The sequence below is a fragment of the Rhamphochromis sp. 'chilingali' genome (assembly GCF_963969265.1).
Source record: "Rhamphochromis sp. 'chilingali' genome assembly, chromosome: 15".
Taxonomy (NCBI): Eukaryota; Metazoa; Chordata; class Actinopteri; order Cichliformes; family Cichlidae; genus Rhamphochromis; species Rhamphochromis sp. 'chilingali'.
Genome location: NC_137942.1, coordinates 5199133 through 5271221, shown reverse-complemented (window position 1 = coordinate 5271221; position 72089 = coordinate 5199133). Strand labels below are relative to the sequence as shown.

At 39.9% G+C, this 72089-nt stretch overlaps 1 protein-coding gene across 1 annotated transcript; it reads right to left on the bottom strand.

Annotated features, from left to right (window-relative positions):
• Positions 1 to 20135: 20135 nt before the first annotated feature.
• Positions 20136 to 71580, bottom strand: mybpc2a (myosin binding protein Ca; the record flags this gene model as incomplete). Its single annotated transcript, XM_080905247.1, has 29 exons — positions 20136 to 20430; positions 20729 to 20915; positions 21830 to 21966; positions 23215 to 23374; positions 24813 to 24952; positions 26087 to 26282; positions 32014 to 32102; positions 32433 to 32600; positions 34354 to 34488; positions 34628 to 34816; positions 34982 to 35086; positions 35844 to 36003; positions 36246 to 36385; positions 37716 to 37745; positions 37847 to 37953; positions 38487 to 38652; positions 40194 to 40363; positions 42163 to 42268; positions 45999 to 46123; positions 51653 to 51785; positions 51995 to 52161; positions 52265 to 52321; positions 56398 to 56446; positions 56686 to 56803; positions 58756 to 58904; positions 59036 to 59119; positions 67788 to 67808; positions 68143 to 68178; positions 71538 to 71580. 29 exons carry the CDS (start codon positions 71578 to 71580, stop codon positions 20396 to 20398), a joined length of 3402 nt encoding a protein of 1133 aa, XP_080761373.1. The 3' UTR covers positions 20136 to 20395.
• Between the last annotated feature and the right edge of the window lie 509 nt (positions 71581 to 72089).

The following is a 72089-nucleotide window of genomic DNA, read 5'->3' as shown; positions in this document are numbered from 1 at the left end:
TTCCAACTTCATATTTTTATCCTTGGACTCTAACCCTCTGGAGTCCATGGATGTGCCGGCATGTCCAAATCACATGACCGATTTAAGATGACAGCAAGATGCAGGCTCACTGAATCTCTGTTTCAACTCATGGACCCTACAGTTATGATGATTTTATCGACAATTTGATGCATACAAGTTTTATACCACAAAAAAGGACTGAAGCCAACAAAATAACCATGCATACATTGACTATGTTGCACTATGCAGATATTTGCTTTAGACTGATATACCAAAGCACCATTTGCTATCAGTGGGGATTTAAAATATTTGGTGCTTATTCAGGAGACAGAGCATCTACTTTTAAAATGAGGCTGGAAACTTTCCTTTTTGTTAAAAAAATATAGTACATATAGTGTTATAGAGTGTTTCACTCACTATGTGTTTACACATCAATCTTTAATCTTAATGTTACTATATTAAACTCTGGCTCTCTTCCACAGCGTGTCTTTGTCCTGTGTTCCTCCCCCTCACACCCAGTCAGTGGCAGCAGATAGCCCCCCATCCCTAAGCCTGGTTCGGCCAGAAGTTTCTTGTTCTCTGTATTCTCATAGGGTCTTTACCTTATATTCGCCTTGAAGTGAATGTTGTAATTTGGCGCTTTATAAATAAAGTTGATTTGAATAATTGCTTCTTTCCCAAAGTGTGTTGTAGGATTAGGGTTAGAGTTATCATATGTGATGACAGACCTCAAAGGGTAACTTTGCTTGACTCATATTTCAAAATATATATATTTTTTGCAACCCTTACATATATCAGCTGTTCAAAACATCCTGATTGGCTGAACCATGCAAACAGAAAGTTTGAAGAGTAGGTGGGTGTGGCTGCTGTGCTTATTGATGACCATGTCTGACCAGACATACCCAAATTGTTTTAAAAATGCCTGTACAGAAATCCAGCATTTAGAGCAGTCTGGTGCCTGAGCCTGACCATTTGGGTAACGGGAATTACTTGTGCCTTTGTCTTTGTTTACTATGACTCCCCACCATGGTAACATTGCACATATTGCAGAAAATAAGGAAGAAGGGAACAGGTGACCTTGAAATAATTTGCAGATTTATCTGGTCTTTTTATTTGCCAGACTCATCTGATTCGTACACAAACTGAAGTCTCAGTTTCAGGGTGGCTCTGTGAGGTTGTAAATGCTGGTTAACCTGAAAATGAGGCTATTTATTTCCATTCTTGAAAGGCAGCACCCAGGCGATACCATTTTCCATCTTACTGTGACACATCCTAAATGGACTGTTAAACCTAGCGTAAGATAATGAAAAGCCTACACACTTTAAGAGCAGGTATGACAAAAGCAGATTGCAGTTAGACAGAGCAGAGAATATGTCATCCCAGGAGAAGGTCAAAAAAATCCCGCAAACAACACAAGATGTAATTTATAACAAGGATTTGCCAAGGGATAATATTTCATGCACAGTTATCCATGAAGAGATGTCTATTTTTTTTCCCGAGAGCAAGCATATGTTCTGTCAGACACCGGTGGAAGCGTCAACGTAACACCAATCCACCAGCCAACATGTGTGACTGAGTGTGCATTAAAAACAGCTCTTTAAGGAGGTGGTGGAGTCTGGTCTGTGGTGTGCAGCGTCTGCAGCATATTGATTTGCGATAGACACTATCAGAGTTCCAGTCTGGGCCCCAACAGTGGGCTCTTGTCCACACATCAGTTTCCATAGAGCTCCTCCAATCCTGACATCCAACAGGATTCCAACAAAAGAGACGAGAGTGTTTCAGCTGGCCGGAGTGCAGGCTTATATTGCAGATAATTATCTCCAATATTCAGCATTCCAGACTAGAGCAGAACAACCGGAAGACAATCTGTACAAACAAACATGATGCAATTATGAATGCATTACCACCCAGCAGACAGGCAATCAACACGCAATGACTTGTCGTGCAAACCTGCAGAATTAACAGTCCTCTCAGGTTTCTTACACATTGGAGATGATTGACATGCAAACAGCAGTCTCTTGTAGAGAGAAGAGTCAGCCTCGCCTCACCCCTCCCACCCCCAGCCTCAACTTGCTCTTCCTCTTCGCTCTGAGCCTCCTGGTTACATAAAGGTGCCGTGTTTGTTTCCCCAAGGTGAACTGACTGGCTTAATGGTGCACAATGAGACGTGAGTGTGCACTTGTTGTACGTTTTAACAATCCATGTACTGTGCGGTGTGCAACCTTAGCTGGAGCATGCGGGCACTTCTGTCACCACTCCCTTCCATCCTTTTGCTGCAGCGCTAAGCGATTCAAGTAGTTTGGTAATGATTTGAGGCAAGAAGGCAACGGCTGAGGTGAATGTCTCTCTCGCGCGCTTTCTCTCCCGGTCTCATCAGTGTCTTCAATCCATCGATTAGCCACAGAGGAGTACTGACGGGCAGCAGCCACTGCGGTCCTGCAGGATTGCCTGTGTGTGTCTGTGTGTGTGCGCGTTGGCCAGAGAGTGTGAACAACAGACAGGGATACAGACAGCAGACACGGGGGCAGAGCCTGCAGTCGTGCACACCTACATAACGGAGTGCACAAGCCTTATTTACTCCACTACCTGGCTTATTGAGTCAACCCCCTCAGTGTGCTGCAGCTGCCTGCCTGCCCCCTCGCCTTTGGCTGCCTTCGCCACAGCTGCGCGCTAACTCGCTGTACTTTACCAGCATCCTGCAGCTTAACGCAACCGCAAAAGCACACATGTCTGCAGCGTAAGGATTGTTGACCATGCAGGGGCACGCCACCTCTGCTCCTCCACCGGACCTGTTTCTGTATGGACTGGTGGCGGAGGCAGTGGTGCCTAATGAGACAACATTATTTATAGTCTGGTGTGATAGCAGTGGCCTCACCATTAGACTGATAATGAGTCACTGGGATATTGATGGATGCTTGTCTATATTGGTATTCACCAAGGAACCAGTGCCACTTCTCCGGGTTGCCGTGGATACCAACGTTGCCTGCTAAATGACCCAATAATAATAATGATAACAATGACAGCGCTATGTGGAGGTTGAGTTTTAAAACTCTGGGGACAGTATGGAAGGATAGCGTTACAAAAAATAGAGGATGAGAGGGAGGAGTGCATTTTTGTTTTTGCTATTTTTGTTTGTTTGTTTGTTTTTTGTTGGGGGGGGGGGGGCAATTGATGATCACTGGGGTAACATTCACATTGTTCACACATCTCTAGCCTCATCCCCCTTACCACCTTCTCATCCAAACCCCCCCAACTCCCTGAGTCCCCCCCCACCACCACCACAACCCACCCCCCTTCCTCTTGCGGCCTCTCTTTCTTCCTTGCTGCAGCGTTGCCATGGCGACCAAGAAATGTGGGAATACCGCTGTCCTTCAGAGAAAGAGAGTAAAAGAGAGTGAAGGAGGAGACTCAGGGTGTGAGGAGGAAGAGAAGGATGGAAGAAAGGAAAGGAAGGGGGGTGGGCAGAAGATCAGTGGCTGAACGCACATTTAAAGCTTGTTTAGCCCTTGAAGGAGCAGCCAAAGTATGAAACACGGTGCTCTTACACACTCGTGTACACACATATACAAATGTGCGTCAGAGTCGGCACCCTGCAAAAGCATTCAGCTCACTCTGTTGATTCCAAGAAGGAAGTTAGAGAAAAGTGTTTTCAGAGAGTTTGTGTACACTAACACAAAAGCACACCTTCTCCTGCATGTGCTCTGTTCCAAATCATATTTTTTAATCACTTCATAGAAAAGACAGAGGGAGCCACTCTGAAGCCACCGAACAATTTAGGAAGTTGTGTTTTTTCCTCGACTCCAGCATTTTGGGTGCCTCCAACTTGACATTTTTAGAGTGAAAATGAGATATGAAAGGTGGCTCATCGTGATGACCAGTCTCATCGCGTTGCTCATACTCGAGACAAGGTGATTTCTTAGCCCCCGACCCCCACTGAACTCCAGCTCAGGCTTAAAAGACCTCTCATCTCCCACACACCTCAGCACTTTTATTCGTTCATAGGACAGATATGTAGTCATTCCCAACTTTCACGCTTTGAGGTTGCCTACCTGCTGCTCTGACTCGGGGGCATGTGCAGCATCTCCATCCCTCTTCCTGGTGCATCTAGCTTATCTCATTCGGCTTTATGCTATTTCAATTTGTCTCTTCTCTCCTCCTTACAACTTTTTGTTTCTCTCTGTCATTATGTCTGACTTAATGTTAAAGTCGACCTTACAATACCAAGACAAGCAAAATCAACAGATAACATAAAGACAGCAAGTTTTCATGCATCTCAAATGCTACATGGAATTGGAAGGTTAGTTTGCTCCTCTGGTTCTCCAGACTGCATGTTGAAGGACCTTTGGGCAAACACACTGAAGTGTGTAAAAGTGTGTCTGCAAAGGTTATACAAGCTGCTTAGGTACAGAAAAAAGTGCTTATATCAATGTGTGTGATTGGGTGGATGAGTGCTCAATTAGAGTAGAAAAGCACTATATGAGTATTTAAGTACCAATACTTTTCCATTTACAATGAAAGTAAATGATTATTTACTGAGCTTACAGTTAAAGTGAGCTTTTTTCCCATAGTCCTCTGTACAATCTGACCTTTTTTTGGAGTTTCCCCCTGCTGAACATTTTGGATTCTTACGTGTTTCTTAGACCCAGAGCCTATGTACATCTTATATATACCAAATTTTGTAAATTAAAACTGTTCCAAACTTTTTTTTCCCCAAGTTTTTATCACTAAAGTGGATCATAATTTGCAAAATCAGTTGTATAAAAAACTAAAACAAGTGAGTGAAACCATGAGGTCCTTGATCAGGTGAAAAATATGTTCTTTTTGTTACTGACATTTATACAATTAGATCTTCTTTTGCATCCGCAGGAGGTGCCACCTGCTGGACATTTGAAAGAATGCATGTTTAAGACTTTTTAAGACCATCTTTTATTTACTGTCTATATCTCCAACACACACTGAAACACACAGACACACACAAACACACTCTTGCAGTTGCACACATGTTAATCAGTGACCAGCCAGACTACTGGGTATTTACCTGCACTCTGCTTTGTGAGGCTATGATTACTATGACAACCCATCCAGCCTGAAATAGTCTCACTGCCATTCACTTTTCATTGCGCAGCATGTTTCCATCACCTTGTTTACCCCAAATTCTTCCCGGTTGTCCACCCATGCATGTTACTGTCGCATTAGAAAAGCTGGCGAAGTGGCCTCTGTGTTCCCGTTCCTCTCCTTTCTTCCACCCCCACTCTGCTGCCTCTCCTGTCGTCCCCTTCTCCCACATCGTTCTCACCTTCCTGCCAACCTGCTGCAAAGATCCTCCTCAAATTCATTTTATTGGCAGCTAGCATTTCCATGGAAACATCTCGAAACCATGGCAACTATTTGAACGGAGCCAAACGCTTTCAAAACTGCTGCACTCATCCCCTTGCTATGCCTTTTCTCTCCCTCATGCTATCTTTACTCTCTTTTCTCTTCACTACACTATACCTGCGGAAATTTACAGGTCCTATATATGCATACATATATATATATATATATATATATATATATATATATATATATATATATATATATATATATATATATATATATATATAGTAGCAGCAGGCCCTTCTTGTGTCAAAGTGTACTTCATGCATGGATTTCAGACTTCAGCTTTTGGCTGTGTGGCTAAGCAGAGTGTCTCCAATGCATGGATGTTTGTGTGTCTGTGCATTAGTGTATCCTGTCCCCCATGCACTCCCCTAACATGATTATGTATGTGTGCCTATTGCCTAAGCCTCTTCTCCGCCTCCTTCGCTACTTACCTTGAGCTTGTCCTCTCAAGTGTTTAGCAGCATGGCTGTCTGTCAAACTTCTGACTCCTCCTCTGGGATACAGCCTGATGATGTGAACTGGAGTAAGACTGAGTTGACTGGAGTCCAGTCACAGAATCAGCCCACTCCTGACTGGCCCTGGCACTGCCGCAAGCTTCTGTGACAGACTCCACAAACATTCAGCCAAGCATGGACTGAAAATTTAAATTTTAGTTTGATTTTAAAGCAGCAGTGGGTAAAGCCAGAGCCTAAATCAAAGAAGCACTGAAAGGTTTTTCCTATCAACACCAATTTTAAAGTACAACAAATAGGAAAACCTTTTTTTAAGTATTTAGAAGTGACATAATACAATATATATATTTATGTATAGCTATAAATATAACAAAGAATATATTACGTGTGATACACCAAAGGGAAGCACCAAAAATGTGGCCTGTGACCCAGGAGAAATTACGTCTAAATCTCAATGATGTGTTTGGTTCTAAAATCATCTCTATGTGAAGCCTTCATGCTCTTAAAGATCCACTTGATATGTAAATAGTAACACACGTGTAATGATTGCAGACTGACTTGCAAAAAAGCACACTCTCTAAAAAAATACATATTTTTCCTAAGAGCGCTCCTGCTGTAAATCAGCTGTTTTTGTACATGAATTGTTGAGTACAATAGCATGTTTGAGGTTGTGTTTATAATTTGCTTAAAAGAAAGATAACATTTTGAGCTGTGTAAAAATATACACATACACTGGGCTTTTGGGGTTATTTAGATGAAATTGTGGTCAGGAGCTAAAACGAGTTTATCACTCTTGATTCAAATAAGAGACACGTGTAAATGCACAATTGTAGGAAATATGTTTAATGGCAGGAGCTTTTCAGCATTGAATTACTGTACTTTTTATGCTGACTATTCATTTAAGTGCCATGTTTTGTTTTTAGCTGTTTTTCCTGCACAGCTGCACAGCACTTTGGCCAACATCTGTTTTCCTTGACTTGACTAAAGAAAGAAAAATAATCACTGAATATCAATGTCCCAGAGGTTTTCATTTACGTGTACAGCAATCATTCTCAGCTGAATACTATAATCATATTCAGGGGGGCATTTTTTTCCTCAAAACTGCCCTTTAAACTTGTAAATGTGTAATTTGAAGCTAAATACATTATTCCAGCGATATTCACTTAACTGCATTCTGGGACTTCCTCAGCTCATAAGTTGATTTCTAGGGATATCAGCAAATATTTAAACCTTCCAGAGTAGCCAGTGAATATTCAGCACTTCCTCTTCTGTTGCCAATAGTTTTGAGATGTACACAAACTGTTTACATGCAAACACGCTGGATCACGAGGTTTTGTTGGTAGAAGTGGAAGTACAGATGCTTTGTTTTAAAAAAAAATACTCTAATAAAAACTGAAAAGCTGAGTTAGGCTGTACTTTTTCAGTGTAAAAGTAAAAAATATAAAAAGTGAAGCCAGCTATTTCTGTGCAATGCTAAAGGAACCTTGTGTTATATTAATACGATAATAAATAATGTTACTCTAAGGGAACATCAACTTCTTTTTTAAAAAAAAAAAAACTAAACAGAAATGAGTACAGTCAGGGGTTAAGAGTAAAGAGTATGTTTTTCCAGTCATGCAATCACTGGGTGACTGTGGCAATTGGCTCACAACCAAAGCAATCCCATAGAGCAGGGGTGTCGAACTCCAGGTCTCAAGGGCCGGTGTCCTGCAGGTTTTAGATCTCACCCGGGGTCAACACACCTGAATCAAGTGATCAGTTCATTACCAGGCCTCTGGAGAACTTCAAGACATTTTGAGGAGGTAATTTAGCCATTTAAATCAGCTGTGTTGGATCAAGGACACATCTAAAACCTGCAGGACACCGGCCCTCGAGGCCTGGAGTTCGACACCTGTGCCAAAGAGGCTTTTAGTGCAGCACTTTCTTTGCTTATGATCCAGGAACTCGACTGACAGTCAGGGAATTCATATTTTTCCCAGTGGTTCCCTGAGGGTCGTCGACCAGTCTCTGGGTGACTAAAGCCTTAGCTGAAACGCCTTCCCACCGCTGGGTATGTGTCACTCTGCACCAGACATCCATGGACATTGTTTCTAGGCTAAATGATTAGCCATTCATGGCCTTTTAAAAGTGTCCCTTTTAATGTCTACCCCCGAAACGGAGCAGTTACTGTCATGTTTCAGCCCTGCTTCCAGAACAATATGACTGTGTGTGCATCAGAGGTTAGTGAGGGTGATCTCTGCCTATACAGTTTACTAGGGCCACCTTTGGAAAAACACAGAGCCTATTCTAATTATCATTGAACCACATATTTATTGTCGGTTTTATAACTAGTCCTTAAAGTTGCAGGGGAGGTCATAATAGGTCGTCTTCATGGAGGAAAAGTAAAGGCTAAATTTGGTGCAAGGTAAAAGAAGTGAATACTAAAAAGACTTTAATTAAACTTACACTGAACAATGTCCTGTTTTAGTCTAAAAGATTTCTCACATGAGAGAAGAGCCGAGACTATAGACACCACAAAGCTTCAAAAATCACGGTCTCGAGTGTCATTGTGCCGCTTTGATCCAAAAATGTTAAAGTTTGCCTTTATTTACCAAAAGCACAGCTTGACTGGACCCCATGACTACAGCGAGCAGCATCTGACTTATCATCTAAGAGCTATTAAAAGTTGTTTATTTTTACTTTTTCAGGTACATCTCAGAGTCAGTTCTTTAACACTGGGGCTTTGGATGTGACAGTGCTGAGTGAGACGAGAAGATGTGAAGAAAACATTTATACACAAATGCAACCAACAACGCTTTTGTGTGACTTCTGTCATGTGCCAAAAAGGAACGAGGGAGGAAAAAGTGCCATAACTGTGAAATTTAATCTGTCCTATTTTAGATCGGTTGGTAATAATTTATATCGTACCACAGCTCTGATGCATCAGTGGGCTTTGATTTTTATCTGAAGGATCTAATTGTAAGGCTGTGGTCATACAAGCACAAAGAAACTAATAACATCACTCTCAACATGAAAACTGTGCAGATAAAATAATTCCCAACCTTAATGATGAGGGAAGATGTGCAGATGAGTGGGGAGACATGTCTTCATCTTTTAATGTTGAGCTGCTCTTATTGTTTTCATCAGAGAAAGCCATAAAACATAACACGCATTAATTATTATCCCGCTTTAATCATGACAGTCTCAGTCTTGTGCTCATCCTGTCTTGTAGCCCTCTTCCATGTTTCAGCTTGTGCGCACTTTCCCATTGCTTGCAGTTTTTTTTTTTTACCAGCCCTGGATTTCTTAAAATAAAGCATTTCCTTTTTTTTCTTTAACAAGTAAAGTAAAATTAGCGTAATTGTTTTAATGAAAAGACCTGAAGGCATTTTCTTTTTTCTTCACCCTGTGATAGCAGATGAGTCCTTTTCACCTAAAGCACAAGGCTGTCCTCAAAATCATTGAGGGAGCAAAGAAAAGAAAGCTCGTAGCAGCAGAAAACTATAATAAATAGTGCAATGTTTAAAAAAAGAGGAAAAAAAACAATACCCTAAAATAATAATACTATTACTAAACACAATGCAGATGAAAGAACAGTCATATACACAAATCTATTCCCCAAAGACCTGCTCAGGATTTGCTCAGTGGTTAAAAAAAAACAATTACAGTGCCATGAAATGAATAAAAGGTATATTCAGTTATCTGAGTCCTTTGAAGATGGGTGAGGACGAGTAAGCAAATCTAATTCAACAGCGAGGGTTTTCCTTTGCAGAAGAGCCTATGAGAAAAAAACTCCCAAAGTGCAGAGATTAGTAAGCAGTACTGCAGTTTCTTCTTCACTGGGGGAGTGTGTGTTGTTGCTCTCTCGCACGCTCTCATTTCTGGTTGTGTGTGTTTGTGCATGCGTGTGCGTGTGTGTGGTGGCACTGTAATAGTCCAATCTGGTCGGTGACAGTCTGAAGAGACAAACTTCCACTGTTGCAGGATTCCTGGGAGTTAATGATGAGGAGCCAGCAGAGGTGAGGACATTATGATCAAATGCACACAGAGAGAACTAAATGAACCCGTTCGAGGGGGGGCGGGCAAAATAACAGGCGCACCCTAACAATATGTGAATATCAAGCAGCTAATAAGGAGGACCACCACCCTTCGCTCTCTTCATAACGGCTGCAGGCCTCCCCGTGACGCTTTCATGCTGCTTCGTGGACTGCATGTGGTCGGATCTTGGAACTTCTTTTAAGTGGGAAGCTGTGAGTTATGAGAGACAACAGAAGCGAAACACCCAGCGTTGTTTAGATCGGCTGGCAGAAACAACACTGCTGTTTTTTTCAGAATGTTAAAAAAGTGCTCGATTTGCCTTGAAAAATTAAATTTTTCTTTAAATGTGTGTGTCCTGCATAGGGAATTATGTGGCATTTGTTAATTATGCTTCATACCTTCATGCCTTTGAAACGGTTGCTTCAAAGATGGAGAGCAAGTCTGCAACCACTTCCAGTCGTCTTCGAAGGAACTTTGGTATATCAAGACAGCAATAACATGCCAATAAGACAGAGACGATCTGCCATCAGTCTGCTAGTCTGCAGCTGAGTGGGGTCAAGTTGGCAATTAAAATTGTTTGTGATAATATGGCAATTAACTGTGATAATTGGGGACAATTCCAAATCTGTTGCTATCTACATACACAGAACTTCATGTTAACAGTTTATATTCAGAGTGCAGCTAGAACCTCATAGATTTAAGCAGAAATTCCCTGAGTGATGTAGTTTCTGTGGGAAGCTGATTTCACTGCAAAATTTGACTGATGCTCTACAAACTTTCTTTTATAAAGGAAAAATAACCAGTCGGCAAACAGTTGAGTCATGTCCCTTACAGCAAAAAGATGCATCGGAGATAAATTGTGCTTATCAGCACAGACTGTTACAGACTGATTGCAATATAAAATAAAATAAAATACTCCAGTAAAAACTGAAGTACTGATTCAACTGCTTTACTCAAGTAAAAGTGAAAAAGTATAGGCTCTGAAACGTAAAATCAATAACTATTCAAGTAAAACACAGATACCTGAAAATCCTACTTAAGTACTGTAATGAAGTATTTATACTTCGTTGCTTCCCACCTCTGAGTCAGACCACAATTGTTTGGAGACAGGTTACTTCCCAGCATGCAACCCATGCTCGTCAAACGTGGTCACCGTGGGGCTGAAGGCGTGACCAGCTAGTCGCCATGTACTAGCAGTAAGTTTCTGAACTTGCCATCCTATTTTTCCTCTAGTGTGACTGAGCTGTGACTGTGGTTATAAATGTTAATACAAAGCAATAAAACCCAGAGCTGACAAAATGAGGAAGTGTCAAAAGCTGCAGTTCCTTGAATGGCCACTCGAGGCTGACACCTGAAGTAAGCCAATCAGCATTGACTCCCATGTCAAAATGAACTTTACAAATAAAAAAAACCAATAACTTTAATGAAAGCAAACCAAACCCAGTAACAACAATTCAAGCAAAGAAATCCAGAAGAAGCAGGTGTGAGGAGCACGAGAACATCAGACATTATCACAAGGAGACCACAAGCTGACAAACAGACTGATTAAACAACATAGTTAGAAACAAGACTACATACATACACAAGACTGACTGGGCACAGGTGAAAACAACTGAACACAGGTGAAATCAACAAGGAAATGACACAAAAAAAAAGCAAAAAAAAGCAAAAAACGAAACTAAAACAAACACAGGAACACAGATAGAGAAGCATATGAGAAACAAAAGTACAAGAAAAACTATAAATATGGCAGAACATAACACATACAGTCTATAGATACATCTATCTAAGAAAGCTAGAACTTAGCACAGCACACTGTCTTCCTTGTATGGTCACTTCTGGCTCAAAAAAACTTAACTTGAGCTTTCAAAATGGGACCGTTATAATTACAATAATTTTCTACATTGAACTGTCAATGTAAGTTTGGCCTGTCATACTTTTTCCACTTACAGTGGAGGAAGCTGGGCATTTTACCCCATTTAAGCATTACTTATAGCCATCTATTTCAGCCGGTTATTGCTTACAACACTTACAACAATTTAGCTATCACTTTAAGCAAACTATTACAACTAATTTAGTGATTAAAGAAAGACTTGGCATTCTGCTCACTTGCTAACTAGCGCATTTTTTACTCTCTCAGTGCCAACACTGGTAAGGTACTAAAACTGATTCTGGAAAAGCACCAGGATTACTAGTCTGTGAGCAGTTACCTTACATCAGTGCATCGAATGCAGACCACAAAGACTCAACTATGATACATGTCAAAAATAAATAAATAATATCGAGCATGTCTTGTGTAGTGTAGACATTACGGTGGAGCAGCGTTTGCACCCCTGGGTGCCTCTGCCATTTCAAATGGCCTCAGACGTCTTGTCTGTTGCATGACCATGCAGATCTATGATCAGACCTAAAGCCTGTGCATGACTGACAGCAGCTACTGTTAGAGATCCACCATCGCGTCTCAGAGCTGCCAACCCATACTGGGCTGAAGGCTTTCCTAGGTTTGCTCCAAAAAAGAAAAGAAAGGGAAATGTCAACCACCTGAAATATTTTTCTTCACTCCACGATGCAGTCTGTACCGTTTTAAGCTTTTTGACCGATCTTTGTCTGCATATGTTTCCACGATTTTGCAGACTGTTATTTTTCTCACACTATGCAGGTGGATTTACGTGCACAGCATGTGATTCACCTGTGTGTGGCAACATATTAAACACCTACACACATAAACATGTATGTGTGTACCCACACACTTTTATTTACGAGAACCTTTTGCTGACTGTATTTATCACCTAAGCACATATTGTAACAGCCACATTTCAACCTAACATTCAAGCATTTAAATCCTAAACCCTTTAACCTACTCTATTCTATGATATTAATGAATTCTGCACACAATTTATAATTCAGCAGACATGTCCATTACAGTGAGAGCAATCAGTGTACCGCTGAAGACAGAGCAGCATGTTAGGACTGTACTGGGAACCGTACATGAGGAATAAGAAGCTCAATGACAAATCAGGAGGTAAAACTTTGATAGGAATAGTCAGGCCTATTAGCAGTAGGTGTTGGACACAAAAAGCTTTGTTACAATTTGAATTTTTAGTTGGCTTATCTCAGGGTATTTGTTAGCCCTTCTTTTGTTTTTTATTTTGAGCAATGGTCTACAGCAGTCTTCTTCCAGGCCAAAGGTGCTTCCAAAGGTAAAGATTATATACAACCATAGCAGCAGAAGTTAAAAGTCAGGCAGTGCTATTTCAAAGCTACAATATTTTAAATTTAGAGGTAATTCTGTGTTGCTGTGGATACTGTTTTCTGGTTGAGCTGCAGCAAGACCATTTTAAAGACTCTTTTTTGGAAAGTTGTCTGCCTGATTTTTTATAACTAAGACTTGTGAATCCTCAAATCATTTTCAATTCCACTCAGTCTGAAATTGGTGCTGAGAAGGCCAGTACACCAAAGGTGAAATATTTAAATCTCAACAACCCTTTCAGCTTATACACAGGCATGTGAATTATTTTTTAAAGCAGACTTAAAATCTTTAAAGCCATTTCTTTAAGATGTATCGCTGCATCTAAGATGGCCAGCTTCCTTCTGGCTGGGAGTAGATTTGTGCAAGTAAAGGCGCTCTCATGGTTTTGCTGATTAGTGAGCGTACATAAGATGCAGAATTAGATATTAGCCAGTGAAGGAAAAAATGTCCATCCCGGTTTTCCCTCCAAGGCACGAGCGATAAGCAGAGTTCTGTCCTTTCCTTCTAAGATTCCTAATTATTTAAAGTAACACTCAGGTATGCCATTCAGCTGGGTTAGTTACGACGTCGGGAGCAGCTTGGGAGAACAAGGAAACACAGACTGCTTCAGGTTGTCTTCCCAAATCGACTCAAAGGTTTATTTAGTACATAACAGCTTATATAGAGGAAAAAAAGGTTCGTGTGTCAGCAAGTTCTCAGTTCAAACCGGTACAGACCAAATAAGGAAACGTCTTCCTGCCTTGTGAGCAAAGAAGTATCCTGTGTGTAGTTTATCAGTTCAGCTACAATTTTTGATCATCCCAGCAAAATACACTCCTAGACATAGAATACAGAGTTCTTTCATTAGTGAATTCTGAAACAAACCACCTGGCCTTTAACGAGCCTTTTTCTAAGAGATAAAGAAGGGAGGATGGGAGTAAGGAAGTGGTCTCGTCTCTGTGGTGTTTTCGACCTTGGGGTACCAGCCTGTGAGTCTTACACATTAATTCTTGGGTCACAGAGAAAGAGAAAAACAACTATTAAATGGGCCTTATTGAGTAACTCTTTTCTGTATAATATCACAATAAAACAATATCCTGTAAATGCTACCATGGTATCAAAATATCACAACAGCCAGGGTTAAGAAGAGAGTCAACTAAGCCAGAAGCTAAAGCTGTAGATATAAAGTCTACTCTTAATTTGTGTTCATTAACTTTAAAGTAATAAGATTATTACTACGGCTGACCTGAACTATTAGCCTTCTTTATGACAGTCTGGGCTCAATCGTATTCGAACTGGATAAGGACTTCTGTATCCAGAAGGCCATCTGCTTCTTTTTTTTTTTTTTTTTTCAAAGACACCAACTGTGGTTTTGGCATCTCATCCGGAGCCCTCGCTGTGTATGGAGGTTTTCTGGGCATTAAGGAGGAGACGCAGAGCACAATGCAGGGATTATATAGACATCCCTTTGGACCCGAGATTGCTGAAAGAACACCAGGAAGAGTTGGAGGATGAGTTGTGGTTGAGGAAATGTGTGTCAGGGCTAGTTTGTGTCCCCTGGACCATGTAGTGTAGGAAAAACGGGAGGGGGTATGATGTTTTAAAATGAAGTATATTGCCAAACTCTGTTACATTAAACCAGGGGTCAGCAAACTTTAACACCCAAAGAGCCATTTGGAGCCGGTTTCCATGCAAAAGAAAACACTGGGAGCCGCAAATACTTTTTGACATCTAAAATGCAGATAACTCTGTATATATTGTTTTTTACTATTATGCTTTGTGTGACCAACTAAGGTGTGTTTCTTATGCAATCCATGAAGTGCTACAGAGAAAATTACATTTTATTTATGTAATTAACACATTTTGAGCTCTTAAAGAAATATAACATAAGGAAAGACACCCAGCTGAACTAAAATGATCCATGTAGCAAACAAAAACTGTTGTGAGCCGCCACCCTTATATCGCCTTTGGGCTTTTGGAGCCTTGACCTGACTTTTAAAAAATAATTGAAAAAAAAGCACTATGCTGCTGAAAAAAATGAAAAATAGATAATGTGTGTGGCGGGGCGTGGTCTGCAGTGTCGCTGCAGGAGAGGCGGACGCACCTGAGCGGCACCCGCAATCACGCCTCGCCGCCTTAACGTCTGTGCCGTCTATGCTGTTGTTGGTGTGTGTCGGGCTGTGAGCTGAAAAGCTACAGCCGCCTGTATGCGTACAGCAACCGTGTGTGAAAAGTGGTCAATAAAGAGATGCTGAAAAGCGCATTCATGCAAACATCGTCGGGTCTGCCGTGGTATGTTTACAGTGGGACTTCTGCTCCCGAACCTCTGCGTACAGCGTCTGCAAATCGGAGCTGTACGAAGTCACTTTCATCTTTACACAGGACTGTAAGCTGTCATCTGTGAGGCGTGAGCGGTTTTAGTTTTTAACATGGTTCACGGTGGAGAATAGCTGCTGACATAATGTGAATCCGAAGATCCATAATTGGCCCACCTGGGGTTGAAAGTCTCGATAAATGCACGGCGTTTCGGCGGGTACACCGGCTTCTGCGAGTGTGACGCTTGTTTTGAGCGATGAAAAAATGAAAGAATATAATTGTATTTTTATATTTCAATATCACAATAATCTTCCAATTTAGAACAACAAGTTAAAAAAGAACTAACATAAATAAAATACACTTTAGCTAAATACTTCTAATTTATTTTCCCAAACCACGGGGAGCCGCATGTTGCCGACCCCTGCATTAAACTATTGAAAGTTCCGTTTAAAATTACAATATTTAATTAATTACACAGTACAGAGTACATCATAGGGGCTAACGAAAAACTCTGTTTCTGCTGTTTCATCAGCCTATACTGAACCAAAACACAAAGGCACATTTCTAATAGTATAAACTATTTAAAGACGCTAACAATACCACAGCAACCTTGTGATAAGAGGGCGTACCTGTTTCTGTTGGCTGCATGGAGCCATAGACTGTATATAAAAGATGGACATAGTGGTTCAAATAGTGATGTTGGTTTTTAAACACTATGTCATAAGTGTAAGCTATTTAAAGATGGCTGCTCCTTTTTTCTGCTGGAGATTTCTTCCTGTTAAAAGGGAGTTTTTCCTTCCCACTTTTGCCACCTCCTTGCTCTAAGGGGGTTGGGATTTTCTGTTATTATAAGGTCTTTACCTTACAATGGAAAGCTCCTTCAGGCAGCTGCTGTTGTGATTCTGCATTAAATAATAACAGTTTATCACATGCCTCTTCCTTTCCACATTGCACATAAGGTGTCTTTGGGCACTGGTGTCTTGATGCAAAGGCTGCCTATTCTCAGAAAAATAATGTTTTGCAGATATGCAAAGACCACATGAGAGTTATATCAGTTCATGTCATTTATACCTTTCTGTTTAGCATTTGGTTTCCCTTTTTCCAATTTATTTTATTTTCACTCACTTCCACCCACTACTTAGGTTTTGGCAATAAAAACTACTTGGTTAGGATTAGAAAGAAACTGCAGGAGTTAGATTCCCATGGCTCTTATGTCATAACCTGGTGAGGCATGCAGCTACCAAATGGCACCTTTTGAGGAATGAGGCATGCCAGAGGATTTCACAAAATTGTAATATTATAGAGACATAGACTTCTATCCAATTTGAATTACCCATTCAACCAGAGAAGTCCCTGCTCTGCATTAAAAAGACAGCAGGTTTAAAGTGCAAAAGACTTTCTGCCATAGACTGTGTATAAAAGATAGATATAGCCCCAGAAAAGTTTGAGAAATGAAGTGGCTCTTTCTAATAGCCAGCAGGGGGCTAAATCTGCAGTTTCAGAAATCTTCCTGGTTGTATGGAAGCTTTGTCTCTGTGACCGCAGTAAACCCTTTCGTAATGTGACAGTCCATTTTCCACAGGCAAAGACACTAAAGGCAAAAATGCTTAGTTTAAAGAACTTATTATGCTTTCAACATCTATGAGTCTGCTAGGATCTCCTCACGTTTGAGTGGCGTGAACTTCATCATCAGATGGCATGCACGCGGGTCAGTGCAAACATCCCAATGTCTGCTTGTTTTTTGTGGATAATTTACAACACAGTGTGCAAACTATGGACACTGAGTCTCCAGTTGTCTGTGTCCATGCCTATAAGAGACCATAATGAAGTTAACATCTTTAACCGCTACCCATCTTTTATATACAGTCTATAGCTTCTGAACTGGCTTCACTTTTCAGCCCAGAAAGCTGTATCTCTCATTTACTCATGTATAACTTGTGTATGCAAACATTTCCAAGCTTTACGTTTGTTTGCTTTTTAGTGCATAAGCGAGTCGAACCTGAAGTTGATCCGGCTGGCAAAATGCCAACGTTGCAAACTCTAAGCGCTCACCTGAGCTCTAAAAATGGGAATCTTCCTTTGCAGAGGTATGACAGCGCTGTGCCACCGTTAGCAGAAACAGAGCTGTTTCTGTCAGCCGCATGCAGTCATGAAGTTGTCATTATTGTGAAATGTGAGGGCAGCTCTCTACTTTATGCCCCCCACCCCCCTGCAGATACAGTGTGCTCATTATTTGGATCATGAGCTGCGGGAGGGTTCGGGCTCTTTAATCAATGAACAGAATGACACAGGGTATAAGTCACAGTGATCTTCAATAAAGCACACTACAGTAACCAGAAGATGAAGACATAAAGTCCATGTGGTGAAATGTACAGAATTACTGTGCAATAGCCTGGATGTAGATTAAAAGTAGCTGGCTGGACCTGGTGTGACGTTGAGAGAAAACAGGTGGATGGTCCAATGTAATGTGTGTGTTCCCCTTCTGTTTCATTTAGTTCCTATACTGCAATTACACGGATGAGACTCACTGCAAGGCTTTTTCCCTCCAGTGCTCTTTCTCTCTCCCTCTCTCAATCCAAGTCTGTGATTTCATGTATAATTACTTGCATAATTATAGTTCCCTCCGTTCTACTGTTTCAGGAGGTCTGTTTCTGTCTCTCTGGTATCGCTTGTCTTTCTCGAGCACTCACACATCCCGCGCACACAGACACAACAGTGCTTGCACCCTACTGATTCTCCCACCCTTTCCCTTTGCCTGGTGGTAAGACTTGTCTTGTCACTTTTCTTTGTTTAGTCGTCGTCTGAGGCAGGCCTGTTCTAATATTGGAAAGACAGCAGAGCAGATACAGTGTGCATGAAGAAGCTGGTGCTTTACTCCTGAGCTGCCATGCTTCCTCATTAATTATTCATCCAGACATCGCAAACTTAAAGAGCCTTAAGGTGTGTCACAGGGAATGAGGGGAAACAAAATGCTCTATAATTTTTTTTGTTCTTGCTTACAACTTAAAGCTTCCCGAACTGTGTGAGAAGACAAGAGGCGCACACGCGCACACACACATAAACACTGATCGTGGCATTGTAAACCAGCACCTTCTAATGTTTTTAACGTTTCCTACGGCTTGTGGATGATGCCAGTAGATACAATTAGTTTGATTGCTTAGCAACAGAACATCACTTTTGAGACAGGGTAAGATTCAGGTGGAGTATCGAGGTTACATGCTGTTTTTTTCCCCAAAGAATCTGTTTTTCCCAAAACTTCCATGCAAAGTGGCACGCGGTGTATCTTCAGTGCCGCTTTAATGTGTCAATCAGCAGAGTAACACACCACGCTGTGTCTCGGGTTAACTGACAATACGATTATATCAACACCACACATAATCCACACACACATACTCGCAGAGTCATTTACTGCTCGACAGGGTTCAAAATATAAGCTTTGTACCGCACTGCAGGTCTACTGTGTAACCAATCATGGCCTACTTTCAGGTATCTGGAGGATTTCCCCGCTTTATCTGGCCACATATGGCCTCATCCTATTTCAACTCATCTTTATGCTGCGATGTAAAGGAGGAAATTCAATTTCTTGTACTTGGAAGTGTTTCAGGATGAGTGCCAAGAGTTACGGGAAGATTGGCACAGTTTGGGAGCCAGGTTTGGCATTTCGATAAGCGGTGCATCAGTAATGTAATGATGCTTAATAACCTGCCACTCACAATTACAGCACAGACCCTAATGGTGGTCAGTTGTGTTCTTTGTCACTGTGCTCTTACCCCCTCTGCTGGAGAGACAAGAGACCGGGACCTGATGTACTCAGCGGTGGGGCAGGTCTCGAGAGTAAAAAGTACCTTCACATCTCCAAGGGAGGGTGATGTATTTGCCCTAGTTCACAAATGTCACACCTCACACTTTCACTCTCCAACTTGAGCTTTTCCTTCAGTCAGGTGAAGTTAGGGTGTGTGTGCGTGTGAGGGAGGGCAGGCACACTTGGGTCGGAGTTGCAGCACATCGGTGAGGCTTTAATTTGGTGTGCGAGGCGAGCCGCCGCGGACTCTCCCAGCAGAGACGGTGCTGTGTTTGTTTTGCGGGTGTGTAAATTAGCGGTAATTCGTTTGCTCAGTAATGACGTGGGAGAGCTAATTAGGGCAGTGTTGATGGGTGCATTAATTAGTCTCTAGTGTGTGATGCTAATGAGACCCTGATTTGGAGTGTGTATGTTTGTGTTCGCATGTGCATGAGTGTAAACCATGTTTCTGTAAAGGCCCACCAGTATAGGTCATGCCATGAGGAATGTAGTATGAGAGCATGAGGGAATGGGTAAATACTGCAAGAGAGTGCGTTGTGAGTCAACACTGGTACTTTGTGTGTGCGTGTGGTGGAGCAGCAGGGCTATATCTGTGTATGAGAACCTCTTTAATCCTGGTTACGCCATGATGTCGGCTATGCCTGACTGAATATTGATCCCTCCATTGAACCATTACAGGCCCCTGCTCACACACCACAGCGAGGAAACAGGGGCGTGCGTACAGCCGGTCAGTCACACTGCGGTGCTTTCAGTGCTGCAGCTGCATCCCAATCATAAATTCATACCAACCTATAAAAACGCCCAGGACACAAAACAGACAACACAGGGAGCCGTAATGGATGAAAGGCTGTTTTATAAGTGTGTTCAGTGACAGGTCCACTTCACAGATAAGAAGGATCCATCTGTGTGTGTGGTCACAGCAGGGCAGCTCTACTACTCTACACTGTGGGTTCTCTCAGTCAGGGAGTGACAAGGTGGCAGCGTGCTGAAAGAATTTATGGCATATTACTGATATGGCATTCATCATAGCAGCGGTGAAAGGCAAGCATATGCGTTTAGGGGGGTGGGGGGTGCACGGGGTGGCTTTAGAACCTCACAAGTGATCTATTTTAATCATATTTATTCATGACTATCCCGTTATACATAATCCATTACTATTCCTGTTCAACTGTATCCTCTGCTGTTTTGCAGTGCCGCTCATTTCTTCGCCTCCTCCCCTTTCTCTTGTAAAACTGTGGAGAAAAAGAGAAATTTAAATCAGCACGAGGGGCCAGCAGATCATCCTGTTTAAAGTCATCTGTGGCTCTGAAACTTTCTCTGACAAATACAATAAGGTGATTTATATTTAGCACAGGAAAAGGAATTCTGCTTTCGCCTGAACAACAGCTCAGGCAAAAGGGGTTGAGGGGATGGAGATTTGTCATGGTGAGCTTTATTGAAGCCTGCCAGGGAGAGACTTGCCCTGACTTCAGGTCATGCTTTAGCTTTGAAACTACATTGTTGTGGGAAGTGAAAACTACATCGACATACCTCGAACCTCCAGAGTGCACTCCACCTCGTCTTCCCCGAGGTCATTGATGGCCCTGCAGGAGTATCTGCCCCCATCAAACAGGCTTGGCTTGCGGATATTCAGAGTCAACACTCCCTGGTTGTTTTGCATCAGAAACTTGGGGTCTTCACCGATGATCATTCTGTTCTTCATCCAAATGATCTTTGGCTAAGGCACAGTAGGATGTTGGAGGAGCAAGCAAAATTGGTGGGATGCAGGAAAGGAGAGGAGAAGGGTGTGTGAGTGTACGCGGGGGGGGGATAACACAGCGAGGGACGTCAGGAGGGTAGGAGAGAGCAGAGGGAGGAGGGTAGGAGGTGAAATTAGGTCAACGTTTCGCCTTGACAAATCTTTGCCGATTTTGTGTGATTAAAAAAAATACATGCGCTAAAAGATCTAGCTGCTCCACCTCTTGTTCTAGCTTCCTACATAAAAATACATTCCTGCAGCAAAGGCATCAAAATCCTTTCTGACTGTTCACACACTCACTGCTTGACACTCAAAACCTGTAAAAAAAACACAAAGCAGGAAATCTGTGGCAAACCCTTGCAGTGCAGCTATCACAGGCCAATCCAGGTAAAGTCCACACACGATGGTGCTGTAGTGTGTAGTATAGTCATTTGCAACAAACAGCTGGGGGTTACCTTTTGTGCATTCAGCACTGCTTTATTGACAGCCATGACTTTTTTTTTTTTGTCTTAACACAACCACACTAGGACACATTGTACTCACTTTATTTCACATTTATTTTACTCGTCATGCATAAACTAGGAAGCACACTTCTCTATATTTTATCTTTAGGTTTTCTAGATATGTTTGAATCTGTGAGCCGCACACAAACTACCATCAAAATCCACATACTGATTGGTGTCTAAATACCTAACAGTCTAAATACCTTGTTGCTTGGTTTTACAGACCAATTTTTAAACCGATTTTTAAAAATTATTTTATATCTTAAAAATATAAAAAGACAAATAATTAAGAGCAGAAGGATAAATACCTTGGGTTGTAAATGAACTCCAATCAAATGCCCAAAAAACGACATCACTGACACACACCTGTAAAAAGTAAAGTTCAGATACCTTGGGGTTGCCACGAACGGCACAGGAGATGGCGGCACTGTATCCTGCAATGACACTTCTGTCCACCAGGGGAGCTGTGAATTTAGGACAGCTGCTCACGTCTATCTCTTTGTAGGGTGAAGTGTTGTAGAGCAAACCTGGACATGGGGTGAAGACGTTGAGACACACATACACTCACACTGCTTGATGCCAACACAGATATAATGAAACATAATCAAAGTCAACATATATGAAAATAAAGTACATATATCCATAAATAAATCAAAAGGCAGGGTAAAGAGGTAAGCTTCAAGTTTATGATTAAAGATTTCAACACGTCCTCCAGCAGACTGGAGCATAAAAGCTAACGCTGACTCCCCAAAGGTTTTTGTCCTGTGCTTTCCAGCTCTTTCTATGATGAATGTGAGACTGAAATAATACCGAATTTGCTTCCTTGTATCAATAATGGATATTCAACAAATTTACCCATTGATGGGTTAAGAGGAAATTCAAATAATTCTGAGAATTTTCTGAAGAATATGATGAAAAGACAGATGAAGGCCATGTAGCTGAAAAGGCTTACATAGTGTAGTGGATGAAAGATGTTTTCATTTCGGTGGGGCATGCCTCAGTTTAAAAGACGCCAAGCTAGTTTGTACCACGCTGTAAAAGTCGATTCTGTCCAGGAAATGTGTAACACATAGACTGAAATGCATAATTATTAACCTTCAGTTGTCACTGTCCACTATTTTGGGAATGTTTTGTCTGTAATATCCACGCCGCATCCTCTCACACAAGCAACTGTTCTCAACTGGCTTTTGAGTTATCGAGGCAGGAAGCTGACTTTTTGTTTTATGCTCAGGTCAGGTGGGCACCGCGATCAACAACCCTCCAAATTTTATAGGCCAGACTGATGCTTGGAACACAAAAGAGATTGGCTGGTGGGCTGCCAAGTCTTCTGGGAGAGTAAGCAAATGCAACAACACAAAAACAGTAGCAGCATTTGGCTGGTGGCAGGTGTTAATTTCCCAGCCTGGTTGCTTTCATAATATGCGGCCAATATTAAATGGTATTTAACACTCTGTCAAAGAATATTTCTGTTAAGCATAATCAGTGTGAATTAATTTAGTTTTAAACCATGTTCAAGCAATTAATCACAGCCGATAATTAATTATAGGTAGTTCTAATGTCGTTACTGTGTTCTACAGCGAAAATAATACAAAGCTGCGTTTTATTTAGTGTAGCTTCTGTTTTTCACTACTGTACCCTTTACAAACCACAATGCTCACTTTATCTTTCAATTGAATACAATGTGGTCTACCGCTCAGCATGCGTTAGATGTTGCTCAGCATCAAAAGCAATACTATCATGTTACAGAGAGCAGAGCTCTGCGGGGATTTCATTACCTGTTTTGGTAATGACAGCGGTGTTCTTGCTGATGCCAGGCTCATCGCTGAGGCCACAGATGTTTTCGCTGAACACTCGAAAGGAATACTCGTTCCCCATGACCAGGTCAGACACAGTGCAGCTGGGCCTGCGGTTGTGCTCATAGACCGTGAACCACTCCTGATGTATGAGAGAGAAGGAGAGGTTCAAAGAGGCTTATAGCTGAGGTGGAGCTCTATATGCTGAAGAATCTCCAGTGCCCAACATCTATGTTCTTCTAGGCCGCCTTCCTGTCGATTCATTCAACATAACGACCATGGTAGCGTACGACGGCTTTGCGTACGACGTACGACGTTGGGTTTTTTGCACATTCGCTGAGCATTGCACATTCTGACTTTGGAGTAAATTTTCTAGGAAGCCAGAGTGGGAATGCCGTGTGGAGATGACATGTTTTTCACTTGTGAAAAATCTTTCTCACTTTGAATAATGGACTTCAAAGCCTCAAAACACCTTCCCAGATTGATGGGCAGCAAATATTGTTTCTTTAACATGATAGCTGATGTCTTTGCATCTTGGCAATGTATCTACACACCTGAACGCTCCAGACTAGCTTTTACAGGAGTGCTCTCACTTATCAACTATCAGTTAATTAAATGCATTTGATTATATGCACTTGTCTTTCGCTTTCCCTTATATTTCCTGTTGACACAGTAAGGGTGTACTTACTTTTTTTGCACACTGCTTCTGCATTTTGACTTAGTTTTTATTAAATAAATAATGGCAGGGTGTAATATTTCATATGTAATTTTACCCAATTTTAACACCTTCCAAGGATCTTTATTATGTGCTGATTGACAAACTGATTGAAAAACTTAGAACTGACAGTTGATTTCTTTTTTACCATGACTGTAGTGTAAAGTGGGCTTTTAGAGGTTTACTGCTTTCAAGAAATTGTTCATAAAATTGTAGGGGGGAGAGTAACAACAATGAGCAGAATAATTTTATATATATATATATATATATATATATATATATATATATATATATATATATATATATATATATATATATATATATAAACATTAAATTGATGCTTTTTTTTTAACATGAAACTTGGGTTAGTTCAACATAGAAGCTGAAAAGTGAGCTCTGGAAGTGATCCATAGGTGCACAAGGAGGCGACCCTGATGGGCAAAATGGGACAAATCAGGTTCAGTTTTTGTTTCTGTAGTTACAGAAAGTTTAAGCTTGCATTTTTTGGGGGTTTTTTACATTCTGTTTCTTTTCTGATGATCAGACACAGTGTGATCGTTCCAAATTTATTCTGCAGCAGCTAATGTCAGCAAAAGATCCCAAAGCAGGACTGATCTTCATGGAGCGTGCCTGGCTGTTTAACATTTAGCAAACCACAATATAGAAAATGTCAGGCAAAAACAATTAAATCTAATCCCAGTGACATTAAAAACAAAACACAGAAGAATTTGGTTCAACTTGTACTTGGATGCATAATTTAAAAGACACTGTTGCTCCGGAGTTGCATGCCTCCAGCACTATTATTAGCGAATTACCTTGCTTGACAAACCCTCTCAGTACCACCTGTACACTCTGTCATGCATACCTTAGTCTTCTTGTCAGCTTTCTGAATGGTGTAGCCAATAATCTCACAGTTGCCGTCATCTTTAGGCGGCTTCCACTCCAGCGCAGCATTGAAGCCCCAGATATCTGTGACATGCACGGCGATGGGAGGACCAGGCTTTTCTGGTGGGATTGTGAGAAGTGGCAGAGTCGAGATACAGGTGGAGGATTTTGTGTGAAACTATGAACAAGACAGGTTCATTAAACTGCACAGCTCAAGGGTGGTGAAAAAATGTTCCACACATGCATAGCTGGCTGAGATAACTCTCTTCTTTGCCTAGACATAGATGTTGGCAAGGCTTTTAGAGGCTGAGAGAGGGAGAAATGTACAAACAGATATGGAGCAGGGAAGTCCCAGTGAGACAAAGAAATCAACACTTGCAGCCGTAGAGATTTGACAGATTAGACAGATTAGAAAGATTGACAGATTAGCAGAGCAAAAGACAATAGGATCAAGGGAAGGCGGTGATAGCTGCATACATTACTAGAAAAACTGTTGGCATAGACGTAACAAAGAAGAAGTATGCCTCGATAACAAAGCAGAGAAATGCAGTGTATTTATCACTGATCCTTCTCTGTGGCCTTCACCAAACACAGTGCAGTAAAGAAAACAGTGCAACATAGTAGTGTGTGTCTCATTAATCTTGCTGTGAACACTCTTTTCTTTTGGAGTACAGTACAAACTGTGAGCACTGCTTCTGTTTTTCCCCTTTAATCCCTCCTGTACTGTCTCCTGCTAAACGAGTACAGTGACAGATCAACTGAGGAGGGGGGGGATCAGAGCCTCTCATTATTAGCTCAACCTTCTCAGCAGAGGAAGTGACAGAATAGCCCTCAAAATCCAAACCTAATCCAAGTCTATAAGCAAATAATCTCAGCAGAGCCCCACCAAATAATCCACCCAGAACCCTGACCCGCGGAGACGAGCAGTAAGCTGGTGAATGAGCTGGCGGCCACAGAGGCAGGAGCCAGGATTATAACAGAGTGAGAGAGAGGACTGAGCACTTTGATGATTTGCTACTTTGAGTCACAGATCCTTCAGAGTATGAAATAAGGAATTATCATCAAATTTGACAAAAAAAGACTCTTGACATGTCACAGATTCAAGCTCGAAGATTCATCCCATTTCAAAAAGGTTATTAATCATGCACTTTGTGAATTACGTGCTATGTTCTAATCTTAATGAGAGAACATGAGGTGCGAGTTTACATTCTTTAGGTGAAGCTTAGAAGGTGTTGCCATGGTGAAGGGACTGACCTACAACCTGGATGTGTATGTCAGCGCTGTCTGACATGTTTTCAATCTGAACAGACAGTGTGTACTTTCCAGAGTGGACCCTCTCGGCAGAGCGAATAAAGAGGATGGTGTCAACTTCACTGGTACGAGTTCCCACTGTGTGGTCCTCCATGGGAACACCATCTTTATACCAGGTCACAACAGGACGAGGCTTTCCCTGTAATTAAAGGAAAGGAAAGGAAATGATTCCAAATATTTCAAGGAATACAGTCTTTCCAAAAATCGGGCACAACCCTTATAGCAAAAGAAGATCATAATTTCCATCATGTCAGACAGTATGTCTCTATTGTCCCATGAGACCATTCTGCCCCGCTAAGCATTTATTTTAAAATACTGAGGCAGCAAAAGAAGCAGGAAGACTTCAGCACAGAACAGAGGAATCATCACTGTCAACAAACCTGATGTTACCCACATAGCAAAATTGGTATGGCCCAGATCTGGCCCACACAATGTGCTTACACATGGCCCACATACCGCAAAGAATGACGGCCCTTTGGTGGCCTAGATCAGGTTTGCCAGATGTGGCCCACGCATGGCCAGCAATGTGTCCACAAGTGGCCTTTTGCTGGCCCTGTGCTGGCCCAGAATAGTTTCAGCTCTGGCCCCAGATGTCAGCCTAATGTGTACCTTAATCAAGCCATGTAATAACAATGTGCATAATAGTGCAAAGTAACATGACAAAACTCTGTTCAGACAGTGAATGGACTGATTCTTATATAGCACTTGTCTACTCTGTCAGATTACTCAAACACACCACACTCACTTTCTCTAAACTGAGTGCTTCCGAACTACATTTATACATATTCACACTTGACATACAGACTGGAAGAGGCAGGGATCGAACCACTAACCTTGTGATCAATAGGTGAACTGCTTCACCTCCCAAACCAAACCACAATTGAGCCAGATATGGCATGCCATCACATAGTGCCATCTATGCCAGGCCTGGCCCATATCTTGATGTCATATGTTTTACCATGCCAGAAGTCAGCCAGCAGTACCGGCTTGATACCAGATCCGGGCCAGACCTGCTTGCTATGTGGGTAGCTGGGGTAGAGGTGGGTTACAAAGCAGCTTGCAGATACAGAGATACACAGCCTGCCCAAAGATAGAGATATGCCACTGAAGTAAATCTGAATAAAGATTTGTTGGCAAAGAATCGCAACAATATCAGATGGACTGCAGAGTGAAGGCAAAAGGGCCAACAAGTGCTCAGCATCTCTGTAATATCAATATTCTGATCCTGATTTGAACCTGCTCTTTGCTCCTGCCGTACATCTGATATCTCATCCCAAACCATCTCGACTGGGTTTAGGTGACCAAGGAGTCCAGGCCATCTGGCGCAGCACTCCATCACTCTCCTTCTTGGTCAAATAGCCCTTACACAGCCTGGAGGTGTGTTTGGAGTCATAGTTCTGCTGAAAAATAAATGATGGTCCAACGAAACGCAAACCGGATGGGATGGCATGTCGCTGCAGGATGCTGTGGTAACCACGCTGGTTCAGTGTGGCTTCAATTTTGAATAATTCCCCAACCATGTCACCAGCAAAGCACCCCCACACCATCACACCTCCTCCCAGCACAGATTTCCACTGGTCTAATGGCAATTCCTTGTGTTTCTTGGTCCAAACAAATCTCTTTGGGTTGTTGCTTTTCCTTAGTAGTGTTTCTTAGCAGCTATTTGACCATAAAGGCCTGATTCACAGTCTCCACTGAACAGTTGACGTAGAGATGTGTCTGCTACTGGAACTCTGTGTAGCATTTATCTGGTCTGTAAACTGAGGTGCTGTTAACTTGCGATTTCTGAGGCTGATGACTCGGATGAATTTATCCTCAGCAGCAGAGGTGACTTTTGGTCTTCCTTTCTTGGGGTTGTCCTCATGTACGCCAGTTTCGTCGTAGCTCCTGATGGTTTCTGTGACTGCACTTGGGGACACATTCAGAGTCAAATTTCCCAGACAGACTGACCTTCAGTTCTTAAAGTAACGATGGACTGTCATTTCTCTTTACTTAGCTGATTGGTTCTTGCCATAATATGAATTCTAGCACTTGTCAAATAGAGCTGTCAGCTGTGTACCAACCTGACTTATGCACAACACAACTGATGATCTCAACCCCATTAAGAAAACAACAAATTCCACAAATAAACCCTGACAAAGCCCATCTGTGAAGTGAAAACCATTTCAGGTGACTGCATCATGAAGGTCACTGAGAGAAGGCCAAGGGTTTGCAGCGCTGTCAACAAAGCAAAGGGGGGCTACTTTCAGGAATCGAAAATATAAAACATATTTAGAGTTATTTATCAATTTTTTCTTTGGTGCATAATTCCATATATCTTGCTTCATACATTTGATGTTTTCTTTTTATACCTACAATGTAAAAAATAGTAAAAGAAAAAAAAACATTAAATGAGAAGGTGTCCAAGCGTTTGACTGGCAGCGTATCAGAATAACTAACTCAGTAGCTGAGTCTTCAGCTGATATGCCATTATTTCATCTGACCTCGATCTGGGGGCCCACCTAAACTAATGCTTTGGTTAATCTGTTGAAAATGAAACAACTGACTTGATTACTCACTAATAATGTCCTTACTAGTAAATTGATCTTTTGATTAACAATAAATTGATCTTATAGAATATTTTTTAAAAAAAATGTAAACTTTTGCACATAAAATATTTTATTAAACATGTCACCGATAACTTTAGTTATGGCCTGATATTACATCAGTGTAAAAACAGCCGCGGGAACACACTCAGTCCAGCTCGTGGATGAGATGACAGAACAGTCGGTGCTCTTTTTTCCCAGGAGAACACTATGTAGCCATGTTCTCTGTCTCAGAGAAGGCTTTTCATCTGCTTCTTCAAAAGGAGACCGAGCTATGGCTCGCTTTCTTCTTGTCTATTTTTATTTAGAACAATGGTTTACCCTTTACAGCTTATGGTTAGATTCTTTTTTACCACTGCCATAATTTGCAAGTTGCTGTCAAAAGCTGTAACGCTCCCTGTGCCTTTAGAACTCTTGTTCCCCTGTTACTACCAACATTAGCACATTAGATTCCAGAAGAGGACGATATGTTTTCAAGTAGCAGCCATGGGGAAATAAGGGCTTGGCTGTTTTTTCTTCAAATGACCACTCAAGGATTCACTTAAAATATCTACAATGTGCAGTGGGATTGAGCTTGGGTAGGCTTTGATACAAATGTTACCCCATTTTTAGATTTTTAGATGCCCCGGTGCATGATATAGCCATTTGTTAAAGATAACTAAAAATAGCAAGTTTAAAGTTAAGGTAATGTGGTATTTACAGATGGCCCCAAACACCAGAAATGTGAACCAATAACTTTTGGCTGGGGATTGCTTGACTAGCTAATCATGTTTTTCTGCCATCTTTAGGTGAAATTGCATTTTCTAGTGGAAATAAATTTAGAATAGCAATTAGTAAAGATTTGAATGTATGTCTTTTTAAATCATTTTCAACAGTTAGTCATTATGTTTTCTGTCCAACCTCACGGTTTTGCTCACAGCTCATATTTCAAAGCTCATGACTGATTTTGACTCCTTCTGTATTTTTAGATTCTATAAATATTCCATAGGCAGTCGAGTGGAGGTATGTGTGATGTGAAAGCCTGATTTACAATGGGTGCAAAACATTTCTTTAATCTACTCTCTGACCACTTTACCAAAGCTAGATAAAAAATATTTTTAGGTGTCATGTGGATATTCTGCCTTTACTCTCCTTTAATTAAATATTAGACATGGGGTACTGACACTTTGTTCAAAGTTAAAGTGTATAAAATATCACCACTAGGCTTCAGTAGAGTTTTTACCCCTCAAAAAATGTTAGTGTTTGAGGGGTAAAAACAGTAAGCTGTTTACCTCAGCTGTCTATGTGTGTCCGTGTCTATTTATTCTGGAGGCTTTAAAACTCCTCCAGAAGTGAAGCTCACTTCTGTGTGATGACAGCGATACTGGGCAGAGTTGTTGAGGAAATCCTGAACTTTTCTTTTGGTAAGTGCTGCTGTTTTTTGCCACTGTTAGCTACTGTTAGTGTGTTAGTAAAAATTTCTTTAAAGTGGATCTACAATTGCTGGACTTAGTGGGGACTAAGACTGATTATAAGAGGGAAAGTGAATTCTAGAACACTTGCATGATGTTAGCTTATTTTAACAAACTGTTGTTGTTGATTAGACAGGTCATTATCAGCCGTTCGGAAACAGGAGGGTCACATTTAATGACAATAAGTAATTGCAAACATATTTGGAATAAATAAGATGGTTTTGCACAAACCCTGACTTCAGTTTGGGAGATGAGGTTTGAGGTAAAGAGAAAAAGCATGATATTTTAACCAGATGCTGATTGTGTTGTCTCTTTCCTTCACGTTTTGCATCTTTGGTGATGAGAACCCCGTCTTATGTGATAAAACATACTGTAGGTACGATCCTTCATATCTTGAGTCTGGCGTGAATAAAAGTTGCCCTGACAGCAAAAGAACACCTATGAGTTCTCTTCTCCACCGCCTTTGATGTACCACATATGCAGCTGGTCTCAAGCCACACATATAAAACACAATTAAGCAGAACAGCAGTGTCCATCTCGGGTGCTATAGTCAAGATGGCAGGGCAACGTGATAGCTTTCACAAAGCAGTGCCTGCTCCTATGTATTTTTAATGGATTATTTAAGTTTATTATATACAAGTTTATTAGATTGCATCAATTTGTTGAAAGGCATAATCATACATCACATTAATTAATGTATATTTATGAGTACAATATCCTGTTTTTCTATTAAATGAACTCAAAAAATACCTCAAAACCAGAATTTTAGCCTTGAGACATAAGAGCTGTATTTTCGCTGTTATTCCTTTAACATAATCTCATTCTCCTCAACCCTCACTGTCTACTCATATATCCCCGCACTTACTCTGATTCAAAACCAAAAATCAATCATTAAACTTTATGAGAAAACAAGCCGTATTTGCTTTCACTCCATATTTTTTCATGGTCATCTGTCCCTCACCTTTGGGGACTCTGAGCACATGCCAAATGTAGGACTCCAATAAGCAGGCAGAAGGTAGCAAAAGCAAACCTTTTATTTATATTTATGTATTTAACAAAGAAATCCAAAAGCACAGCAAATTGCAACATAAAACTTAAACGAATCCATAAACTTTAAGGGAAAGAACAAAGAGCGCACAAGGGAAGATAAACAAAGACTGAGGCGAAGGACACGACTACTTCTACACAAGAGGGGAAAGTGGAAACAGGAGGGTAACAAGACACAACTGAACCAAATCTATACAATGAGACAGAAGGTTCTTAGTAAAACTAAATGTAAAACCAAAGAGACGAAAAAATTCCAAATGAGTAACAATAATTGCAACAAAGAAAACACAGAGACATGAGTGAAGGTAACAGATGGGAGAAGACGCAGAATGAGACAGAGGAAGCACTGAGGGGACCATAAAAACAAACTAGAACTAGAATCAAAACCTAAATAATAAACAGAAATAAAAACATACAAAAAAATTCATATTTCCAAAAACTCAAAATGCTGGAACCACCCAGAGAACCCACTCCACATTTAGAGAACCACTGTTCTAACATTTGTATATTTCTTAATATTTGCTAGGATTGTTTACATCTCATTTCTGTTTTTTGTTTGTTTTTGTATTTTGAAGAGGAAATATGTGCCGTTTGCATGAGGAGTGAGACTGGTGTTCTGTTTACAGTTGTTTACTGCCTGTGACTGCACCTTGTTCATTTGCATTTTATGCAGTTAAACAATAAACAAACAAACAAAAACCACATAAGAGCACCTTGTATTGTCCACTCTTTTTTTCCCGATATTGCAAATGAAGTGTAAAAGCTAAAACTCTAAAACCAGACTCACCTGGAAGGGGATGACCAAGTTCACCTTCTCGCCCACTTGTGTGATGAATTTGGTTCTCAGACGCCGAGGCAGGCGTATCTTTGGATTTTCTGGTTGGTGGACACAGAGAAGCAAAAGTTAACTTTGTGAAAGAGTGGGTGATGTGGGGGTGTATAGATATGTAAAATGTAAAACATGTAGAGCTTTTAGGTTTTCTGTATGTTCCTTTGCGTGGTTACAGTAGAAATGAATGACTCTTATTGGTTAAAAATCTCCGATATTTGCAGTAAATTTATAGTAGCTAAATTATTTTTTCCCCTCTGATTTATCCTAAATGGTTGCTGAACATGATGTCTATCCCTGAATACACTAAATATTTCTAGTGCTGTTAAACAAATGTGTTCATTAAATGCTGTGTTTGATTAAAGCTTGTTTCTGACCCACAATCTCTCGGATAGTGACGGCTTGGGAGAGAACGGCAGGAGGACTGTGGCCGGCAATGTTGACTGCGATCACTCTGAATAGCATTTTCTCCCCCACTGGGAGTCCCTTCACCCTGTAATGGATATTTCCCACCGGTTCCTCATTAACCCGCACCCACTGGTCACCTAAAAGCAATAGTAGGAATAGTGAAGAAACAGATCAGAAAACCAGGATTAGTGTGTAACTTTGAGATTAATGCTGAGAAATTAATCACGTATAAATATTGCTTACCAGTGAACAGGCAGATATACAAATAACACTAAAACACACACACAGGCACATTGGCAAATACGTCTTCACTCAAACTTTTTTCTTATACTTACTAATCTTAAAAACTCACATACAGTTTGTAAATAGCTGAATGATGATTGCTATTACAGTAGGCAGAAAGTTGGACAGTTTTCTATAGCGCACATTAATCCAGCCTCAGGTGGCCTTTTCTCAGGGGGTCACAAGCTAGTGTACTCCTACAGCCTGGATAAATGAGAAGGTTGCATTAGGAAGGGCATCTGGTGCAAAATCTGAGCCAAATCAAACATGCGGATGTGTGTGCTGTGGCAATGCTTTGGGAAATAAGGGAGCATCTATAAGTACCTCTCACATTACACCAAACACATGATTTCTTTTGCCTTTGGTCATGTTTTTTTGTTTGTTTGTTTTAAGAAGGATTTGTCATATCACTCATTTATTACTTTAACCGAAGGAATAATCATGACCATTACAGTTCCTATAATAAATAACTTTTAGGCAGAGAGGTTTAGCAAATAATCAATCGTTCTCTTTGTATGAATAATTTTTGGGTTGCCAGGATTTGAAGAATCTCATTTGCACGACTGATTTCTAATGTGTCTAAATTCCAGTGTTCAGTGTTACTGTAATCACATTACATTTTTCAGTAATGCAGTGCGAACTGAAGAAGCTTCTAAGATGAGAGGTGAAACGTCTTCAAGCAACTTAAAGAAGTCCCAACGCTTTTCTTTCCAAGCTCCTTAGACTTCTTCCTACACTTGTGCTGCGTTCAGCTGATTTTTTTTCGTGCATGACAACAGAAAAATGCTGGAGCGGTTTAGAGCTTTTGAGGAGCAGTGATATGGATTTTTTTTTTCCATCGGAAAGAAATTCCAGGACATAAACAACTATATTATACTCCAAAACTTTGGCTCTTTGCAGGCATCTACTCAAACAGCATGCTAACATAAAGCTAGCCAAGAGTGACGATAAAGCTCAGCAGACAGGTAACAAAAGCAGCAAGTAGTCAGGCTTGTAGCCTCCATTTCTCTCTGTTTGTGTTTCTACAGCAAAATCCCAGTGCCATGTAGTACATTATGAGTTGACTTGTAAAGGAAATGAATTTCAACGGGGTAATGTTGTGTTAAATCCAACATGTTAAACTTTTCAGTTTCAGGAAATAACATTTCTAATGTTTGACTGTGATCATCCCACTATCTTCTGCCTGTCATGCCTCTGGCTATACATAATTCATGTATATACACAAAACACAACAGATGCAAATATCACTGTTAGCATTTATATTGTAATGATTATCTAACCTGCTTAAAATTGTTTAGTGGCCCCTTCCTTTCTGCTGCATACCCAAGATGGCAACCACTGAGCGTGACAAGTGTTTCACACGTGTAGAGCATTTCATGCAGCCTTGATTGAGAGCCGGAAAACAATCATACACTCAGAATAGCAGGTGTAAGTATGAATTCCTCTTGCTAGCTAACTCAAAGGTGCATAAATATATATTAGCCCACAATTTACTGTTAATATCCCCAATTTGTAAAGTTCTGACATTTATCTAATGTCGTTAGTTATAGCTTACAAATCCAAAATAAATCCTTAGTATAAAGTGATATCCATTTTGGTTATTCTTACTTCCTTCTTTGCAGTATTCAATGATGTAGCCATCGATGCCACCTGCTCCGATTTTCTCTGGAGGACGCCACTTGAGTGCACAGGTAGAATCTGTCACATCATCTACTGTGAGACGAGTGGGCTCACTGGTGGGGGCTGAGAGAGACAAGAGCTAATTAATACGTTAATACGGGGTATAATGGGATGGGAAGGTAGGTTAAGCTGCTTCAAAATGAGCATTGTGTGAAAAGCCTCTGTTAATTAACCATTCTGCTAATGACAAATGGCAACGCACCAATGGGCATGAAGGGCTTTGAGCTTGCACTGGGCTGAGAGATGCCAATGTCGTTGACTGCAAACACCCTCATCTCGTAGAGTACACCTTCAATCATCTTCTTAGCCTCGTATGTGGTGGACTCGTAAACATCAAAGTTGAGCTTCGTCCATCTGGGCGAGCCTATCTTCTTCCTCTCCATCAGGTACCCTCGAGGAAGCAGGATCAACATACGGTGAAGTCGTTAAAAACAGCTCCAAGTCAGTTAGAAAAAAATATTGCAATGTAATAAACAAAATGGAATTTAAACTCCTCTTTTCTCCTGGGAGGAAGACATCAGATGTGAATATTACACGCTGCATGTTTCAGGGGTACCTTTAACGGCAACTCCACCGTCAAAGGCGGGAGGGTCCCATGTGATGATGGCAGAGTCCTCGCCAACTGATGCGCACTTGACGTTCTCAGGAGATTTTGGCACATCTGGAGAGGCAGGTTACAGTTAGAAATTGAAAGCATGGAGAGATGAAACACAGAGAGAAATGGGAGCGTTTGAGGTTTTTGATGTAGTACAGTACGTAAGACAACATGCAGATGTGATTTAGGGAGTCAACACCAAATGCACTGGTAAAGCCATCATATGTTTCACTGATCACAAATGAAAAACGTTACATTTTTTATTACCTCTATATAGACACTGCCACTTTGTAGAATAAATTACATCAGTGGTGATTACAAATCATGTTAGAGCAAGCTATTCTGTGTGTTTTATGACTCTTAAAAACTATTAATCAAATGTTTCTATGTCCCTTATTTAAGTAATTTCATCCACTGCTCTCTATTCATTGCTTACCCTAAAATCCATCTTGGACTAGAGACTAGATAATTATTATTTATTATATAAATTATGTCTTGGTCATTCTTAGTTCTATTAAGAGACAGACAAATTCCTTACAGTATGTATTTTAATGAAAAACAATATCTGAGGTGAAAGTCTAAAAACATATGTTTTTTTTAAATATGTTAATTGTTCTGGGTAGAAGCTGCAAAGACACTGGACCTAAAATTCAGATGATGTGAGTTTTTAAAAGATGGCACCACTATTGAAAATTATGGATTTCCTTTTTTTTTTTACCATGACCCAGTCTCAAACTCTGAGGAACTATTGCCCTCAGTCAGACAGAAGTAATAGAAAGGGATCAAGGAAAGAAAAAGGCAAAAGTAAGAAACAGCCACTGACCCACAACTCTAACAAAGAGATCCGCCTTGTCCTCGCCGACAGGGTTAGTCACCGTGATGGAGTATTGGCCCTCGTCCGCTTTCTCCGCCCCCTCTATTACAAAGCTGCACACATTCTGCTCTGACTCCACGTGGACCCGTCCCTCAGCCTCGGACAACACCTACCACACAGGGCAGCACAGAGTGAGAGACAGAACAAAAGGAGATTGCTGAAGAGGACTGTGTCGCATGACGACAGCCACCACAAAGACAGGTGATTCAACCGTCCCACTCTAGTGTTGTTTCATTCTTCTTTTGTGCTGTTTAATGACTAACGGCGAGGTACTCTGATTGACGCAGAACATATAAAATATCTGACGCGTTTGTGATGCGAGGTGAAGGATAAGAGCCATTTCTTTCTCACTTGGTCTCCTTTCATCCAGCACACAGTGGGGGCCGGCTCTCCTGTGAACTGAACGTCCAGGCGAAGTTTGTTTCCAGCCACCACCGTAATGTTGTTCTTGCCGCCGGAGCTACCGGTGTCCAGGAAGATCTTGGGAGGATCTTTCATTGTGACCAGATGAAGACAGGAAGAAAGAGACCATTTAGTTTAGAACAATGATGTTGGTTCTTTTTTTGTTTTTTATATTTGAGATTCAAGGTGTCTCAAAGGTGGCACAAAGACTAAATTTACTGTTTTTTTATTCTATATATGGTCTTTTTGGACTCTGGCAAAAAAAAAAACCACTAGAGGGATTTGGGGGTTTTACATTTGGAGCAGCATCATACTATACTGCCTAAAGCCAAACAAGCAAGTTGGAGCTTTTGTCTACTCGATGGCTTTCCAGAGCTGTGAGCATTTTCAACTTTCACATTCTTCAGTTCATTATATATTTTTAAATTGTTTCATAGAAGAGCCTTTTGTGTTGCATTTTATGAAAAGATCACACAATTTTGAGAACAAAACAGAGAGCAAAGAGCAACTTAACAGCAGCTAAAAAGCAGTTTGTTGTGATTTAACTTCACACCTTTCTGCAGGGATGTATAAATGAACTCCAGGGTACGTCTGTAAACTCTAGGGTGTTGTTGCAGGTGGAACAAAGTGCACTACAGACATACCTAAGCATCAGTCTGAGTGTGGTTAAATAAAAAAGGAAGTGCAATTTCACCAGTATTGTTCAGTTTTATGATTAAGAAATGTAAGTAAATCTGCCAATAAGACATCTGTCACTATGTCTAAAATTACAGAAAATGCTCCACCTCATGGACCCATTATAAAAAAATATAAGTTGCTATAGTAAAATGCTTCTGTGTTTTAATTGTTTTTGTTTACCTATTACTTTATTATTTGGCATAGTATGAGTAACAATAGCAGAGTTCCCTTATCAGTAGGAAAAACTGTAAATACAGTTAAGTTCAGTGATAGGTTTTCAGTCCCTCCAATCCTCTTATGGCTCAGGGACATTATAAGTGCAGCAACCAGAGCTAAGCTCCAAACAAAACCTGCACATATGAAGATTAGAGATAGCCCAGATAACTGTCACCCAGTCTATTTGTATTACCAAAGCATATAATAATGTCTGCGCTAAAAAACTGAAATGAAATCCTTGATGTGCTTCTGGGATAGATGAAAACCTGACATAGACAGAATCTGTCCCACTAACTATAACGTACGGTTAGGCATCAATCAATAAGAGTGTTACACTAACAATAAATGATCAACTATTTGATTTTTTTAAAAGGGCACAAGGACATTTTAACCATTTCCCTGTTCAGAGGGTCACTCAGTGGCATCTTATATGATATTTGCTATATTTTCTCAACAGCTGATTAGCTCAATAATGTCATACACGACAGTAAAAGTATGAATTTTGTCTTTTAAAAAAGCACCTACCTTGTCGTGGAACATATTCAATTTTTATCTCTGTGGGGAAAAATGAAACAGATCAGGAAGATTCAAATTTGCAACTTATAGGTTGAATTCAGAAGAACCGCTTGGTATTTTGATTTTTACGTCGCTCTCACCCAGGAAGTTCAGTTTTGCTGAGAGAGAAAGTGCGTAGCCATCAGGGACGAAGGTATAATCTCCAGCGTCTGAAGCCTTCACATCATTGATCGTCAGCTTGTGGATCCTGGGGACATGTCGCCAGATGTTACCAAGGAGACAGCAGTTGTTATGACCCGCATTTATGCAAAGGACAGTTGCCCTAGCAACATACTTCAAGAGACAATATCGCAGAGTGAGAAAGCTACTAAATGGCTTTCACCTTGTGTGACCGCTGTCACCTTGGCATATCTCCTTCCATAGGCAGCTCTGATGGAGGGCTTACTGAGAGAAAACCCAGACCCTTGGGGTCTGTTTGTTGTTTGTGTGTGACCATGTGTGAGTGTTTGAGGGAGCGTGTCTATGTGTTTAGAGGTTAGAGCTTTACAGATTGCAGCCTATCCCCAAAAAATGGGTCAAACAACTAAGAAAGCCCTCTGGTAATAGTTTTCCAAGCCATGTAGCAAACTGTTTATTGTCATAGCTATATGATTTTGTGAGCCTGGGTGTGTGTGTTTGCTGTTGTCATAATGCGTGCAGCTGTACATGATAGGTAGCCAAGCTGGAAACAACAGTTTTATCACAACAGAACATCAACCCACTGGAGTCTGATAGCGATACCTTCCAATGTGTGAAATTTTGATGCGATCGCTGGCCTCGACTTCGATACCATCCTTGAACCATTTTCCGGTCACGTTTTCATCAGACACCTCACACTTGAATACAGCTTGCTCAGATGCCTTCACTGTCAGGTCGGCTATGCTCTGTAGAACTTCCAGCTCCTTATCTGCACCACAAAGATCAATCAAAAGTTTAATTAATTAAAAAAAAAGCCTAATTAATTAAGTGTATCCATGCAAAATTAGTGCAAATACAATGTTACAGTTTTGCGCTTGAGTATTACAACTTCCTGGATTTTATTTGTGTGTTCCCATTTCCAATCTTTAGTGTTGAGTTACATTAACTACCCATTAGAAACCTAATTATTACCAAGTATTTATAAAGTAACGTTGGATTTGGAGGAATCGCTTCCTCCCCCTTTTTTTCTTTAAAAGAAAAAAACTCTACTATATACCTATGCTGGCATTGCTACAAACTAACAGCGACCTCCACACCCAAATGAAACCATTGCACAAACGTCAAAACTGCAGTTCTGTGAATGAGCACTTGAGGCTAAAACTGAGTCAGTCTCCACAGACTCCTATGTTAGGCTGCCTCTTGCACCGCAGCAATAAACATGATCGCAAAAACGTGTCTTTAGCCATTTTCCCCCTTTTATGCATTCGTTTTAGTACAACTAATCCATACATACATTTTGTAAACCATTTCAGAGACACCCCAAACCCGCTTTTCTGGTCATCTTTTATCTGAAAGAACCCATCCTACTCGGATTCCCTAACCACCACTATGGAGTAGCAGTTCTGAGTTCTGGATGACCTAGAAGATCCCAGAATCAGTACAGAAGAAACTAATTTTCTTATATCTGCAATTTGCTTGCAGCCACAAGTGAACGGTAGGAATGTAGATCAGCTGGTAAATCAACACCTTTGCTTTCACGCTCATCTCTTTCTTCACAGTAGATCTGAGCAGTAGTCACATTACTGGACGGTGACACAGGCAACACTGACAACAAACGGGGAGTGTTGCCTCTGAGAGGAAAACTATTATCCAGCATTCCTTCGTTACCTCATAGGCTTTAGCCATGCTGGTTTTAGCCACTTTGACTGTAGTACTTTGTTTATATCAGCTACCTAATTCGCAGTTACTATAACTATACTATTTTTTCTCTGTATTTCTATCCTTCATCTGAGGGGGAAGGACACAGATTTTTTCACACTATAATCAATTTATGGGACTCGTTTGACTCACAGCGTGTAAGTGCCTGATATCTGAAGCCTGATATCAATTTTGGAGGTGTAAAACCAAATTAGTATGACGAATAGTGTGATACAACTGATACAAGAGATTAATGAAATAAAATTAATGATGACATGAGTAATGACTAATTTGTTGCTTTTCATGCTTGTCAGGACGGAAAACATCAACATGTGCTGAAGTTTGTTTCTAACTGAGGAGTCATACTGGAAATACATGTCTGTAAACTTTAAACAGCACCACAGATTTCATGGCCTTTGCAATTTAAGAACATTAATATTTTAATTATTAATTTTTATTTTAATTAATAATTATGTAATGTTTAATTTTTAATTGCTCCAATAATATATGATCATGTTGTTATTTGCTTTTCATGATCCCCGTTTGTTGTCAATAAGCCCGGTTAGCCTGGATAGCAAGTTTTCAAGCACTGGTGGACTGGAGGACAAATACCTTCAACCTCCAGCTCTGCCTTTGACTCCCCACCGTTGGTATAGACGTAGTACGTTCCAATATCCTCTTTAGTGGCTTCATTTATGATCAAAATATGTCTCTTCCCATCTTTCTTTAACCTGTACTTTGAACCTGCAGTGTCTCTATTCAACTCCACTCCATCTTTCATCCTGTGAAGAAAACACACACACATATATACATCTGAAATACTTTAGCACAGGAACGCGAGAAAAGGGACTGATACTTGAGATGTTGGCAGTGTTGTAGATAGTGAGATCCTTCAGGAGTCAAAAGGCTTTGGGAAAAAGTTGTGCAGTAGGTGAGGATTTTTTGTGTACAATATCTGTACCAAAAAAAGCTGTGTATAGCAAAGGAAAAAAATGCATGCATTCATACTCATATCTTTTAGTTTGGCTCTCTAAAAATCTCTGAGTGGAATAACCACGTCCAAAAAAGTGCAGACAAGAAGGAAGCAAGGAAGACAGTGTCCCAGTTAACAGCCCATCTAGGCTTCCCCTAATTGCTCAGACAGCTTTGATTGCTGTGTATTATTTCAACAAAAAAACAAAAACCCAAAAGACATCTTTGTAGATTTTGCCTAGAAACTGTCTGGCTTTGTACAACAAAGAAACTTAAAATAAAATAAAATAAAAGCCACAAAGATTCTTCTTTTGTGGAGAAGATTATTAGACAATGATATTAGAGTCAATTGCAAAATGTTTAGCTAATAGCAATGTTTCATATAACAATTTGGTTGAGCTTATTGATAGATGCTTACTAATAATGGTTTTGGTTTTGGGGGGGGGTTTGTTATTCATTACACCTTTTGCACCGATAAATCTTTATTTTAAAGCTTTTCATCACACCATCTTGGAATAATAAACCATTACAGTACTGAAGTGACAAAACAGATAAATCTCCACCATTGCTTTTGGTAAATACTGTCTTATTTGCTGAGGGCAGTTAGCCAAAGTATAGTCACAGTAGAAATAAAGTCCACCTATTACTTAGTAGGTTGTAAAATTAGATAAATACACATCAGACTGGCTCGTACTGCCAATCTTTTTAAATCTTATCTTAAAACACATTTGTATTTACTGGCTTTTAATACAATATGAGAGTTATTTGACAATTCATATTTGATGTTTGCTATCAATATTATAAGATATTTTAATAGGTATTTTGTATTCTTGTACAGCACTTTGGTCAACATTCCTGTTGTAATTAAATGTGCTATATAAATAAATAAACTATATAAATGATATAACTATATAAATACAACCTCAGTACAACAGCAAAACATGACATATTACACTTTGTCATCATTTATTTAATCAAACTTAAGCAGACCTGCAGAAACAATACTTGAAAAACTAAGACAGGACAGAAGACAGAAAACCTGATTGAAACGCTGTGCCGTCAATAACCTCAATGAACCTCAATGAGCTCAAGTAACATTGAAAAGTGAGCCAAAACTCTGTGATGTGAAAGCCTGATAAAGTCGTATAGAAAACAGCTACTTCAAGTTACTGCTGCAAACATTCGCCCTAAGAGGAATTGAATCACTGGGTACTTTGCTTTTCACACAATGCATTTTGGATTTTGCATTTTAGTTTTTAAGAAATAGATCATAATATGTTGTAATATGTCATGTGCTGTTGTTCATATCTCGCTGTATTTACAGTATTTAATTTTAAAATGTAAAGCCTTAGGAACTGACATCTGTCCTTTTGCCATGACTCTGTTGGAGTGTCCTTATGCAGAAACCTCAGTTACACACTATTAGCCAGTATCTTTTATGTTAGCTTGTAAAAATTAAAAAAATTGAGCTGCGTCAGCATTGCTTTATGAGGCCTGAAACGTATTGTCTCATTGGACTGTTTATTCCGTTATACAGAGAGTTTTATTAGCTGAGTAGCACATTGATGAATTTCAAACTCAAAATGAACCGAAGGGTAAATTAGCTCACCATATGACGTTAGCGCCTTCCTCAGACACTTCCACTTCAAACTCCACCCTCTCACCCACCACTGTATGAACATCATCCAGCAGCTTGGTGATGGTGACTGGAGGTTCTGAAAACAAATAGCTTTGAGTCAAACAACAGATGGGAAGTGAGTCATTAAAGAGATACGCTATTTTATGTAAATCACCAACGGGAAACTGGACATATCTAAATCACCGGAGTACACAAATACGAATGGAGAGTAAAATAAGTGTGGCGAATAAACACATCTGCAAGGAAGCAGGACTTGAGGAGAGTGACTAATGCTTTTCTACGATATTAACAGCAATAAGAATCTATCATTAAAAGATATTAATTATGTCATAATACAGTATACATGTACCTGTAGGTCAGGTTTTTTAGCATTATTTTCTTCTTTTTGAATGGTCGATACCCTACTTTAGTACCTGTTAGCAGAAAAATAGGATAGCACACAAAACATGTAAACGCTCCTTCGTATTTGAATAACAGCATAGTATATTCCTGAATTTCTTATCCAAAGCCACCAAACACACCCATCTTGTGGAGGTGGAAGGCACCTCAAGTCTCCTGAGGTGGTGGGAGTCACATTGTGTAACCACATGGTGTGATGCTTGATGCTCTACTAGCCTCAGCTATTTGTCACAGTCGGCCTCCAGTCCCCCTCCGGACGTTTCAATTCTTTCTCCCCTTAGCTGGTGTGCCCGCAAACTCTCTGAACTACACTCACAACACCACAGAAATATGTAAAAATCTGACTGGCATCACAAAAGTTTTGTGAAATGAATTTGATGTTGTCCACATAAAAGCTGAGGAATATATTCTCTCTGGAATACACAGACACAGCTAGAAGAGTATGACACTGAAATAGCCCAGTAGGTTTGTAATAGCGGCCGTACCTTCAAGTCTGGAAAAAGCAATATGTGATTTGTACTCTGATATGGAATCACCGTGACATGTTTGGAGGCTCCCAGAAACTCTAAAAGTGAGACACTGAATGCAATAGAAATGTAGATGTAGATACAAAGTCATGTAATCAATAGTTTATCATGAATTTGTCCCTTCAATGAAGTAGCTGAAAAGGCAACTGAGTGAGTGAGCTATACAGGTTTCAGTTAGGACAAGAAAAACAATATTTAATCTAGCTTTAAGGGTTTTTTCAGTTACATAATCTGTTTAGTGTTTAATAAATAATCACAAGCTTCATTTCCAACTGTTTTTTTATGTCTGTTTATCTCGTATCCCTTCACCCGTTGCCTACTGGTGGTGGTCAGAGGGCCCGGTGGCGCCAGTGTCCGGCAGCCTTGCCTCTGTCAGTGCGCCCCAGGGTGGCTGTGGCTACATTGTAGCTTGCCATCACCAGTGTGTGAATGGGTGGATGACTGGATATGTAAAGCGCTTTGGGATCCTTAGGGACTAGTAAAGCGCTATATAAATACAGACCATTTACCATTTACCATTTATATATTATCATTTTGTTAGTCTATGTATTTATGTAAGCCTGTGTTATTATTATTTATTATCATTATTATGCTATAACAAACAAATATGGGATAAATAAAATATAAACTAAAAGATATTTATTAACTTAATCTAATAACTTGTTTTATCTAAACTGTTCCAGCTGGTCCCTGATTGGCTACTTTTCTTTGATTGGGTGATATCTGAAAAGTTTATTTTTGCTTGTATATTCTGTTTGTAACCCATGTGAAATACAGGGCTTCAAAATCCCTTTTTGTAATCTAAGGCTATAGCCTGTTATTGTCACAAGGGGGCGCTGTGATGCAGTCTTGTGTTCTGATGACCTTGCGTCTAGTGCGCAGGAAGTATTACCTCTCTCTTCCTGTGAGATTTTCCCTCTGATGGCGGTCAAGTACGTGTCGGAGCGCATGGAAAAAGTATCTTGATGTGCAATACTGCAACCCGGTTAATGAGACCAGATTGTTTTACGTATAAATGCTAATAAGGTACTCTTTTATTAGGCCCCGAACTCTGACCACAAAGGGAATAACGTCTGTCAAGTTATTTGTGTCTGAAAATCCCGGTGAGTCACGTGCTTTCGTTAGCTACCTGTTAAGTTAGATAATGTATTTCACTAGCTGATTCAGCTCAGAAACCTTTGAACAAAAACCAATCGGGAGCTATGAGAATCTGGCGTGTTGTTTTACTTCTCCTGTTGTTCTTTACAGTGTGTTATAAGTGTTGAATGCTTTGAGCTAAACGATGTCGATGCTAGATGCGATGCTAGCTGCTAATAGCTGTTAGCCACCCCACCCCGCTGAAGCCATATTCCGATCGGGGAGGTATTCAAGTAGAAGCAATAGCTCTGTTTATATTAGAATGGTTATGTCTTAATAGATATGAGCATATTTCAAGTTTAATAGGGTTTGCACACTGACAATTCCCCTACAGTACACCTGTTTGGGTTTTCAACGACTTTAAAGGACAATTCAGACTGGACAATTCAAACTTCACAACAGGAACACTTTAATCTGTTTCATTCATTCCCAAGAGCTCTGATACTGTTCAGTATAAATCTTCCATTTAAATGTCTTTATTTTGTTTTGTTTTACATGTATTCACCTTTAAAATGCACTATTAGTGTGCAATTTGGGTTATTGTGTTGTATATGTATATAAATGGTACTGAGGCAATAAAGGTCCCAGTTATTCACTTCCAAGCCAACTCCTTTTGTGAGTCCCCAAAACAAAACCTCCTCCTGAACCTAGTAAGATGTCTAGGGTCTCTATTTGAAGTGAGAGTGTACTGGTCCTGAGTAGAGGCGCTACATGTTCTTAGAAGGAAAGAGAGAAAAGAAAAATATTGGAAAAACTGGAAATTGGAATCGTCCAAGACAATCTAAATTGATGCATCTTTACAATAATGGTACTATAAAGGCCAAGCAAATCTACTTTAAAATTGTATATTGTAGTGTAGTATAGTATTCAGAATATGAATTTGAAGATGGAAATAAGCATGAGATTTCGCTTTAAGAATCTAGTGTTATTTCATAAAGAGCTCAGAGGAAAAATATATGAAACTAAAGCAAATCAACAGAAAAAAATGGGTTTCTGAGCACATCTCAAACTGATGTCTGCTAGCCAGCTTACAGAAATCACCTCTACAGTCAGATTTTGACCTGGTTTGCTGGAGCTGAAAATGCTTCCTGTCTGAGCACACCTTTATGAGTCATTTTCGATCAAGACACATAGACACATTGTAGCTGCCTGGGAGTGGTTACAGAGCTTATTTTTATGGTTCTGATGATGTAAGAGAGTAAAGTATGGGATTAATATAAAAGCAGTAGACTGAGTTACATCCATTAAAATGTACAGTAAAGTGGCATGCATTTAGTCGATCAAATAGGCCCAATTAATACCGAAAATGACATGTGTTACAAGAATACGCAAAATACAAGTGCTTCTTTCAAAAACCCTGAATACAGAGCTATCATACACCAAATCTGCCTAGCAATTTTACTATTACCATTGATCCGTATTCAAATTGTCCTTCAAAAACACACATATCAGTCAAACTCGGATAAATATGTCAGCACATTAATACAAACAGCACGGCGACAATGATACATGACAATAAACAAAGCATGAAAATTTCACTCGCCACGTACCCATTAAAAATGAGTGAGCAGACAACAGAGCGCAGCATGTTACTGCGTGGCATAAAAGCATTGAAATACACAGATGACATGAAGGGAACAGAGCTGTCAGGCCTCTCAACACTCAAATGACAGCATTTGCTAAACCAAGCAGAAAAACCGCTCCCTCCTGAAAGGATTCCTCCAAAGACAGTGACTCATATACCTTTGACAAAAAGCTCCGTGAAGCACTTCTCCTCCCCGACCACGCACTCGTATGCTGCGTCATCCGACAGGTTGCACTTATTGATAGTGAGTGTCCGCTTGTTGCCCACGCTCTCAAACACATACCTGGACGCAGAGGGATGGCGGGGGAAGATTATACGAGTCGGATAAAGAAGAAATGAAGTGAGAGACAAAGAAAGGGAGAGAGAGCGAGAGAGAATAATGATTAAGTGCTTTCAGCAAATCCAACCACAGTCAGGCGAACGGGGCCTAAAGACAACAGAGTGACTCAAAGTTACAGATCGAGACAAAGAATGCACACATTTAATATATGCTCCCACACACATGCGTTGAGCTTGCTGTGAAAATATGGTGCCAAACATCAGAGAGCTACAGTAATGCCACAGTGTCATCACACGCAGTGATGAGGCAGTGATGAGAAAGATTCCCATGGTTACAAGCTGCAAGCATTCACATCATCAGACCACTCAAGGTCCATTAACAGTAGGTGTAATTTGAATACTGAATAAGTACTTATTGTAAGGCTAACAGTTAAGCAGAAATGTTAGAAACAGAGTGTTCAGGATTAAAATGTATTACATTTTGATTTCATTGATGTAAACATGTCATGGTCCCTGGATTTCTTTATTATTCTCGTATACTGCTCGAGACAAATAAAGGAACACTTAGGAACACTCAGTGACGCGTTAGGAATAAAATGATGCCACATCATTTGATGGAAATAAAAATGATCACACGGCAGAGGGCTGAATTGAAAAGTACCCCAAAAATCAAAGTGAAAAATACTGTCGGCTGCGATTTCTACCCCTCACAGCAGTTTCAGAAAACCTGACCTCTGACCTTGACCTTGAGGTGGAGGTCACTGAGACCCAAACTCATCTGAGATTTTTAGTAGCTACAACTGCATTATTCATTTCAAACCACTACGTCACTTCATTCTTGAATTCTCGCATTCACAAGCTTGCATGTCTGCACCGCCAGCCCGCCACTCGGCAAGGTGACGACAATATCCCATCAGACTTTTATGAAGCAATACCAAATGTAACTCAGTAGTCTGTATGCCCCCCCTTGCTTGTATGCATGCCTGACAATGTTGGGGAATGCTCCTAATGAGACAACAGATGGTGTCCTGGGGGATCTCCTCCCAAATCTGGACCAGGGCATCACCGAGCTCCTGGACAGTCTGAGGCGCAACCTGGTGTTGTCTGATGGATTAAAACACAATGTCCCAGGGGTGTTTTGTGAGGGGGGGCAGTCAGTGGTATAAAGTCCTTCATCCTCCAGGATCCTCCATGGATATGCCTCCCTACACCATCACTGATCCACCACCAAACTTGTCATGCCGAGGAATAGTACTACCACTAGCAGTGACACTGACCCTAGTCAAATGCAAAAATAGTGAAAAAACAGTGAGGAAAAAATGTCAGTGGCCTCCACATGTAAAACATTGCCTGTTTTGAGGGTTGTCTCATTGTTGCCCCTCTACTACAACTGTTGTTAATTTCATTATTGCCAAAGTAGCTGAAACTGATTAATAAGCCCCTCTGCTTGTTTTTTGAGCAGCGTATAATGTGATTATTATAATCAGTAGTAAAGGTTGTAATAAACTCCCCATTGCTTCTTTTTGTACCTTCTAATGCTGTTGCACTCATTGGCAAAACTAACAGGCAACCACGCAACCTAAAAACTAAAGCAAATGTGACCATGCCAAAAACTTGAGTAAATCCTCATAGAATCCAAAGCTATAATACCTTACTTCACAGCAAAAATAACCATGGTTACAGCCTCGTATTTAGAATAATTTTAGTCTCTACAGCATACACTGGCTATGGCAGATTAATATATGAGTGCTAACTCAGCTAATACTAATGTTAGCAAGCTTTTATAAGTTAGTCACTCATCCAAACTTGAGCTCAAATGGCTTGGATGATCTGTACCACACCACAATTTGTCTCATAACCTCAATACACCTCCTCCAGAAGGAACCAACCGCTTAAACATGGAGTGAACTGAATTTTCAGATGATAGATGATAGCTATAAAACAGCTACCCTCGATCAAATGCTCCTAAACCTTAAAGCTTACCAGTATCTAAGAAGATGAAAGTTCACTACCGTAGTATTGTTATAAAGGGACAAACTTTCCATAATGCCAACAATTGTTTATTTACCGAGCTGTGAGGGTGGTTTTTATTGGTGTTGAGTTTGGCATTTTAACACTGGTTTTTAAAGCCAACCTCAAGTGGAATTGCAGCTTGTAGCAGTTTTGCTGTGATTTAATTTTTCAGCCCTTGCTGCTCAGTCATTCTCCACAGACTCCCTTTTGAATAACCCGATTTCAGGAATCAAACTAATATGCTTATGATAATAAAATAAATTAAATCAAATAACAAAATAAAATAAAATATTTGCATCTGTATGGCTATTTCAGGGGGTGATTTTGTATGACTCGCTCAATTAAACTCTTAAACACTTGAAGTTTTCGTTATTAGGGAAGAGTCCACTTTGACTCATAGGTGGACACCAATACTGTCTCATATAATGGGAGGCGGAGCCTTCAGCTATCAGGCACCTCTCCTGTGGAGCTAGCTCTCCATTTTGATTTGGGAAACATAAATCCTTTAGGATTGAGTTTAAAACTTCCTTTTTTGATAAAGCTTATAGTTAGGGCTGGATCAGGTGACTCTGAACTATCATTCAGTTATGCCGCTGTAGGCTCGAGCATTTGCCTTCTCTCTCCCATAATGAATGTTTTAGCATAATCTCTTTATGCTCTCTTCTCTTTCCCTTCATCCAAACAGTCAAAGCAGGTGGTTGTCCCAATCTGAGGCTTTCTTCTCTTAAAAGACAGTTCTTTCTTTTTGTTACTGCAAAATCCTACACATATGGGGTCATCTGAATTGGACCACTCAATGCTGGTTAAGAGGACCATTTTTTAAAGAAAACATCAGACAACTAGCATGACTTATAGTGTAATTAATTCTACAGCCCAAGAAGTCTGTGTTTTAGTTATTTTGAGTAAAATTCTAGTATTTGTATGTTATTCTAATAACTAGCAGGTATATACGACTGTACAATGCATGCATACATACAATAGATGCACTTTGCACCGATGCACTGTCCAGATATTGTCCTCAACTGATGACAGATGAAACTTTAAATTGCAAGTACACAATCTAACAAGCCACATAATTGTAGGTACAGCCATCTTTAAAATACAGTCTGTTTGCAGAACTTCCTATGCCCATGTTACCCACAATGCACCTAACTCTGTTTAACTCTGCAGCTCCAGCTGACTCAACTAGCATCACGGGTGGTCTTTCATTGCCCATATGGAAAAGAAACAGAAAAAACTTATAAAAGACTCGCATCAGATTTGGCTTGCTTCATATAATGAATCATATAAGGCTTATATGATTTACTCATGAAAGTGGCCACTTTCTCAATACTTTCATATATTGTTTTAGGAAGTATCCAAAACATACAAGTTTCATTTATATAATTTTTCAAGGAATCTTTTATCTGTTTTCACTCTTGTATGCTTTTCATACAAGTTTCACACAAGACAGATACAAACTTTATAAGATTTATATATATCTTTTCCATATGGGTGATGTGTTATTTATCCATACTTCACAACACTCCCTCTGTAGCTACAGACGTCTTTTCATACTTTTTTCCCCAACACCTGCGAACCAACTTTCAGTAAATGTCTGTTATTCCACGACATTAGTTCTTGAAGGTATCATTATGTCATGTACAGCGTCCTGCAATCTTAAATTATGGTATTTTTTAATAGAAGAGTAAATTAAAGAAGTGCAGATAGACTAAATTTAATCAGTATGGCATTTTTTCCTCATCTCTGAGGCTTTGGTAAATTAAATGAAACAAAAAGACAACTCAGCCTTCAAGAAAAATCACTTTACCTAATAAACAATGTTTTAAGCTGCTATCAGTGAAGGAAAACACAAAACAAAATTAAATTTATTTTCTATGGTGTAACACTGAGCGGTAAAATAGTGAATCTCAGCTGACCATAATAAGATAATCTCTTTTTATATGTATTATGTCAAAAGAGTTTTTGGATTGGTTTTGGTTTTATGCTTTATCCACAGCAGTAGTAGGAGTGAAATAAAGCAACAACAAAAAAGAGCAGGGCTGTAATACCCTGATCCCAATGGCTTTTAGTCACTAACCTAAAACATTTGATTTGTTAGAGCTGAATGGTCACAGCCCACAGCCTGGAGAGACCTCCAGGGAGACTCTGCTCAGGCCAAAATAAAAGTCGCTTCTCCCGATGTAACTGTCTTAATCATAACAGGAAGAGGGCCGCCTTACTTTCCAATAACAGCATGAAGATTCATGAAATAGCAGATGGTGGAGCTATTGAAAACATAGCACTTGAAACAGCTGTAGCCTCTTCAATGAAAGACCACAAGTAGCCTTTGAAGAAGGAGGGAAAAGAGCACAGAGGAGAGCGACGCAGACACTGGATAAAGCTCAGCAGGCTAAAGAGGCTCAAAAAGTAACATATGTATTCTGTCAGACATCCCAGTCAGAGCTAAAGGATTTTGAATTAACCGTTTACACTCCCTGCACCGTGTTTTGCTTGAGGAAGGATGTGCTTGCTGAACTGCTTGAAATGTACTCTGCAACTCTTGCAGTTGCTCCAGTTGGTCAAGTTGTTATTGCTATAATGTTAGTGACATAATGAGAGCAATCAAGCTAAGCTAAACTATTTAAAGGACAATTATGTTTTATTTATAGATGTTGTATCTCCCCTTAAAGTGACTATTGTGGCTGCAATGCAAACTTTGCACTCTTAACCTCTGTTGAGATGCAGGGAAATGAGAACTCTGACAAATCTGGGACATCCTGCCAGCTGATCTAATCACTAGCATATTCATCTGCCCACGAGTTATGCCCACTGCTACGGGAGCAGTAAGTCATTCTAGATGCTCAGCCATATTAGTGAAACCAGCGTCAAGAGAACAAGGAGCTACATCAGATACAACACAAGACCTGTAGGATGAAGACAGAATGATAACAGGTCTATCCTAAGACATGGTGTTGAATTGCACACAGCACTTTTCTGAGTTAGATGTGAGTTAGAGTTAGACTTACAGTTGCCACAGTTATGTGTTTTCACAGGACTCTGTGTAGTCCGTAAAAACTAAGTACACCCCATAATTAGCTTGTAGACATGTATTAAACAGCAAAAACCTGAAGTATGCATGTTCTATATCACTTCATCTTCCTCTCACATCATTATTTTGGTCCACTGTTCTTTACAGTGTTGCTTCAGTTTGGTGCAGTCCTTGTCCTGCTGAATGACCCAGCTTTAGCTGTCAGACAGATGGCTTCACACTCGATTCTGAAATGCTTTGGTATACGGAAAACTTCATTGTTGACTCAAAAACTAAAAGGTGGTCAGGTCCTGTGGCTGCAAAACAAGCCCAAATCATCACCATGTTGACAGTTGATATGAGGAGTTTGTCCTGATATGCTGCAGAAAGGGTGTACTTAGTTTTTCATTACATAGACTCCTATGAAAACTTTCTTCTTCACATAATCATAGATGACAGAAATGTGAATCTAAATACAAAAACTGGCACAAATGCAGGATAGTTGCTCACTTAGCTGATGGTTTGATTTCCTGTCCATTTTTGAACCATTTGACTGGAACGTTGGGGTCAGCCACTTCCACTGTGAGATGGATCTTCTCGCCCTTGTCCACTGTGTATGCTGGATCCAGCTTCTTCAGGAAAGCTGTAAAGACAAAGACTCTAAGGGCCAAATAATACCTGTGCCAACCAACAGCAGGCATATGCTAACACATATTCCACCTGTCGTCCCAGTAGCAAAACTGCTCCTCCTTAAAACGCTGGCCTTTATATGCTGCTGGTATTTACAGCCTGCTGCCTGTTATCTCATTCAAAGCACAAACTCTGCTTTTGCCTCATAACTCCGTCCCGTACCATCACTCTTTTTGGACTCAGCCTTCATCTTCTTCAGCCTCGTCAGCATACCCCTCAGGTCTGTGATGCCGTATTGAAAGGCAATCTTCTCATAGTCGCAGGGCTTAGCTTTCTTTAGGATTTCCCATACATCCACTTCTGGTTCCTCCTTCCTCTCCTTCTTCTGCCTGGTGGTGTTTAAGATTGATTGTGAATGAGTTAATGAGTGCAAACCAAGTTTAAGACACATATAGATGGAAGATGCTTCTCTGAAAATGTAAATTATCTTGCCTTTTCTTGAGCAGTGCACTGAAGTCTAGCTCTCCAGCATCCTCATCTGCATCTCCACTGGAATTAAAAGAAATTCAATTCTGGGATTATTATTTATTTCTTTTTATCCTGTGCTTTTTACTTTATTTGTAAATTAGGTGGCAAAAAGACATTAATAATGTATTTACATTCAATAATATACCCTTTTTTATTCCATATTACACATAGGAAATTCTAATACGCAATAATACTGAAGATGGTCGAACAGTAAACTTCTAACAAATTTGTGCCTGTGGTTAACACTTACCCTTTTACCATCCTGCATTCAGAATGATGCAAAAAAGAAAATGGGGGCAGTGAAAACATAGAGTGAATCATAAGCTCTGATCATGCCCTAAACTTGACTGACAGAAGAATCATAACAGACAAGCAGCATGTAATAAAATAAAAGTCTGTTTATATAACGTTAGCTTCATAGCATAAGTGCCTAAGTCATTGACTTAGTCAAATGACTTAGGCAATTATGCTATGAAGCTAACGATAAGACTCTTGATCTGTTAGGTCTCTGAAGTACACAAAAGCCACAAACAGAGGACCATGTGACATATCACAGATGTCCAGCAGATTTGAACCAACATTAACATTACTTATTGCAAATTCTGTGTTTCAAAATTCCACATTTTAAAAAGTTATTTAGCTATCAATACAATTTGACCATGGAAAAAAGAGCTATAATTGTGCAACCCACCTAAGTGTTTTTTAAAAGCACAATCTTTATAGTATGACTAGGCTGTACTTTGTGTAGTACCAATTTGTACCACAAGACAGTGGAGTGAATCAGTCAGACATGTCATTAAAATTGTTATTTACAGAAGCAGCTTGACTAAATGCAAAGCCTCCGGAGGAAATCGGAAATGTAAAGTGAAACCAGTCTGTTAAATCTGCATTCTTTCACATGGCCAGCAGGGGGCAACATCTCTGGTTGCAAAAGGAAGGCAGATTGTACAGAACTCCGTGTAGCTCTTGGCTCCCTTATTCTATGTATGATGACTTTACATGTAAACCTGACTATTTGGTCGCTTCTATCGCGTTCGGTGTGTAGTAAGTCTATTTTCATCTGTTTAGCAGGTCATGTCAGTGGGCGGATCCGGGGGTTTCTCTGTGAATTTCACATTCCTGTGGCAGCGTGCTAGGAGCCACATTTAATTTTTCCCTGTAGAAAGAAGTTTTCTTCCCACACAGAGTGTACAGTGGACGCTAATGTCAGTACTTTACTCGTTACTTGACAAAAGTAATCAGATTATCTTTGGTCATGATGTGATTAAAGGAACTTTATGTAAGAATGAGACATAAGCATAGTGAAAGGAAGAAGATACTCAAAAAGCGACAGTCACATGCAAAATATTTTGTTGATACAAGTAGGGGGAATTAAGCATCTGTAACCATGCATAAAACCCTTTATTACCCTTCAGATGCACATTTGCAAGTATAAAGTGATGGTGAATATGTCATGTGCTGTGGCATAATCAGTCGCTGTCTCGTGCTCAACAAGGTGACAAGCACTGTGTGTGGCACACACCAATAAATGTCTACAGGATCGAGTGCTGCTTGTTTTCCACCGTGAATGGTTTTGGCAGCTCCTTTACAGCGTGGAGTGTGTTTTCCTGGCATTGTTGAGGCTCATTGAACCCCTCAGAGATAAATGCCAGTAAATTCAGAGCCATTCTGAGTGATAATGCTCGTCCTATGGATGAACAGTTCATCCAAGGATAACATCCATCCGTGTTATCCTTGCCATCCTAATGGAGGTAAATTCTCGCTGGGTGGTATTGTCGTCGATCACCAGGCACACATGACCACCAAATGATAAAAACGATGAGAGTGAAAGCGATGTCTGCGGTGCTGTGGTCACAGCAAATGCAGAATCTCAATCTGCTTGAGCACTTCAGAGAGCTTCTCTCTGCACAAAAGTCAAGTTATGTGAAAAACTAGACTGAAAGTTTAGATGAAAACAGAGGTGAAGAGCTCTGCTTCAGTATTTGAGCATGTGGAATGAGTGCAAAGAACGATTAATGATACCTGTTAATGTATAATAATATTATTGTGTGGTATGGCAAACAGTGATTCACACTATAAATTCATATTATGAATGAAAAAGCAGTGCTAAACACTAATAGACTGTATAAAAAAGATAAAAGACTGAAGCCACAGCAAAGCATCATTATTATGCATCCTTTTTGATGGCAGCTGAAGGGAACTTCTCTGGTTTCATAACTTGTAATGTAGAAAAACCGATGAGAAAATGAACCTATTCAGATGTAGTTCAGTGAACATTTTCCTGTTTAGTTCATCTCAATTGCTGGTTTAAGTATTTTCTATTAAAGGGTGAAGCTCATTTTGTAAAAAGGACATAATTTATAGTCAAAAAGATATAGTGGTGCTATTCTATGCATTTAGTGTGTTTGGTTTTAAATGGACCATTAGCTTGTTTGGTTAATTTGTACTAAAATATATTCTGAGACGATGCTTGCTCAGTTTTTCTGATAAGTAGATTTTGTTTTAAACTTGTTCTAAAATAAATAAAGATAACAGATGCGCTGTAACAACCAACGTGGCTACGTGCTACCGCTAAGCTCTAAAACTGTAGTCCACAAACCAGAGCGATGGTCGCTAGAACCATCTTTTATTCACAGTATATTTAAAAAAAACACATTATGTGTATTTGACCTCCACAGCTAGTAACAACAGTATTTTATTTTTCCTTGATTTAGCGTGCAGTAATGAGATTCGTTATCACCACCTATCGCGGCCCACTAAGAAATAAATCAAAATAAAATCCGGTGTCAGAGGAATTCTTTGAATTTAGATGTGTGGTGCATCTGAATCTGTTATTTTGACCTTCATCTCTGTGCAGTAGTGCCATGGCATACTATCTAACAAATGCAGATATGCCCGTACGCATTTCACTGATAAGAATAAACATAGTGGTATAATGAGAATTCTACCTAGAAATGCTTTTAAATGCTGGTGAAACACTGCTGTGTAAACATACAGTGTGTATTTTCTGTTTCCCTTTGAAGCCCTCTCAGCTGGCCGACCAGTCAGTGAAGACGCAACACAAAGAAGAAAATAGCCTGATATGCCTGGGGCACACAATGAGGAGCTTGTGCTAATTCAGGCAGACACGAAAATCTGGTGTTAATAAAACTCCAGAAATTAAGAGAAGAGGATTGTGTATCTTAATGCATGCAGACCTTGTGTTAATGAGAGAAGCACAAATGATCCTCCTATGGGAAACAGGATCCTCTATTCTTATTTTACAGAAGCTAAGCTGCAAGACTTCCACATAACAAGTTGTTTAACGCACTCATACGCTGTTTTCTTCCAGCAACATATTTGAGTTTTAACCAACTTTTCACTTTTCATTTATCTCACTAACCTTCTCTCTCCTTCACCCTCTTGTTCCCTCCTATCAGCACTCTGCAAATAAACGCACCGACATCCTGTCTAAACCACAATATGATGCTGTCTTTTTGCATGTTGCCTTTTTCATCTTACCTGCCCGTTTTTACTCATGCTCTAATGAGGGAGGGAAATTATATTTTTGATCACAGATTACAAAAAAGGGCGACTCAAGGTATCGGTGCAAAGGTGTCAGCTGATTTACCAGCACAAGGCACGTGTACATATGTACAATTTACAGGCTGAGAACAGCTGAAATCTCATTTTTCAAAAAATAAAGAAGACTACACATTCGCAGGATACATTAGCATAGACCAACTTCACACAGGCCAGAAGCAGAGACGGAAATAGACAGTGAGAGAAACAGTTACACATACACACAAAAAGAAATACTCCCTTCGGAGACTGTTACTGAGACATGTGACGAAATACATAAGATCCTAAACCACGAGGGAGTCCAGGTGAAGCAAAACACCAAGGCAGCAGATGCACTGAGACGTGACAGAAAGAGATAGATGGCAGACTAAGTGACTCGTACAAAGTCGACTACAACCGAGGGATAGACAGGCACACGGGCAGAGACGCTGGTTGAGACTGACAGATGCCCAGAGGCAGCGATCTACAGAGGAGCATATGCGAGACAGTGTGATGGGTGACATGTAGAGTAGACCCACGCCGACACTGACACTCACGATCGCTTAAATGCCTCCAAGATGTTGTCCTGCTGGTCCTCTTGTGCAGCTGAAACCAGACAGAAGGAGAAAGGCTGGTGAGAGCTCAGCTAGGTTAATTCATTACTCAGCAGGCTTGAGCAGCAAAGGAATAATGGACTGATGACCTCACTAGGCCACTAAATGATAGGACCTAATGTATATCGCACTCACTGAGTTATTGCCTGACAAAGCTAGTTACATAGTAATGGTGGATACGCCAAATGGAAGATGACAATAATGTGATTAAGTGTCTGTCTCCAGACCTACCCTGCACAGAGACTTCGAATGTGCAGCTGTCGCACTTGTCTTTGGAGGTGACCTCGCAGCGGTAGCCACCTGCGTCTCCATCCACTACTTTGATGATGCTCATCTCGTAAGTGTAGATCTGACAGAGAGAGAGAGGGGGGATGATATGCTAGGAACACACACAATTCAATGAACACCCAAACGCAAAAGCTCAAACGTACACGCACGTACGTGCTGACCAACACATGCTCGAAGTATGGATAAAGCGAGCAGGGTGACACTGATGCCTTGAAATGTTGCTCGGTTAGCTAGTCACTCACTAGACTTTGATTACGTGTTCATCATGTCCTCCGTTTTCTACACAAAGATGTCGGGGAAGAAATGTCATTAAATGGTAAGTAAACAGATTATTTCTACCAGCTTTTATGCTGTTGATTTTTGTGAGTTTTACAAATATTGACTGAAATAAACAAAACTTTGTGGGTGTGATCTGGAAAGCATAAAATCTATTAATTGCAAGTTTTATTTTCAGTTGTTCATTACTGCAATTTGCTATTAATGTTGGCAGGATTTTGCACAGGCATGCCTTCGTGCCTTTGTTTGCAGTAGTATAATCCAAAAGATTCAATATGTTTTACACAAGAAGCTTTTTGTGCCGTGGTGGAATAAATGTGATTTCACAGGATTCAAAAAGTGAATAAATATTGAAGCACATTACTATTTGCTACCACTTGGTTGATCAGTATAAACAGCTGAGCTGAGTTCAGTTACAAAGTTTGGATCTTTCGTTAAAACCGTCAGTTTTACACAAAGTTTTATCCCATTTTTTTAAAAACCACCAAGAATCTGAGACAAAGCAATGAGCAGGCTGACTTGCATGCAGTCAGGATATTTAAAAACTGATATTTAGCCATTAGCACTTTCACATTTTATGCCTGAAACTTACAATGCAGGTCACTAAGGAAAAACATGTATTCACCAACCTGTTGCCAACTGGTTGCTGAAGGTTTGTTGGCTGTAATTTCACCAAAAATCTCCTTGTGATTGTTTTGGTTTGTAGCAGATTTCACAGAACAGTGACTGCTCTGTAAACTGCAAACTAACCACTGAGTGATAGTGAATTTTGCAAAAATGCAGTACATACTGTAAAAGGAAACCTTTGACTGTCAAAGTAAAAGTTGCTCCTTACCACTGAAACCAACATGTTTCAAAAAGTGCAACTTTGACTTCTCTGTTTCCATTTTGCATCTGACTCTTCAGTTTCACAACCACTTAGTGAATAGTTGGTAGGTGCAGCAGTTGGAGATACATTCTGCATTTCTATTTGTAGTCTATCATTTTATTCCCCCCCTTTCTCCCCGACCTCCTCGTATTAATTTTTTTAATATACATGTTTTCAATCCCACTTGTGCATGAAATGAAACACACAGCCATGCAGTATGTCATTATAAACATTTGTGAAAGTATGCGTCTTCTGTATAGCTTACTGAACTGCAATCATTGCAAGAAGTTGGGTCCAGACATTTCTTCCCTCCTACATATTCCCTGAGAGCTGTAAGTGGTATTATTACAAAGCGGAAGCATTTAGGAACCACAGCAACTCAGCCATTAAATGGCAGACTGTGTAAAGTGTGTGAATGGGTGTGTGAATGGGTGGATGACTGGATATGTAAAGCGCTTTGGGGTCCTTAGGGACTAGTAAAGCGCTATATAAATACAGGCCATTTACCATAAAGTTACTGAGCAGGGTCACCAAATGATGAGTCACATAGTCAACACGGCTCTGCTGACTCAATAATAGCCAAGTTCCAAATCTCCTCTGGCATTAATATCAGTACCAAAACTGTGCGATGGAAGTCTCATGCCATGAGTTTTCATGGTGTAACGTTTATGTAGCCCAATATTTCTGTCCATAGTGCTGTACGAAATACCATAACATACTCATATATTTTGGTCTACAATAAAGTGGTCAGTCAATCAACTGAAAGATTTGCTATAATATTCATGAGGCTATGGTCCCGTTGATATTACTGTCTCTTTATTAATACATTCACAAAAGTTATATTTAAAACAGAGAGTATAAATGCGTACCTTGGTGTTTCTGTCATAGGACTCTTTAAACTGAAGATGCTTTCCAGCTTTGCTACCCAGGTCAAGCCACTTCCCCTTCAGCCATTTCATCACCGGTTTCTTTATCAGGTTTGAGGAGTCCACTTTAGCCACAAACGTGATGTCCTTGCCTGCCAAGCACGAAGATTAAATGCAGTAATTAATTAAACTGTGTGTGTAACAACTGGAATTTAGCACTAAGTGGCCATTCCTCTCATTTCAGATATAACTCAGTTTTTATGGCCAATGATTTTTGCCAGACCTTTTGTTGCTGTAACACTCTCCGGCTTCAGCACAAACAGGCCGGTCGGCTCAGACAGCTGAGGACCCTCCCCTGGAAGATGATCTGTGACGGGAGTGGAATGAAGAAAGTAACTAAAGTATGAATTTAAACAAGAAAATGTTATCTGGGCACAGCATATAGATTTTAGATAAATAAAGGCAACCAGGCGACCAAGCAAACCCCCAAATCATCTTCTAAGTGCCTATTTGAAAGTCATTTGGGAAAATTCTGAAATTTAGTTCAAGGACACAAAGCCTCAACCCACTAAATTCTGTCTTTGCACGGTTATTTAGTGCTGAAACTGAGCAACAGTCTCTCCACAAGGCAGCTTGTTTGCATTATGCCTTTGTTGTTACACTGCATAAGCCATTTGGGACCCTCTGACAAATGACAAGCGACCAAGGAGCAGGCTGGCCCACAGGGAATATAGAAACTCCTCAGATCACCCCTGAAGACATCATATTACTATTGACTCTCTGCAATCATCTGCCACCCCGACAGAACATAAGCTGAAGCCGTACAGTCTTATCATGGCAATAAAAAATGAGCTGCTCTTTTATCTACTCGCTTGTTTCTTTTGCAAGTAAATTGATGTAACCTTTGTAAGGTGTTTGCTTGTCAGTTGATATGCTTTATAGAAATGCTAACATATTCACTTCTTTTACCATCAGGAGGCAACTCTGCATCGGAAGGGGAAAAAAGAGAAAGTGAGGAACACGTCAGTCTGTACAGTATTTGTGTTGTCCCATTAAACACAAGTGTTAATTGGCCCAGTGATCACCTTGACTTCAAGTGATGAACACTCACACATTAAATCATTGTGCTCTCACACTTCAAAAGAACACAGATTTCTTTCTCAGAGTCTAATTAACATTTTTTTCTCTTTTTTTTAAAGAAAAGTACAACTGTTAATGAGTTATTTCTTCAACAACTGTCCTAAAATCACTTCAACTGTTCTGAGGTACAGTACACAATCTACATAAACTGTCTGAGTCAGACATCCTGCAGATTTAACAAGAAAAAAGGTTCATACACAAGCAATAAGCCAAAGGTACATCGAATCACCAATCAGATAGAGTGAGTAGGACCCTGACTGGACATCCATTGGACGAGACCAGTTGCTGAGAGAATGGATCCAGGGTCACAAGTCAGATAAGGTCATGCGCTTCCATAAATTCAGAGAGCCATACTGTTGGCGCCTCTTCCTCTCTCTGCTTTTATGGGCTCAGTTAATTTGATCTTTTAATCAAAAAGTACCCCTGAGGACAGATCCAAGTTCAGATGTTCAGCGTGATTTAAAAGGTTTCCATTGGAATGCTAAGTGGGTAAAACTGATTCTGGGATAGGGCTCAGGGGACACTTTTGAATGTTTACACTCTTACGCTGTTGCACTGGATGCTGGCTGTGTTTGGGATGGGGCTTCTAAATGAAATTGACTCTAGACACTGTGGTACTTTGGCACTGGGAGTTTTAAATTATGCCAAGCAACACTATTTAACCATGCATTACTTTTAGACTCTAAAATACAACTTATAGATTTTTTTAACTGTTTGTAAAGGATTACACAGTATAAATAATATGGACTGTATGGGGTTCTTATTTCCTCATAATTTCCTAATCTTTTCTATAGAGTTTAATAAACTACAACTGCAACATTCTCCTGTTAAAACCTTGGTCTTAGCATTCGTGGATATTATTTTAACATTAATTGTCTTAAGTTTGCCAGTGAACATTTACAGTAAATGATTCAGAGAAGGTATGAGAGGAAGCGCCGCGATTAGAACATCATCCCCATAGTCAAGCACAGAGGTGGAAACATTATGCTTTGGGGGGGTGTTTTTGCTAAGGCTAAAAGACAACTAGATGGATGAATTTTGGATGAGAACTTTCTTTCCTCCCAGAACACTGAAAATGCATCATGTATGGTTTTTATAGCATGGCAGTGAGCCAAAACCAAGGTAACAAAGGAGTGGCTAAAGACAAAGCACATTAGCTCTCCAGCCCACAGTCCTTTAGAAAACCTGCAGAGGGAGCTGAGGTTTTTAGTTTCCAAGTGGCAGTCAAGAAACCTAAAGGAAGCAGTTACTGTAAAGAGGAGTACGTCCAAATCCCTCCTGAGATGAAACCCTGTGACAAGACAAGACAAGGTACTAAGTGATGTTTTTGGGGGGATCAAAATACTTATTTCACTTTAATTTCTTTGGAAGTGAGCAAATGTAAAAATTCAGCAGGAAATAATTATTCCCTCCCAGTGTCTTATACTGGGCCTTGGTCTTTCCCCACAGTTCATTTACTGTATGCCCTTAAGCTATCTTATTTCTGATTGGCCTCATAAATTAGAGGTATATACGGCAGGTGGGTGGGGCTTCTTTTGACATAGTGAGCACCATGTGTCTGAGATACCCACATTAGGTATATCTAATGTGCATGTTAAACTTGTGTTAAACTAAGCATTATTGTAACAATATTGTTATTGTAACAATATATACATATATTAAAGAGTGTAAAAAAGATATAGTACTAGATTCCATTTAATAATAGTTTTGTGTCAGATCATAAAAGATGATTTAGTGAAACCCATTAAAATGAATATTCTGACCAACTTAATTCACTGGTTATTGAAAACTTCATTCACTGTGTTAATTTAATTACTGAAATGCCTAGTATGCAGTTTGTAGTGTATTTTCAGGTGAGCACTGACACTGACTAAAGAATCAACAGATACTTGGTTTCCACATTTCACACTTGGAGGAAAAGATAAGAGAGTAGTCGGGATTTCTCTAGTTCTATAAAGTCAAGTACTACACATGGTATACTACTATAATCCTAATTGTACAGTACATATTATTATTATTATTATTTATTAAGTGTATGAAAACATAATGAAACTAGAGGACCTCATTGTGTAAAGACATGAACAACAGAAAAATCATTATGGCTGTAAACAGTAATCAGTGCAGTGTAACACTCTTCAGCACTAGTAATAATTAGGCCATGTCACACACACAGATGGCATATATCCAGCAGAAACACAGGCGGGATATATCGTCCTTCAACATCTGCCAGAAAATGCTGAGGATTTTCTATGAGTCTGTGGTGGCCAGTGCGATCCTCTATGCTGTTGCATGCTGGGGGAGCAGGTTGAGGGTCGCAGATGCCAACAGACTTAATAAACTGATCCGTAAGGCCAGCAATGTTGTGGGGATGGAGCTGGACTCCCTCAAGGTGGTGTCGGAGAGGCGGATGCTGTCCAAGATTAAGACAATGTTGGATAACACCTCCCACCCACTCCATGACATGTTGGTCAGTCACAGGAGCTCGTTCAGTGAGAGACTGAGATTACCGAAAAGCACCACTGAACGACACAGGAAATCATTCCTGCCTGTGGCCATCTCCCTGTACAACGCATCCACTTAACACACTGTTTGCTGCTACAACTACACATGTTTCTTTTCCAAATATTTATTTATAAGTGACTTATGTATGTATGTATATATATATATGTATATATTGTACTATTCTTAGTTAGCGTATTGTCTGTCTTGTCTTAATGTTGGTTTAAAATGGAGCACTGTAACAAAAAATAATTTCCCCCAGGGATCAATAAAGTATTCTGATTCTGATTCTGATTCTGATTTTTACCAATCAGATCTCATCATTTCACTTTTAAAACAGACGTTTGCTTGGATGCTTTGGTGGAAGCAATCTAACCACTGTTCTCTGAATCCTTTTGAAAGACTTTTTTTCACAAGACATTGTCAGAAGCTTTTTTGTTATCTGCTATATTTGTATTTATTTACTCATTTTACCATCAACATGTTTCATCTGACAGTCTATCAGTTGAATTTGCCGTGCCTTGAATTGCTTTTAAGCTGCGCCTTTGCATTGATTTCTTCCTTTTGATTTAGGTTCCTTTATCTGTCTGCTGTGGGGCACTTTGTCACTTTTGTTTACTCCATAAATAAAGTTATTCTCGTCATGATTAGTGTCGTTGTTATGTTCAATGTCCAGAAATCACCGCGGCTATATGTCTGCAACAAAACTGCATCTTCATAATGTCTCCGTCTGCTGAGTGAAAATACTGAAGCTTTAAGCAACACCAGAGCAATCCCAGGCTTCAGTGAGGAAGCGTTTTTCATCTGATACCCATGTCCACTAACGCAAAAAGTGACTGACACAAAGCAAGCACAAACACGGAAAGCACAAGCAAGCTGGCATGTATTGTGTCGAGTCTTTTGCTTACCATCCCTAGGCTCATTGTTGGCTAAATGAAAAGAAACAGTTGGTACATGGAAATTAGTCTTCACAGCACAGCACAGGTCTCATCAGACTGCAGAGGGCTGTGTGTGTGTGTGTGTGTGTGTGTGTGTGTGTGTGTGTGTGTGTGTGTGTGTGTGTGTGTGTGTGTGTGTGTGTGTGTGTAAAGAATGAAAATGCTTCAACAAAGATCGGATTAAAGACAATGCATAAGCCTATTCACTCAGACAACCACAGTATCTTCAGACAAACACACAAACACACAGATATAACAACAAAGCAAAGCACTTACCTAAATCTGTTAATGAAGAATAAGCACAGGTTTTGTAAATAAACAGGACTAAATAAGTGGTAATGCAGATATAATGTACTGTAAGCTTTCCATGCAAATGCATGCTGTAAATAAACACAGCATGACAGAAAAGTGCTTGGCGTCATAAACTGCCCGTGCCTCTGTGAGTTACAGTGATAATTGTAGAGATAAATCAATGTGTTTAATTTTACAGATGAGTAAGGACAAAATGAGCGCACACATATGTCAGCACACCTATAACGCTATTTAGCTGCAGGACAGTGCTTACCGTCTACAGCCGGCTGTATTTCTGCCACAGAAAGTGATATAATACTGTAAAAGGAAACAATCTGAAAATTTTAATTATCAGGCCCCAAAACATAATAATCCCTGCGCTGACTCAAGCTGTGATGTTGCAGGCCATGAGGCATGTAGGTTGTTGGTGGCAAGATCCAGATGTTGTACAGATGTCGACTGAGACTTCCAGATGTAAACAGTGTGCCAGATTACAGATATAAGTTAAAAACAAACAAAAGGCAGCAATCCAAGGATGGCTCAGAGGTTTTTGATAGATAAATTAGGAAGTTTCTGTTATGGTGGATCTGTGAGACCCAAGTCAGGCTGGACACAAAATTGACTTGAAAAGTTGGGGGTGCTGTTTCAGATGCCCCTGGGCCGAGAAGGAAAGGCAATTTTTCCTGTAGTAGTAGAAAATATGATTTAAATTTGCAATACCTCAACAGACTGACTGGCGTCTTCTCATTGGATGATGGGTACTGCCATATTTAAACTTCTCTGCCATGCTAAAATAATGGGGGGAAAAACGTGAGTTCTCACAAACAAATACAAGCTGTTGGTGCCAGCTGTCTTGGGTGGCTTTTACCACCCAAGATGGTAGCATATTTCTGACTTTGGTAACCTTAGATTGTCTGAAGGACTTCTCGATTCTGTTTTGCTATTGTACTCTGGACTGGATGTCGGTCTGGGTGTTAGTTTGTCGTTGTGCATCTTAGACTCTTTAGATGCTATAATCATGTTGTCCATTGTAATCACAGAATGGTAAAAATTGTGTTTCCCAGTTTAGTTGTGGTGTCTAATTCCCCCAGAAATGCAAAATATCTCCATACATGACATGTAAGGGTGAAGTTGTTAACATGCACTATGCACATGTTGTTAAAATCACAGAAATAACATCAAGCTTACAGTCACAAGGTCTGGTGAACTTTCTGCAGCACTTTTGTGTTTTATGTTTTTTAGAATAGCGAAAAAAACACACAAAAAAAAAACAACAACAGAGGCTTATCAGATTTGTTTTGTTTTTTCACATATTAATTCATACGTTCCTACACCTGGAGCGAGATCAGATCAGTAGAGTTTCCCTTTAGATTGCAAAACATCACGCCTCCCTCAGTGTTTATGTTCTCCCCCAAAGCGGGACTCTCAAATCACAGCCAACGTTTTAGCTCTGCCAACTGCAGCCAACGCTAACATGGTGGGCACAACAGAAAGGATTTGAGAAACAAATTAGCTAAGTTCACTGGCATATGGCTTAAGCAAAAGGTCATGGAGTTAAGAACAGACTAAAGCTGTGCCAGCCATTTGCTTTGAGTGTTGCTTTGGCTTTTTCAATCATGTTTGCTTGGAATTGTCTGATTTGGGTTCTAACTGTATATTGGCCAATGTACCCCTTCAAAGACTGTGACTAAGCATAAATGAGCTGGAGTATGAGTAGAAATCGCTGTTCTACCTCATCATTGCACCTGCGCGCACACACATTTAATCACTCCCGGTGAGCTGCAGAAGGTTTATGTAATAATTCATCTTGACTGCACACACTCACACATACACGGGCAGAGAACCACGTGTCCAACTTTCTTGCTCATGCCCTCTATTACGGTTGGCCCATAATAAGAACTGACATTCAATCCAGAGAGGTGAACTCAAAGGGTGAACATATTACACAAATAGACTGTTCACATAAATGTGCAACAAAGTGTACTTCACTCTCTGGGAACCTGTTATTTAAGACTTTTTATGAGCTGCAATTAAAGGAAATTCGCATAAACATAAATAAAGACCATCGTGCAACAGAATCAAAAACATAGACTGTATAAAAGATTGCTTTTTATACTTTCTGGGTCTGAAAAGAGAAGAGCTTTGTATTCTGTGACTTCAGTAAACCCTTTCCTGATAACTTTACGGTCTTAAAGCTGCTTTCACATCTTCGTGAATACAACACAGTGCCTGTTTTGTACATTATATTCAATTCTATCAAAAAGGCAGATAAAGCCTTGTTTTTCAGTCACACACATCTCTCATCACTTTTGATTGAGGCTTGAGGTTTCATAACAGTAGTTCATAAATCAATGAGTGGCTATGTCTTTTATTTACAGGTAACACACCAGCCACAATCTATGAACATATTATATATGTAAACAACAGTTAATTATAGTTTACTATATGTTAAGTGCCTCCCAGGCCCCCCGACTTCCAGTGAAATTGCTCTAAATCTCAGTTTGAGCTGATTACATATGCACATAGAAGGGTGGGGAGGTCCCAGAACAAAGCTATATATTGCTGAACATACATTTTTTTTGCAGAGAGAAATAATTATGTTTCTTACAGATGTCCCTGATGGAAATAAGAGGAAAAATCAGCAAAAAAAAGAAAATAAAACTCAGTTTTCTTTCTCACAAATACAAAGTAGCATCTTATATTATAGAGAAGGCTGGAAAACACTAAAGGGTGATGACACAACCAGAACAATAACAACAACAATAATTAGTAATAATAATTTATATTATTGATTTGAACCCATCATCGGGCATTTCAGAAAGCGCTAGAGGTGCTGGGTATATCCCAGGTTTACTACTCCTGAATTAAAAATAAATATTAACTATTTCAGTTTGTAGTTTCGAAAAAGGAAAATTCACAGGAAAATGAGCTTTTGCCGATTTTCAGAATAATTCATTATTACATGTAATAATTAACTGTTAACTGACACTTAAACAGTTTACGGTTCAATATTCCAGTTAAAAGTCATATTGAACAAGAAAATGTTAAAATGTAAATATAAAAGCTTCCTTCCACATAAAAGATGGAGGTTAACAGGTTGAGAATCTCCATTCTGTTTTCTAACATTCTTAACCATTAGTAAAACATGTATTATGTCTATTTTATAGTGGTTATTTTAGTAAACCTTTATCTTCACGAAAACAGTAAAACCTTAACAGGTTATCTGACATTTGGATTAACAACTGATGTTAATGTGGAAGTTGATTAAAATCATTTCTATTTTCATGACACCAGTGTAAATTATTTAGTCCTACTCACTGCCATAGTTTTATTTAGCAGCACAGATAGCATCAGTTCAGACTTCTGCAGTGGCTCTGCCCAACACATTTACTTTCTAAATTATTCATATCTTTATTATCGGCATTGGTAGTACAGTTGTAGTACTGATGCTATTTAAAACATGAGGAAATAGGCAAGAATTTCTGTAGCCATGGCAACCTAGAGATTTTAATTTCAATGCCTTTAATTGTATTACAATTTACCTGCAGCAATTAATACTAAATTTAATGTTTTCCTCTCTGGATATGTCCCCTCTGGAAAAACCAAAAGGGGCGATTTGTCTTCCATGTTGGATTTTGTCTAATCACAAACACTTTTTTGTATATCAGCTAAACATAGATACACATGTAGAAGCTGCAAACAAAAAATCAGACACAAAACCTACTTTTTAATTAAATAAATAAACTAATATCAGGATAAATATTGTGCTGATAAGGTGCCAGCTTATCTTTTTCTAACTGATTTAAAATTGGTTGAAGTCCTCAGCTGTTCCCTACACGAATAAGATTAAATTTAGGAATGCTATATTGCTCCAGTAAATAAATGTAGCTAAAAGGCAAATATTCATCTGTATCCATTGCATGTAATCACAGATTTAAATAAAGCCAAAAATATCATATAGACGGGCTCGTGTATACACGGTGTGACACTTACCCGTGAATTAAACACCTTCTTCACTGCTCGAGATTTTAACAAGTGATTACCGAGGAATTCTGAACTGCTCAAGTGCATGTGTGTAAGTGTGTGATCATGCATCTCCACACTCAACCCCATCACCACAGAAGTTCACTGCTTCTGTGTTTGTTCGGGTTCATCTTTAAACCTTACCCTCCTCCTCTCCTGACATCTCTGAATCAGTGGAAGGAAAGACATTATTTTGATGATGAGGATGAAGGCGATGAAGCTGACAGCGATGATGAAAAGGATGAGAAAGATGAGGATGAGGATGATCTACAGACAGTCTGCGTGACACAGAGACTAACCAACACTGAACGCCGGTTTCTTACCCTTGTTATCTGTAAATGAGAGAAAAAAATTTATATTAGAAGCATTTCTTTAAATATTTGTTTCCAGTGCATGTTCTGCTTAGAGTGGGTGGCCACTGTATGCATTACTCAAAAAATAAATTGGATATCTGGAGCACAGCTAGTGGGCCCAGTTTAGATGTCATGAAGGCTCTTACCAGCAGGGGCTGCTGCATCCTTAACACCCTCGGCTGCTGCAATTAAACAACAATTATGTAAATTAATTTGCACGTCCTCATTATTTCATATCATACAACACTAGGAGCACAGCGTTTGGATAGTCTTTCAGAGCTGAGACTCGGTAAAATGTTTAAAGAGTCACATCCTGTAATCTGAATCCTCACGAGACAATAACTAATATAACCGAGGGCTGCTTGTTTATCGCTATATTTATCTAAAATGCAAAACATCATTCTGTTTCTTACATTCAGCTGTACACCGTCAACACAGATGCTTTCAGATAGGTTTTGGGAACCACTCTGCAGGGACACACTCTTTTTTTTACTAGCAGTGATCAGACACCTTCATAAATACACCACACTGCACATGAAATACACTTTAAAATAAACAGTTTCATTTTAACAACATAAACACACATTCACATGTACCCGCACAGGGAAACGGCAACCCTGCTTTGTGAACCTCTTCTTGGTTTCTGTAGGGTTTGCCGCTGGCAAAAGACAGAATATTGGATTTCAGCGAGGGAATAGTGCATGATTCAAATGAGCCACAGTTTACAGAAACAGTGAGCTTGAGATAAATATAAGCAATTTTGTCAGCGATCATGAGGAATAATTGGGCTTTAAAAAAGTCTGAAAGGGGCAGCCGCAAGACAAAAATGCTTTTGATAGGATAAGTACATCAAAGTTCCAGGATCGCAGATCTAGGTTACTTTAGAAGCTCTAGGGTGTTTAATGAGATGGCAGATTAGGTATGAATTTCTGTCTGCCAGACAAACTAAAGCACACAGTAGCACAGTAATAATTCAGCTCTGGCAGCATTCGCATCTTAACCATCCATTTAAATAATTCTGCAGGTCTGCGCCCTCATTAGGGCCCCTGTTTAAATGTTAAGAAGGTTTCACTGTGGCAGGGAGGTACAGTTGAGACGGCAAAGTTTATTAAAGGGCTGAGCCACGGAAATGAATAAGGACATCATCTTGACAGCTATCATCTCTCCGAACGACCAACGAGAAGCCACAACTGGAACGGCAGAGCGTCCCATGAGCCTACTTAACAGTGGGTCTAAGATATCAAGGCTCAGCCTTGGCACTCTGGTTGTGATCAAGGCTGGCATACCATGTGTGGCAAACTGAAGGGGAGGCAACACTTCTATTTTGGATAAGGTTTGTTTTTCATGTAGCAATCTATTAATGCCTCTCTCAGCACTTCAATCCTTGAGAGGATCTGTGGCACAGCAGGCAGTTAAAACTTTCTTTAGGCTCCTGCTGAACCATCTTTCCCACCTCTCTCCCCCTCGAAATCAGAGGGAAAGTCGGTCACTGAATTTTGCTTTATTAGGTGCTCGTCTGGTCCTCTGTTTTTCAGGGATGTTACCTTGATGTCAGTGTGTTTGCTGGCAGGATTTAATCTTTGACTCAACATGATGTAACCGAAGACGGGAGGAGGTTTTGTTTTTGAGAAACAATTCTCACCCTGAGAGACAACTGGGGCGTTAAATAAATGTCACAAAATCACCATGGAAACAGCCCCGTGCTGATTTCAGATATGTGTGATTAATAATATAACCGTTTTGCCAAAGACGGCTGGAACTCAGAAAGTGTGCGCTATGCACAGGAGTCCCGCTGGTGTCTCACTTTACTGAAGGAAATATCACAGCCTCTCAGAGGAAAATTTCATATGAAAGACTGTTCATAAATGGTTTTAAACCCCACAGAATAACATGAAAGTAAAGTGAGAGAAATTTCCCTGTTAAATTATAGTGAAATACCAGCAGCTGATTTGCCAGCAGTAAACTGTTATTTTACAATCGGACTACTGTAATCTACAATAACATTCTTTATTGTCAAGAAATCTGCATTGAATATAATCTTTACACTGTTCAGCTGTTCTTTTACTGTTTCCATTATCACCTCAGTAAACAATTTATTACACTGTTTACTCGATTAGGACACGTTACCATCTATGCATATTCGTTGTAACTCCATCATAACTTGCACAGCAGTTGTGCAACTATTGCCATCAGAGAATTTTAAAAGAAATAATCAATAAAGGGGAACTCTCAGTCGCAAACTTCCAGTTTCATAGGCAGCGTTAACAAGAATGAAGTGGACCCCAAATTTGCAACAGAAAATGAAGCGGAGTGAAGCATTTCTATGCTTATTTTATTGTCTTTTTGATAGAAAGGACTGAGCAATGATGTAGCTCCATTTTGATATGTTTTACAGGGTTTTGATTGTAGCAAAGCGCGAGGCAGGCGTTACTGAAGCAATCATAACCCAACAGTCTATAGAAAATGTAAAACTAAATGAATAGACAGCAAATTTTTATAGCAGTTTATTGCAAGGTACAACACACAGTACCTGCTCAAAGATCATGTCTGGGGTCTCAAATGTGCAACTACCTCTTACTAAGCCTTTCAAAAAAGAATTTCTACAGTTCTCCCACAGTTTTCTACAATAGTGTCATGGTTAACACTTCCTTCTCACAGTAAGAATGTCCTGGGTTTGACTCCACAGGCCAGCTGGTGCCTTTCTGTGTGGTGTTTGCACATTTTCATCGCGTTGCCTTTCTCCAGCAGTCCAATGGCATGAGTGTTAGATGAATTGATGTTTCCAAACTAGCAGTAGGTGTAAGTGTAAGCATGCATGGTGTGTCCAGGTTGTACCCTGCCTCTCCAGCCCCCATGCAACCCTGAGTTGGATGAATAGAATTGTAATAAAAAACTATATTGTACACCTGTAATTGCACATTAATAAAACCCAGGAAGGAAAGCCGAGTGTGAGTACATTTTCCTCACATTGTTTGATGGTGAAAGAGCGTTTCCTGACTAAAAGCAGTTCTATAGCTTTCTATTTTTTCTGTACAGCTTTCTTAGATGTAAAAGTTTCAGCTGTCATCGTATGAAATCTCAGTCGGAGCTTCATTCAGTGTCAGCGGAGCAGCAGCACAGCAATATGAGAGTGAATGAGAGTTTTGGTTCACTGGTGTCAAGATATGAGAGAAAGATATTGACGCTCAGAGACTCTGGTTTGACTGTCTTGAAATGTTATATGTGGTGTGACATCTTAGAACTGTCACTGCGGTTAAAGCTAAATCTGCAGTTGCAGACATTAATGGGAGGCGTCCTAAACAACAGATGAATAAAACAAACATTTTGGTCACGTGATAAACTGGAGACACATTAGAGAGGAGATTAGATTTGCTAATTTGCATCCCAACTGACAACCTTTTCTTCCCCCCTTACATCATAACTTGAAAATACGATGACAAAACAGCACAGGCTTTTTAAAACAAACGTACGGTATAAGATCTCTTTACCCTGTAGCTGCGTGCTGTCTCACCGCAAACAAGCAAGATAGTGACACACTCACCAGTCTCTGCGCAGTTTCCTCCACTGCACCCAGCAACGTTCATTGTGCAGTAAATTAGGTTTCACAAAAGAATTTTTAGCCTTCAAGGTCACTGCCACCTCCTCTCTGCATGATTACGCAGGGATTTTATACATTATCAGGATCACCCTTTCACATCTAATTTATAAGCTTTTCACTGCTCTGGATTGGTTATTTTTTTCCCATTTAGGTAGTTTGCATCATGAGGGTAGTATCAGCAAGCGGTTTAGATTTTTTCTGTGTATCCCAGGTGAAACATTTTATGCAGATGATGATAGAGGGGTGAAAAAATGCAAATTATTACCCAGCATCCAAAATGTACAAGGGACGTTTTACACTGGCAGCTGCAAGTGGCAATAAACGTGAAAAAACAGACAGCACGTGAAGTGTAAAAGACACACAGATTGCTTCTGTTTCCAAGAAGTGAAATGTCAAACAGCGGCGAGACAATCTTTCTTTCAACACAATACTCCTTCTCTGCTGTTTATGAGGCCGGCCGCATTTGTGCTCATTTGTTAATATGTTGAAAATGAG